Source organism: Camelus bactrianus, chromosome 21, assembly GCF_048773025.1.
Source record: "Camelus bactrianus isolate YW-2024 breed Bactrian camel chromosome 21, ASM4877302v1, whole genome shotgun sequence".
NCBI lineage: Eukaryota > Metazoa > Chordata > Mammalia > Artiodactyla > Camelidae > Camelus > Camelus bactrianus.
Genome location: NC_133559.1, coordinates 34,506,128 through 34,578,216, shown reverse-complemented (window position 1 = coordinate 34,578,216; position 72,089 = coordinate 34,506,128).

Genomic DNA, 72,089 nt, shown 5'->3' with positions numbered 1-72,089 from the left:
TCAACTAGCACAAATGGAACGGTTTTCAGGTGTAACTTTTACTCTGGTTTCTCAGTCTGTTTCCTAGTGCCGGTTTGAAGTTCCTGCAGTTTTCACTGTAAAACCGAGTTGGAGCTAGTACCTCCCCATATATATGTATGGACTGGAGTTTGCAACTGAAAAGAAACCTTGTGTTCCCAACAAGCTAGGTGAAGGACGGCTTTCACACACAATTATCTCTCAGAACTGAGCATGTGGAGAGACGTTCGTTCCTCTAGCACAAAGGGAACGTGTTGCAGGAGAAAATTTTACTCTGGTTTCTCAGTCTGTTTCCTAGTGCCGGTTTGAAGTTCCTGCAGTTTTCACTGTAAAACCGATTTGGAGCTAGTACCACCCCATATATTTGTATGGAGTTTAGTTTGCAACTGAAAAGAAACTTTGTGTTCCCAACAAGCTAGGTGAAGGACGGCTTTCACACACACTTATCACTCAGAACTGAGCATGTGGAGAGACGTTGGTTCATCTAGCACAAAGGGAACGGGTTGCAGGAGGAACTTTTACTCTGGTTTCTCAGTCTGTTTCCTAGTGCCGGTTTGAAGTTCCTGCAGTTTTCACTGTAAAAACGAGTTGGAGCTAGTCCCTACCCATATATATATATGGAGTGGAGTTTGCAACTGAAAAGAAACTTTGTGTTCCCAACAAGCTAGGTGAAGGACGGCTTTCACACACACTTATCTCTCAGAACTGAGCATGTGGAGAGACGTTCGTTCATCTAGCACAAATATAAAGGTTTGCAGGGGAAACATTTACTCTGGTTTCTCATTCTGTTTCCTAGTGCCGGTTTGAAGTTCCTGCAGTTTTCACTGTAAAACCGAGTTGGGGCTAGTACCTCCCCTTATATATGTATGGAGTGGAGTTTGCAACTGAAAAGAATCTTTGTGTTCCCAACAAGCTAGGTGAAGGACGGCTTTCACACACACTTATCTCTCAGAACTGAGCATGTGGAGAGACGTTCGTTCATCCAGCACAAAGGGAACGGTTTGCAGGAGAAACTTTTACTCTGGTTTCTCAGTCTGTTTCCTAGTGCCGGTTTGAAGTTCCTGCAGTTTTCACTGTAAAACCGAGTTGGACCTAGTCCCTAACCAAATATATATATTGTGGAGTAGGCAACTGAAAAGAAACATTGTGTTCCCAACAAGCTAGGTGAAGGACGGCTTTCACACACACTTATCTCTCAGAACTGAGCATGTGGAGAGACGTTCGTTCATCTAGCACAAAGGGAAATGGTTGCAGGAGAAACTTTTACTCTGGTTTCTCAGTCTGTTTAATAGTGCCGGTTTGAATTTCCTGCAGTTTTCACTGTAAAACCGAGTATTAGCTAGTACCTCCCCATATATATGTATGGAGTGGAGTTTGCAACTGAAAAGAAACTTTGTGTTCCCAACAAGCTAGGTGAAGGACGGCTTTCACACACACTTATCTCTCAGAACTGAGCATGTGGAGAGACGTTCGTTCATCTAGCACAAAGGGAACGGGTTGCAGGAGAAACTTTTACTCTGATTTCTCAGTCTGTTTCCTAGTTCCGGTTTGAAGTTCCTGCCGTTTTCACTGTATAACCGAGTTGGAGGTAGTCCCTACCCATATATATATATGGAGTGGAGTTTGCAACTGAAAAGAAACTTTGTGTTCCCAACAAGCTAGGTGAAGGACGGCTTTCACACACACTTATCTCTCAGAACTGAGCATGTGGAGAGACGTTCGTTCATCTAGCACAAAGGGAACGGGTTGCAGGAGAAACTATTTACTCTGGATTCTCAGTCTGTTTCCTAGTGCCGGTTTGGAGTTAATGCAGTTTTCACTGTAAAACCGAGTTGGAGCTAGTCCATACCCATATATATATATGGAGTGGAGTTTGCAACTGAAAAGAAACTTAGTGTTCCCAACAAGCTAGGTGAAGGACGGCTTTCACACACACTTATCTCTCAGAACTGAGCATGTGGAGAGACGTTCGTTCATCTAGCACAAAGGGAACGGGTTGCAGGAGAAACTTTTTCTCTGGTTTCTCAGTCTGTTTCCTAGTGCCGGTTTGAAGTTCCTGCAGTTTTCACTGTAAAACCGAGTTCGAGCTAGTCCCTACCCATATATGTATATGGAATGGAGTTTGCAACTGAAAAGAAACATTGTGTTCCCAACAAGCTAGGTGAAGGACGGCTTTCACACACACTTATCTCTCAGAACTGAGCATGTGGAGAGACGTTCGTTCATCTAGCACAAAGGGAACGGGTTGCAGGAGAAACTTTTACTCTGGTTTCTCAGTCTGTTTCCTAGTGCCGGTTTGAAGTTCCTGCAGTTTTCACTGTAATATGTAGTTGTAGCTAGTACCTCCCCATATATATGTATGGAGTGGGGTTTGCAACTGAAAAGTAACTTTGTGTTCCCAACAAGCTAGGTGAAGGACGGCTTTCACACACACTTATCTCTCAGAACTGAGCATGTGGAGAGACGTTCGTTCATCTAGCACAAAGGGAACGGGTTGCAGGAGAAACTTTTACTATGGTTTCTCAGTCTGTTTCCTAGTGCCGGTTTGAAGTTCCTGCAGTTTTCACTGTGAAACCGAGTTGGATCTAGTCCCTACCCATATATATATATGGAGTGGAGTTTGCAACTGAAAAGAAACTTTGTGTTCCCAACAAGGTATGTGAAGGACGGCTTTGACACACACTTATCTCTCAGAACTGAGCATGTGGAGAGTCGTTCGTTCATCTAGCACAAAGGGAACGTTTTGCAGTAGAAACTTTTACTCTGATTTCTCAGTCTGTTTCCTAGTTCCGGTTTGAAGTTCCTGCAGTTTTCACTGAATAACCGAGTTGGAGGTAGTCCCTACCCATATATATATATGGAGTGGAGTTTGCAACTGAAAAGAAACTTTGTGTTCCCAACAAGCTAGGTGAAGGACGGCTTTCACACACACTTATCTCTCAGAACTGAGCATGTGGAGAGACGTTCGTTCATCTAGCACAAAGGGAACGGGTTGCAGGAGAAACTATTTACTCTGGATTCTCAGTCTGTTTCCTAGTGCCGGTTTGGAGTTAATGCAGTTTTCACTGTAAAACCGAGTTGGAGCTAGTCCATACCCATATATATATATGGAGTGGAGTTTGCAACTGAAAAGAAACTTAGTGTTCCCAACAAGCTAGGTGAAGGACGGCTTTCACACACACTTATCTCTCAGAACTGAGCATGTGGAGAGACGTTCGTTCATCTAGCACAAATGGAACGGGTTGCAGGGGAAACATTTACTCTGGTTTCTCAGTCTGTTTCCTAGTGCCGGTTTGAAGTACCTGCAGTTTTCACTGTAAAACCGAGTTGGAGCTAGTACCTCCCCATATATATGTATGGAGTGGAGTTTGCAACTGAAAAGAAACTTTGTGTTCCCAACAAGCTAGGTGAAGGACGGCTTTCACACACACTTATCTCTCAGAACTGAGCATGTGGAGAGACGTTCGTTCATCTAGCACAAAGGGAACGGGTTGCAGGAGAAACTTTTTCTCTGGTTTCTCAGTCTGTTTCCTAGTGCCGGTTTGAAGTTCCTGCAGTTTTCACTGTAAAACCGAGTTCGAGCTAGTCCCTACCCATATATGTATATGGAATGGAGTTTGCAACTGAAAAGAAACATTGTGTTCCCAACAAGCTAGTTGAAGGACGGCTTTCACACACACTTATCTCTCAGAACTGAGCATGTGGAGAGACGTTCGTTCATCTAGCACAAAGGGAACGGGTTGCAGGAGAAACTTTTACTCTGGTTTCTCAGTCTGTTTCCTAGTGCCGGTTTGAAGTTCCTGCAGTTTTCACTGTAATATGTAGTTGTAGCTAGTACCTCCCCATATATATGTATGGAGTGGGGTTTGCAACTGAAAAGTAACTTTGTGTTCCCAACAAGCTAGGTGAAGGACGGCTTTCACACACACTTATCTCTCAGAACTGAGCATGTGGAGAGACTTTCGTTCATCTAGCACAAAGGAACGGGTTGCAGGAGAAACTTTTACTATGGTTTCTCAGTCTGTTTCCTAGTGCCGGTTTGAAATTCCTGCAGTTTTCACTGTGAAACCGAGTTGGAGCTAGTCCCTACCAATATATATATATGGAGTGGAGTTTGCAACTGAAAAGAAACTTTGTGTTCCCAACAAGGTATATGAAGTACGGCTTTGACACACACTTATCTCTCAGAACTGAGCATGTGGAGAGTCGTTCGTTCATCTAGCACAAAGGGAACGTTTTGCAGTAGAAACTTTTACTCTGGTTTCTCAGTCTGTTTCCTAGTGCCGGTTTGAAGTTCCTGCAGTTTTCACTGTATTACCGAGATGGAGCTAGTACCTCCCCATATATATGTATGGAGTGGAGTTTGCAACTGAAAAGAAACTTTGTGTTCCCAACAATCTATGTGAAGGACGGCTTTCACACACACTTATCTCTCAGAACTGAGCATGTGGTGAGACGTTCGTTCATCTAGCACAAAGGGAACGGGTTGCAGGAGAAATTTTACTCTGGTTTCTCAGTCTGTTTCCTAGTGCCTGTTTGAAGTTCCTGCAGTTTTCACTGTAAAACCGAGTTGGAGTTAGTACCTACACATATATATGTATGGAGTGGAGTTTGCAACTGAAAAGATACTTTGTGTTCCCAACAAGCTAGTTGAATGACGGCTTTCACACACACTTTTCACTCAGAAATGAGCATGTGGAGAGACGTTCGTTCATCTAGCACAAAGGGAACGGGTTGCAGGAGAAACTTTTACTCTGGTTTCTCAGTCTGTTTCCTAGTGCCGGTATGAAGTTCCTGCAGTTTTCACTGTAAAACCGAGTTGGAGCTAGACCCTACCCATATATATGTATGGAGTGGAGTTTGCAAATTAAAATAATCTTTTTTTTCCCAACGTGTAGGTGAAGGACGGCTTTCACACACACTTATCTCTCAGAACTGAGCATGTGGAGAGTCGTTCGTTCATCTAGCACAAAGGGAACGGGTTGCAGTAGAAACTTTTACTCTGGTTTCTCAGTCTGTTTCCTAGTGCCGGTTTGAAGTTCCTGCAGTTTTCACTGTAAAACCGAGTTGGAGCTAGTACCTCCCCATATATATGTATGGAGTGGAGTTTGCAACTGAAAAGAAACTTTGTGTTCCCAACAAGCTAGGTGAAGGACGGCTTTCACAGACACTTATCTCTCAGAACTGAGCATGTGGAGAGACGTTCGTTCATCTAGCACAAAGGGAACGGGTTGCAGGAGAAACTTTTACTATGGTTTCTCAGTCTGTTTCCTAGTGCCGGTTTGATGTTCCTGCAGTTTTCACTGTAAAACCGAGTTGGAGCTAGTACCTCCCCATATATATGTATTGAGTGGTGTTTACAACTGAAAAGAAACTTTGTGTTCCCAACAAGGTAGGTGAAGGACGGCTTTCACACACAATTATCTCTCAGAACTGAGCATGTGGAGAGACGTTCGTTCCTCTAGCACAAAGGGAACGGGTTGCAGGAGAAACTTTTACTCTGGTTTCTCAGTGTGTTTCCTAGTGCCTGTTTGAAGTTCCTGCAGTTTTCACTGTAAAACCGAGTTGGAGCTAGTCCCTACCCATATATATATATAGATTGGAGTTTGCAACTGAAAAGAAACTTTGTGTTCCCAACAAGCTAGGTGAAGGACGGCTTTCACACACACTTATCTCTCAGAACTGAGCATGTGGAGAGACGTTCGTTCATCTAGCACAAAGGGAACGGGTTGCAGGGGAAACATTTACTCTGGTTTCTCAGTCTGTTTCCTAGTGCCGGTTTGAAGTTCCTGCAGTTTTCCCTGTAAAACCGGGTTGGAGCTAGTACCTCCGCATATATATGTATGGAGTGGAGTTTGCAACTGAAAAGAAACTTTGTGTTCCCAACAAGCAACGTGAAGGACGGCTTTCACACACACATTATCTCTCAGAACTGAGCATGTGGAGAGACGTTCGTTCATCTAGAAGAAAGGGAACGGGTTGCAGGAGAAACTTTACTCTGGTTTCTCAGTCTGTTTCCTAGTTCCGGTTTGAAGTTCCTGCAGTTTTCACTGTATAACCGAGTTGGAGCTAGCCCCTACCCATATATATATATGGACTGGAGTTTGCAACTGAAAAGAAACTTTGTGTTCCCAACAAGCTATGTGAAGGACGGCTTTCACACACACTTATCTCTCAGAACTGAGCATGTGGAGAGACGTTCGTTCATCTAGCACAAAGGGAACGGGTTGCAGGAGAAACTTTTTACTCTGGTTTCTCAGTCTGTTTCCTAGTTCCGGTTTGAAGTTCCTGCAGTTTTCACTGTAAAACCGAGTTGGAGCTAGTCCCTACCCATATATATATATGGAGTGGAGTTTGCAACTGAAAAGAAACTTTGTGTTCCCAACAAGCTAGGTGAAGGACGGCTTTCACACACATTTATCTCTCAGAACTGAGCATGTGGAGAGACGTTCGTTCATCTAGCACAAAGGGAACGGGTTGCAGTGGAAACATTTACTCTGGTTTCTCAGTTTGTTTCCTAGTGCCGGTTTGAAGTTCCTGCAGTTTTCACTGTAAAACCGATTTGGAGCTAGTACCTCCCCATATATATGTATGGAGTGGAGTTTGCAACTGAAAAGAAGCTTTGTGTTCCCAACAAGCTAGGTGAAGGACGGCTTTCACACACACTTATCTCTCAGAACTGAGCATGTGGAGAGACGTTCGTTCATCGAGCACAAAGGGAACGGGTTGCAGGAGAAACTTTTACTCTGGTTTCTCAGTCTGTTTCCTAGTGCCGGTTTGAAGTTCCTGCAGTTTTCACTGTAAAACCGAGTTCGAGCTAGTCCCTACCGATATATATGTATGGAGTGGAGTTTGCAACTGAAAAGATACTTTGTGTTCCCTACAAGCTAGGTGAAGGACGGCTTTCACACACACTTATCACTCAGAACTGAGCATGTGGAGAGACGTTCGTTCATTTAGCACAAAGGGAACGGGTTGCAGGAGAAACTTTTACTCTGGTTTCTCAGTCTGTTTCCTAGTGCCGGTTTGAATTTCCTGCAGTTTTCACTGTAAAACCGAGTTGGAGCTAGTACCTCCCCATATATATGTATGGAGTGGAGATGCAACTGAAAAGAAACTTTGTGTTCCCTACAAGCTAAGTGAAGGACGGCTTTCACACACACTTATCACTCAGAACTGAGCATGTGGAGAGACGTTCGTTTATCTAGCACAAAGGGAACGGGTTGCAGGAGAAACTTTTACTCTGGTTTCTCAGTCTGTTTCCTAGTGCCGGTTTGAAGTTCCTGCAGTTTTCACTGTAAAACCGAGTTGGAGCTAGTACCTCCCCATATATATGTATGGAGTGGAGTTTGCAACTGAAAAGAAACTTTGTGTTCCCAACAAGCTAGGTGAAGGACGGCTTTCACACACACTTATCTCTCAGAACTGAGCATGTGGAGAGACGTTCGTTCCTCTAGCACAAAGGGAACGGGTTGCAGGAGAAACTTTTACTCTGGTTTCTCAGTCTGTTTCCTAGTGCCGGTTTGAAGTTCCTGCAGTTTTCACTGTAAAACCGAGTTGGAGCTAGTCCCTACCCATATATATATATAGATTGGAGTTTGCAACTGAAAAGAAACTTTGTGTTCCCAACAAGCTAGGTGAAGTACGGCTTTCACACACACTTATCTCTCAGAACTGAGCATGTGGAGAGACGTTCGTTCATCTAGCACAAAGGGAACGGGTTGCAGGGGAAACATTTACTCTGGTTTCTCAGTCTGTTTCCTAGTGCCGGTTTGAAGTTCCTGCAGTTTTCCCTGTAAAACCGGGTTGGAGCTAGTACCTCCGCATATATATGTATGGAGTGGAGTTTGCAACTGAAAAGAAACTTTGTGTTCCCAACAAGCAACGTGAAGGACGGCTTTCACACACACTTATCTCTCAGAACTGAGCATGTGGAGAGACGTTCGTTCATCTAGAAGAAAGGGAACGGGTTGCAGGAGAAACTTTTACTCTGGTTTCTCAGTCTGTTTCCTAGTTCCGGTTTGAAGTTCCTGCAGTTTTCACTGTATAACCGAGTTGGAGCTAGCCCCTACCCATATATATATATGGACTGGAGTTTGCAACTGAAAAGAAACTTTGTGTTCCCAACAAGCTATGTGAAGGACGCCTTTCACACACACTTATCTCTCAGAACTGAGCATGTGGAGAGACGTTCGTTCATCTAGCACAAAGGGAACGGGTTGCAGGAGAAACTTTTTACTCTGGTTTCTCAGTCTGTTTCCTAGTTCCGGTTTGAAGTTCCTGCAGTTTTCACTGTAAAACCGAGTTGAAGCTAGTCCCTACCCATATATATATATGGAGTGGAGTTTGCAACTGAAAAGAAACTTTGTGTTCCCAACAAGCTAGGTGAAGGACGGCTTTCACACACATTTATCTCTCAGAACTGAGCATGTGGAGAGACGTTCGTTCATCTAGCACAAAGGGAACGGGTTGCAGTGGAAACATTTACTCTGGTTTCTCAGTTTGTTTCCTAGTGCCGGTTTGAAGTTCCTGCAGTTTTCACTGTAAAACCGAGTTGGAGCTAGTACCTCCCCATATATATGTATGGAGTGGAGTTTGCAACTGAAAAGAAGCTTTGTGTTCCCAACAAGCTAGGTGAAGGACGGCTTTCACACACACTTATCTCTCAGAACTGAGCATGTGGAGAGACGTTCGTTCATCGAGCACAAAGGGAACGGGTTGCAGGAGAAACTTTTACTCTGGTTTCTCAGTCTGTTTCCTAGTGCCGGTTTGAAGTTCCTGCAGTTTTCACTGTAAAACCGAGTTCGAGCTAGTCCCTACCGATATATATGTATGGAGTGGAGTTTGCAACTGAAAAGATACTTTGTGTTCCCTACAAGCTAGGTGAAGGACGGCTTTCACACACACTTATCACTCAGAACTGAGCATGTGGAGAGACGTTCGTTCATTTAGCACAAAGGGAACGGGTTGCAGGAGAAACTTTTACTCTGGTTTCTCAGTCTGTTTCCTAGTGCCGGTTTGAAGTTCCTGCAGATTTCACTGTAAAACCGAGTTGGAGCTAGTACCTCCCCATATATATGTATGGAGTGGAGATGCAACTGAAAAGAAACTTTGTGTTCCCTACAAGCTAAGTGAAGGACGGCTTTCACACACACTTATCACTCAGAACTGAGCATGTGGAGAGACGTTCGTTCATCTAGCACAAAGGGAACGGGTTGCAGGAGAAACTTTTACTCTGGTTTCTCAGTCTGTTTCCTAGTGCCGGTTTGAAGTTCCTGCAGTTTTCACTGTAAAACCGAGTTGGAGCTAGTACCTCCCCATATATATGTATGGAGTGGAGTTTGCAACTGAAAAGAAACTTTGTGTTCCCAACAAGCTAGGTGAAGGACGGCTTTCACACACACTTATCTCTCAGAACTGAGCATGTGGAGAGACGTTCGTTCCTCTAGCACAAAGGGAACGGGTTGCAGGAGAAACTTTTACTCTGGTTTCTCAGTATGTTTCCTAGTGCCGGTTTGAAGTTCCTGCAGTTTTCACTGTAAAACCGAGTTGGAGCTAGTCCCTACCCATATATATATATAGATTGGAGTTTGCAACTGAAAAGAAACTTTGTGTTCCCAACAAGCTAGGTGAAGGACGGCTTTCACACACACTTATCTCTCAGAACTGAGCATGTGGAGAGACGTTCGTTCATCTAGCACAAAGGGAACGGGTTGCAGGGGAAACATTTACTCTGGTTTCTCAGTCTGTTTCCTAGTGCCGGTTTGAAGTTCCTGCCGTTTTCCCTGTAAAACCGGGTTGGAGCTAGTACCTCCGCATATATATGTATGGAGTGGAGTTTGCAACTGAAAAGAAACTTTGTGTTCCCAACAAGCAACGTGAAGGACGGCTTTCACACACACTTATCTCTCAGAACTGAGCATGTGGAGAGACGTTCGTTCATCTAGAACAAAGGGAACGGGTTGCAGGAGAAACTTTTACTCTGGTTTCTCAGTCTGTTTCCTAGTTCTGGTTTGAAGTTCCTGCAGTTTTCACTGTATAACCGAGTTGGAGCTAGCCCCTACCCATATATATATATGGACTGGAGTTTGCAACTGAAAAGAAACTTTGTGTTCCCAACAAGCTATGTGAAGGACGGCTTTCACACACACTTATCTCTCAGAACTGAGCATGTGGAGAGACGTTCGTTTATCTAGCACAAAGGGAACGGGTTGCAGGAGAAACTTTTACTCTGGTTTCTCAGTCTGTTTCCTAGTGTCGGTTTGAAGTTCCTGCAGTTTTCACTGTAAAACCGAGTTGGAGCTAGTACCTCCCCATATATATGTATGGAGTGGAGTTTGCAACTGAAAAGAAACTTTGTGTTCCCAACAAGCTAGGTGAAGGACGGCTTTCACACACACTTATCTCTCAGAACTGAGCATGTGGAGAGACGTTCGTTCCTCTAGCACAAAGGGAACGGGTTGCAGGAGAAACTTTTACTCTGGTTTCTCAGTCTGTTTCCTAGTGCCGGTTTGAAGTTCCTGCAGTTTTCACTGTAAAACCGAGTTGGAGCTAGTACCTCCCCATATATATGTATGGAGTGGAGTTTGCAACTGAAAAGAAACTTTGTGTTCCCAACAAGCTAGGTGAAGGACGGCTTTCACACACACTTATCTCTCAGAACTGAGCATGTGGAGAGACGTTCGTTCCTCTAGCACAAAGGGAACGGGTTGCAGGAGAAACTTTTACTCTGGTTTCTCAGTCTGTTTCCTAGTGCCGGTTTGAAGTTCCTGCAGTTTTCACTGTAAAACCGAGTTGGAGCTAGTCCCTACCCATATATATATATAGATTGGAGTTTGCAACTGAAAAGAAACTTTGTGTTCCCAACAAGCTAGGTGAAGTACGGCTTTCACACACACTTATCTCTCAGAACTGAGCATGTGGAGAGACGTTCGTTCATCTAGCACAAAGGGAACGGGTTGCAGGGGAAACATTTACTCTGGTTTCTCAGTCTGTTTCCTAGTGCCGGTTTGAAGTTCCTGCAGTTTTCCCTGTAAAACCGGGTTGGAGCTAGTACCTCCGCATATATATGTATGGAGTGGAGTTTGCAACTGAAAAGAAACTTTGTGTTCCCAACAAGCAACGTGAAGGACGGCTTTCACACACACTTATCTCTCAGAACTGAGCATGTGGAGAGACGTTCGTTCATCTAGAAGAAAGGGAACGGGTTGCAGGAGAAACTTTTACTCTGGTTTCTCAGTCTGTTTCCTAGTTCCGGTTTGAAGTTCCTGCAGTTTTCACTGTATAACCGAGTTGGAGCTAGCCCCTACCCATATATATATATGGACTGGAGTTTGCAACTGAAAAGAAACTTTGTGTTCCCAACAAGCTATGTGAAGGACGCCTTTCACACACACTTATCTCTCAGAACTGAGCATGTGGAGAGACGTTCGTTCATCTAGCACAAAGGGAACGGGTTGCAGGAGAAACTTTTTACTCTGGTTTCTCAGTCTGTTTCCTAGTTCCGGTTTGAAGTTCCTGCAGTTTTCACTGTAAAACCGAGTTGAAGCTAGTCCCTACCCATATATATATATGGAGTGGAGTTTGCAACTGAAAAGAAACTTTGTGTTCCCAACAAGCTAGGTGAAGGACGGCTTTCACACACATTTATCTCTCAGAACTGAGCATGTGGAGAGACGTTCGTTCATCTAGCACAAAGGGAACGGGTTGCAGTGGAAACATTTACTCTGGTTTCTCAGTTTGTTTCCTAGTGCCGGTTTGAAGTTCCTGCAGTTTTCACTGTAAAACCGAGTTGGAGCTAGTACCTCCCCATATATATGTATGGAGTGGAGTTTGCAACTGAAAAGAAGCTTTGTGTTCCCAACAAGCTAGGTGAAGGACGGCTTTCACACACACTTATCTCTCAGAACTGAGCATGTGGAGAGACGTTCGTTCATCGAGCACAAAGGGAACGGGTTGCAGGAGAAACTTTTACTCTGGTTTCTCAGTCTGTTTCCTAGTGCCGGTTTGAAGTTCCTGCAGTTTTCACTGTAAAACCGAGTTCGAGCTAGTCCCTACCGATATATATGTATGGAGTGGAGTTTGCAACTGAAAAGATACTTTGTGTTCCCTACAAGCTAGGTGAAGGACGGCTTTCACACACACTTATCACTCAGAACTGAGCATGTGGAGAGACGTTCGTTCATTTAGCACAAAGGGAACGGGTTGCAGGAGAAACTTTTACTCTGGTTTCTCAGTCTGTTTCCTAGTGCCGGTTTGAAGTTCCTGCAGATTTCACTGTAAAACCGAGTTGGAGCTAGTACCTCCCCATATATATGTATGGAGTGGAGATGCAACTGAAAAGAAACTTTGTGTTCCCTACAAGCTAAGTGAAGGACGGCTTTCACACACACTTATCACTCAGAACTGAGCATGTGGAGAGACGTTCGTTCATCTAGCACAAAGGGAACGGGTTGCAGGAGAAACTTTTACTCTGGTTTCTCAGTCTGTTTCCTAGTGCCGGTTTGAAGTTCCTGCAGTTTTCACTGTAAAACCGAGTTGGAGCTAGTACCTCCCCATATATATGTATGGAGTGGAGTTTGCAACTGAAAAGAAACTTTGTGTTCCCAACAAGCTAGGTGAAGGACGGCTTTCACACACACTTATCTCTCAGAACTGAGCATGTGGAGAGACGTTCGTTCCTCTAGCACAAAGGGAACGGGTTGCAGGAGAAACTTTTACTCTGGTTTCTCAGTATGTTTCCTAGTGCCGGTTTGAAGTTCCTGCAGTTTTCACTGTAAAACCGAGTTGGAGCTAGTCCCTACCCATATATATATATAGATTGGAGTTTGCAACTGAAAAGAAACTTTGTGTTCCCAACAAGCTAGGTGAAGGACGGCTTTCACACACACTTATCTCTCAGAACTGAGCATGTGGAGAGACGTTCGTTCATCTAGCACAAAGGGAACGGGTTGCAGGGGAAACATTTACTCTGGTTTCTCAGTCTGTTTCCTAGTGCCGGTTTGAAGTTCCTGCCGTTTTCCCTGTAAAACCGGGTTGGAGCTAGTACCTCCGCATATATATGTATGGAGTGGAGTTTGCAACTGAAAAGAAACTTTGTGTTCCCAACAAGCAACGTGAAGGACGGCTTTCACACACACTTATCTCTCAGAACTGAGCATGTGGAGAGACGTTCGTTCATCTAGAACAAAGGGAACGGGTTGCAGGAGAAACTTTTACTCTGGTTTCTCAGTCTGTTTCCTAGTTCTGGTTTGAAGTTCCTGCAGTTTTCACTGTATAACCGAGTTGGAGCTAGCCCCTACCCATATATATATATGGACTGGAGTTTGCAACTGAAAAGAAACTTTGTGTTCCCAACAAGCTATGTGAAGGACGGCTTTCACACACACTTATCTCTCAGAACTGAGCATGTGGAGAGACGTTCGTTTATCTAGCACAAAGGGAACGGGTTGCAGGAGAAACTTTTACTCTGGTTTCTCAGTCTGTTTCCTAGTGTCGGTTTGAAGTTCCTGCAGTTTTCACTGTAAAACCGAGTTGGAGCTAGTACCTCCCCATATATATGTATGGAGTGGAGTTTGCAACTGAAAAGAAACTTTGTGTTCCCAACAAGCTAGGTGAAGGACGGCTTTCACACACACTTATCTCTCAGAACTGAGCATGTGGAGAGACGTTCGTTCCTCTAGCACAAAGGGAACGGGTTGCAGGAGAAACTTTTACTCTGGTTTCTCAGTATGTTTCCTAGTGCCGGTTTGAAGTTCCTGCAGTTTTCACTGTAAAACCGAGTTGGAGCTAGTCCCTACCCATATATATATATAGATTGGAGTTTGCAACTGAAAAGAAACTTTGTGTTCCCAACAAGCTAGGTGAAGGACGGCTTTCACACACACTTATCTCTCAGAACTGAGCATGTGGAGAGACGTTCGTTCATCTAGCACAAAGGGAACGGGTTGCAGGGGAAACATTTACTCTGGTTTCTCAGTCTGTTTTCTAGTGCCGGTTTGAAGTTCCTGCAGTTTTCACTGTAAAACCGAGTTGGAGCTAGTCCCTACCTATATATATATATGCAGTGGAGTTTGCAACTGAAGAGAAACTTGGTGTTCCCAACAAGGTAGGTGAAGGACGGCTTTCACACACACTTATCTCTCAGAACTGAGCATGTGGAGAGACGTTCGTTCCTCTAGCACAAAGGGAACGGGTTGCAGGAGGAACTTTTACTCTGGTTTCTCAGTCTGATTCCTAGTGCCGGTTTGAAGTTCCTGCAGTTTTCACTGTAAAACCGAGTTGGAGCTAGACCCTACCCATATATATGTATGGAGTGGAGTTTGCAAATTAAAATAATCTTTTTTTTCCCAACGTGTAGGTGAAGGACGGCTTTCACACACACTTATCTCTCAGAACTGAGCATGTGGAGAGTCGTTCGTTCATCTAGCACAAAGGGAACGGGTTGCAGTAGAAACTTTTACTCTGGTTTCTCAGTCTGTTTCCTAGTGCCGGTTTGAAGTTCCTGCAGTTTTCACTGTAAAACCGAGTTGGAGCTAGTACCTCCCCATATATATGTATGGAGTGGAGTTTGCAACTGAAAAGAAACTTTGTGTTCCCAACAAGCTAGGTGAAGGACGGCTTTCACACACACTTATCTCTCAGAACTGAGCATGTGGAGAGACGTTCGTTCATCTAGCACAAAGGGAACGGGTTGCAGGAGAAACTTTTACTATGGTTTCTCAGTCTGTTTCCTAGTGCCGGTTTGAAGTTCCTGCAGTTTTCACTGTAAAACCGAGTTGGAGCTAGTACCTCCCCATATATATGTATTGAGTGGTGTTTACAACTGAAAAGAAACTTTGTGTTCCCAACAAGGTAGGTGAAGGACGGCTTTCACACACAATTATCTCTCAGAACTGAGCATGTGGAGAGACGTTCGTTCCTCTAGCACAAAGGGAACGGGTTGCAGGAGAAACTTTTACTCTGGTTTCTCAGTGTGTTTCCTAGTGCCTGTTTGAAGTTCCTGCAGTTTTCACTTTAAAACCGAGTTGGAGCTAGTCCCTACCCATATATATATATAGATTGGAGTTTGCAACTGAAAAGAAACTTTGTGTTCCCAACAAGCTAGGTGAAGGACGGCTTTCACACACACTTATCTCTCAGAACTGAGCATGTGGAGAGACGTTCGTTCATCTAGCACAAAGGGAACGGGTTGCAGGGGAAACATTTACTCTGGTTTCTCAGTCTGTTTCCTAGTGCCGGTTTGAAGTTCCTGCAGTTTTCCCTGTAAAACCGGGTTGGAGCTAGTACCTCCGCATATATATGTATGGAGTGGAGTTTGCAACTGAAAAGAAACTTTGTGTTCCCAACAAGCAACGTGAAGGACGGCTTTCACACACACTTATCTCTCAGAACTGAGCATGTGGAGAGACGTTCGTTCATCTAGAAGAAAGGGAACGGGTTGCAGGAGAAACTTTACTCTGGTTTCTCAGTCTGTTTCCTAGTTCCGGTTTGAAGTTCCTGCAGTTTTCACTGTATAACCGAGTTGGAGCTAGCCCCTACCCATATATATATATGGACTGGAGTTTGCAACTGAAAAGAAACTTTGTGTTCCCAACAAGCTATGTGAAGGACGGCTTTCACACACACTTATCTCTCAGAACTGAGCATGTGGAGAGACGTTCGTTCATCTAGCACAAAGGGAACGGGTTGCAGGAGAAACTTTTTACTCTGGTTTCTCAGTCTGTTTCCTAGTTCCGGTTTGAAGTTCCTGCAGTTTTCACTGTAAAACCGAGTTGGAGCTAGTCCCTACCCATATATATATATGGAGTGGAGTTTGCAACTGAAAAGAAACTTTGTGTTCCCAACAAGCTAGGTGAAGGACGGCTTTCACACACATTTATCTCTCAGAACTGAGCATGTGGAGAGACGTTCGTTCATCTAGCACAAAGGGAACGGGTTGCAGTGGAAACATTTACTCTGGTTTCTCAGTTTGTTTCCTAGTGCCGGTTTGAAGTTCCTGCAGTTTTCACTGTAAAACCGATTTGGAGCTAGTACCTCCCCATATATATGTATGGAGTGGAGTTTGCAACTGAAAAGAAGCTTTGTGTTCCCAACAAGCTAGGTGAAGGACGGCTTTCACACACACTTATCTCTCAGAACTGAGCATGTGGAGAGACGTTCGTTCATCGAGCACAAAGGGAACGGGTTGCAGGAGAAACTTTTACTCTGGTTTCTCAGTCTGTTTCCTAGTGCCGGTTTGAAGTTCCTGCAGTTTTCACTGTAAAACCGAGTTCGAGCTAGTCCCTACCGATATATATGTATGGAGTGGAGTTTGCAACTGAAAAGATACTTTGTGTTCCCTACAAGCTAGGTGAAGGACGGCTTTCACACACACTTATCACTCAGAACTGAGCATGTGGAGAGACGTTCGTTCATTTAGCACAAAGGGAACGGGTTGCAGGAGAAACTTTTACTCTGGTTTCTCAGTCTGTTTCCTAGTGCCGGTTTGAATTTCCTGCAGTTTTCACTGTAAAACCGAGTTGGAGCTAGTACCTCCCCATATATATGTATGGAGTGGAGATGCAACTGAAAAGAAACTTTGTGTTCCCTACAAGCTAAGTGAAGGACGGCTTTCACACACACTTATCACTCAGAACTGAGCATGTGGAGAGACGTTCGTTTATCTAGCACAAAGGGAACGGGTTGCAGGAGAAACTTTTACTCTGGTTTCTCAGTCTGTTTCCTAGTGCCGGTTTGATGTTCCTGCAGTTTTCACTGTAAAACCGAGTTGGAGCTAGTACCTCCCCATATATATGTATGGAGTGGAGTTTGCAACTGAAAAGAAACTTTGTGTTCCCAACAAGCTAGGTGAAGGACGGCTTTCACACACACTTATCTCTCAGAACTGAGCATGTGGAGAGACGTTCGTTCCTCTAGCACAAAGGGAACGGGTTGCAGGAGAAACTTTTACTCTGGTTTCTCAGTATGTTTCCTAGTGCCGGTTTGAAGTTCCTGCAGTTTTCACTGTAAAACCGAGTTGGAGCTAGTCCCTACCCATATATATATATAGATTGGAGTTTGCAACTGAAAAGAAACTTTGTGTTCCCAACAAGCTAGGTGAAGGACGGCTTTCACACACACTTATCTCTCAGAACTGAGCATGTGGAGAGACGTTCGTTCATCTAGCACAAAGGGAACGGGTTGCAGGGGAAACATTTACTCTGGTTTCTCAGTCTGTTTCCTAGTGCCGGTTTGAAGTTCCTGCAGTTTTCCCTGTAAAACCGGGTTGGAGCTAGTACCTCCGCATATACATGTATGGAGTGGAGTTTGCAACTGAAAAGAAACTTTGTGTTCCCAACAAGCAACGTGAAGGACGGCTTTCACACACACTTATCTCTCAGAACTGAGCATGTGGAGAGACGTTCGTTCATCTAGAAGAAAGGGAACGGGTTGCAGGAGAAACTATTACTCTGGTTTCTCAGTCTGTTTCCTAGTTCCGGTTTGAAGTTCCTGCAGTTTTCACTGTATAACCGAGTTGGAGCTAGCCCCTACCCATATATATATATGGACTGGAGTTTGCAACTGAAAAGAAACTTTGTGTTCCCAACAAGCTATGTGAAGGACGGCTTTCACACACACTTATATCTCAGAACTGAGCATGTGGAGAGACGTTCGTTCATCTAGCACAAAGGGAACGGGTTGCAGGAGAAACTTTTTACTCTGGTTTCTCAGTCTGTTTCCTAGTTCCGGTTTGAAGTTCCTGCAGTTTTCACTGTAAAACCGAGTTGAAGCTAGTCCCTACCCATATATATATATGGAGTGGAGTTTGCAACTGAAAAGAAACTTTGTGTTCCCAACAAGCTAGGTGAAGGACGGCTTTCACACACATTTATCTCTCAGAACTGAGCATGTGGAGAGACGTTCGTTCATCTAGCACAAAGGGAACGGGTTGCAGTGGAAACATTTACTCTGGTTTCTCAGTTTGTTTCCTAGTGCCGGTTTGAAGTTCCTGCAGTTTTCACTGTAAAACCGAGTTGGAGCTAGTACCTCCCCATATATATGTATGGAGTGGAGTTTGCAACTGAAAAGAAGCTTTGTGTTCCCAACAAGCTAGGTGAAGGACGGCTTTCACACACACTTATCTCTCAGAACTGAGCATGTGGAGAGACGTTCGTTCATCGAGCACAAAGGGAACGGGTTGCAGGAGAAACTTTTACTCTGGTTTCTCAGTCTGTTTCCTAGTGCCGGTTTGAAGTTCCTGCAGTTTTCACTGTAAAACCGAGTTCGAGCTAGTCCCTACCGATATATATGTATGGAGTGGAGTTTGCAACTGAAAAGATACTTTGTGTTCCCTACAAGCTAGGTGAAGGACGGCTTTCACACACACTTATCACTCAGAACTGAGCATGTGGAGAGACGTTCGTTCATTTAGCACAAAGGGAACGGGTTGCAGGAGAAACTTTTACTCTGGTTTCTCAGTCTGTTTCCTAGTGCCGGTTTGAAGTTCCTGCAGTTTTCACTGTAAAACCGAGTTGGAGCTAGTACCTCCCCATATATATGTATGGAGTGGAGATGCAACTGAAAAGAAACTTTGTGTTCCCTACAAGCTAAGTGAAGGACGGCTTTCACACACACTTATCACTCAGAACTGAGCATGTGGAGAGACGTTCGTTCATCTAGCACAAAGGGAACGGGTTGCAGGAGAAACTTTTACTCTGGTTTCTCAGTCTGTTTCCTAGTGCCGGTTTGAAGTTCCTGCAGTTTTCACTGTAAAACCGAGTTGGAGCTAGTACCTCCCCATATATATGTATGGAGTGGAGTTTGCAACTGAAAAGAAACTTTGTGTTCCCAACAAGCTAGGTGAAGGACGGCTTTCACACACACTTATCTCTCAGAACTGAGCATGTGGAGAGACGTTCGTTCCTCTAGCACAAAGGGAACGGGTTGCAGGAGAAACTTTTACTCTGGTTTCTCAGTATGTTTCCTAGTGCCGGTTTGAAGTTCCTGCAGTTTTCACTGTAAAACCGAGTTGGAGCTAGTCCCTACCCATATATATATATAGATTGGAGTTTGCAACTGAAAAGAAACTTTGTGTTCCCAACAAGCTAGGTGAAGGACGGCTTTCACACACACTTATCTCTCAGAACTGAGCATGTGGAGAGACGTTCGTTCATCTAGCACAAAGGGAACGGGTTGCAGGGGAAACATTTACTCTGGTTTCTCAGTCTGTTTCCTAGTGCCGGTTTGAAGTTCCTGCCGTTTTCCCTGTAAAACCGGGTTGGAGCTAGTACCTCCGCATATATATGTATGGAGTGGAGTTTGCAACTGAAAAGAAACTTTGTGTTCCCAACAAGCAACGTGAAGGACGGCTTTCACACACACTTATCTCTCAGAACTGAGCATGTGGAGAGACGTTCGTTCATCTAGAACAAAGGGAACGGGTTGCAGGAGAAACTTTTACTCTGGTTTCTCAGTCTGTTTCCTAGTTCTGGTTTGAAGTTCCTGCAGTTTTCACTGTATAACCGAGTTGGAGCTAGCCCCTACCCATATATATATATGGACTGGAGTTTGCAACTGAAAAGAAACTTTGTGTTCCCAACAAGCTATGTGAAGGACGGCTTTCACACACACTTATCTCTCAGAACTGAGCATGTGGAGAGACGTTCGTTTATCTAGCACAAAGGGAACGGGTTGCAGGAGAAACTTTTACTCTGGTTTCTCAGTCTGTTTCCTAGTGTCGGTTTGAAGTTCCTGCAGTTTTCACTGTAAAACCGAGTTGGAGCTAGTACCTCCCCATATATATGTATGGAGTGGAGTTTGCAACTGAAAAGAAACTTTGTGTTCCCAACAAGCTAGGTGAAGGACGGCTTTCACACACACTTATCTCTCAGAACTGAGCATGTGGAGAGACGTTCGTTCCTCTAGCACAAAGGGAACGGGTTGCAGGAGAAACTTTTACTCTGGTTTCTCAGTATGTTTCCTAGTGCCGGTTTGAAGTTCCTGCAGTTTTCACTGTAAAACCGAGTTGGAGCTAGTCCCTACCCATATATATATATAGATTGGAGTTTGCAACTGAAAAGAAACTTTGTGTTCCCAACAAGCTAGGTGAAGGACGGCTTTCACACACACTTATCTCTCAGAACTGAGCATGTGGAGAGACGTTCGTTCATCTAGCACAAAGGGAACGGGTTGCAGGGGAAACATTTACTCTGGTTTCTCAGTCTGTTTCCTAGTGCCGGTTTGAAGTTCCTGCAGTTTTCCCTGTAAAACCGGGTTGGAGCTAGTACCTCCGCATATATATGTATGGAGTGGAGTTTGCAACTGAAAAGAAACTTTGTGTTCCCAACAAGCAACGTGAAGGACGGCTTTCACACACATTTATCTCTCAGAACTGAGCATGTGGAGAGACGTTCGTTCATCTAGAACAAAGGGAACGGGTTGCAGGAGAAACTTTTACTCTGGTTTCTCAGTCTGTTTCCTAGTTCCGGTTTGAAGTTCCTGCAGTTTTCACTGTATAACCGAGTTGGAGCTAGTACCTACCCATATATATATATGGACTGGAGTTTGCAACTGAAAAGAAACTTTGTGTTCCCAACAAGCTAGGTGAAGGACGGCTTTCACACACACTTATCTCTCAGAACTGAGCATGTGGAGAGACGTTCGTTCATCTAGCACAAAGGGAACGGGTTGCAGGAGAAACTTTTTACTCTGGTTTCTCAGTCTGTTTCCTAGTTCCGGTTTGAAGTTCCTGCAGTTTTCACTGTAAAACCGAGTTGGAGCTAGTCCCTACCCATATATATATATGGAGTGGAGTTTGCAACTGAAAAGAAACTTTGTGTTCCCAACAAGCAACGTGAAGGACGGCTTTCACACACACTTATCTCTCAGAACTGAGCATGTGGAGAGACGTTCGTTCATCTAGAACAAAGGGAACGGGTTGCAGGAGAAACTTTTACTCTGGTTTCTCAGTCTGTTTCCTAGTTCCGGTTTGAAGTTCCTGCAGTTTTCACTGTATAACCGAGTTGGAGCTAGTCCCTACCCATATATATATATGGACTGGTGTTTGCAACTGAAAAGAAACTTTGTGTTCCCAACAAGCTATGTGAAGGACGGCTTTCACACACACTTATCTCTCAGAACTGAGCATGTGGAGAGACGTTCGTTCATCTAGCACAAAGGGAACGGGTTGCAGGGGAAACTTTTTACTCTGGTTTCTCAGTCTGTTTCCTAGTTCCGGTTTGAAGTTCCTGCAGTTTTCACTGTATAACCGAGTTGGAGCTAGTCCCTACCCATATATATATATGGAGTGGAGTTTGCAACTGAAAAGAAACTTTGTGTTCCCAACAAGCTAGGTGAAGGACGGCTTTCACACACATTTATCTCTCAGAACTGAGCATGTGGAGAGACGTTCGTTCCTCTAGCACAAAGGGAACGGGTTGCAGTGGAAACATTTACTCTGGTTTCTCAGTTTGTTTCCTAGTGCCGGTTTGAAGTTCCTGCAGTTTTCACTGTAAAACGGAGTTGGAGCTAGTACCTCCCCATATATATGTATGGAGTGGAGTTTGCAACTGAAAAGAAACTTTGTGTTCCCAACAAGCTAGGTGAAGGACGGCTTTCACACACATTTATCTCTCAGAACTGAGCATGTGGAGAGACGTTCGTTCATCTAGCCCAAATATAACTGGTTGCAGGGGAAACATTTACTCTGGTTTCTCAGTCTGTTTCCTAGTGCCGGTTTGAAGTACCTGCAGTTTTCACTGTAAAACCGAGTTGGAGCTAGTACCTCCCCATATATATGTATGGAGTGGAGTTTGCAACTGAAAAGAAACTTTGTGTTCCCAACAAGCTAGGTGAAGGACGGCTTTCACACACACTTATCTCTCAGAACTGAACATGTGGAGAGACGTTCGTTCATCTAGCACAAAGGGAACGGGTTGCAGGAGAAACTTTTACTCTGGTTTCTCAGTCTGTTTCCTAGTGCCTGTTTGAAGTTCCTGCAGTTTTCACTGTAAAACCGAGTTCGAGCTAGTCCCTACCCATATATATATATGGAGTGGAGTTGGCAACTGAAAAGAAACTTTGTGTTCCCAACAAGCTAGGTGAAGGACGGCTTTCACACACACTTATCTCTCAGAACTGAGCATGTGGAGAGACGTTCGTTCATCTAGCACAAAGGGAACGGGTTGCAGGAGAAACTTTTACTCTGGTTTCTCAGTCTGTTTCCTAGTGCCGGTTTGAAGTTCCTGCAGTTTTCACTGTAAAACCGAGTTCGAGCTAGTCCCTACCAATATATATGTATGGAGTGGAGTTTGCAACTGAAAAGATACTTTGTGTTCCCTACAAGCTAGGTGAAGGACGGCTTTCACACACACTTATCACTCAGAACTGAGCATGTGGAGAGACGTTCGTTCATTTAGCACAAAGGGAACGGGTTGCAGGAGAAACTTTTACTCTGGTTTCTCAGTCTGTTTCCTAGTGCCGGTTTGAAGTTCCTGCAGTTTTCACTGTAAAACCGAGTTGGAGCTAGTACCTCCCCATATATATGTATGGAGTGGAGTTTGCAACTGAAAAGAAACTTTGTGTTCCCAACAAGCTAGGAGAAGGACGGCTTTCACACACACTTATCTCTCAGAACTGAGCATGTGGAGAGACGTTCGTTCATCTAGCACAAAAAGAACGGGTTGCAGGAGAAAATTTTACTCTGGTTTCTCAGTCTGTTTCCTAGTGCCGGTTTGAAGTTCCTGCAGTTTTCACTGTATAACCGAGTTGGAGCTAGTACCTACCCATATATATATATGGACTGGAGTTTGCAACTGAAAAGAAACTTTGTGTTCCCAACAAGCTAGGTGAAGGACGGCTTTCACACACACTTATCTCTCAGAACTGAGCATGTGGAGAGACGTTCGTTCATCTAGCACAAAGGGAACGGGTTGCAGGAGAAACTTTTTACTCTGGTTTCTCAGTCTGTTTCCTAGTTCCGGTTTGAAGTTCCTGCAGTTTTCACTGTAAAACCGAGTTGGAGCTAGTCCCTACCCATATATATATATGGAGTGGAGTTTGCAACTGAAAAGAAACTTTGTGTTCCCAACAAGCAACGTGAAGGACGGCTTTCACACACACTTATCTCTCAGAACTGAGCATGTGGAGAGACGTTCGTTCATCTAGAACAAAGGGAACGGGTTGCAGGAGAAACTTTTACTCTGGTTTCTCAGTCTGTTTCCTAGTTCCGGTTTGAAGTTCCTGCAGTTTTCACTGTATAACCGAGTTGGAGCTAGTCCCTACCCATATATATATATGGACTGGTGTTTGCAACTGAAAAGAAACTTTGTGTTCCCAACAAGCTATGTGAAGGACGGCTTTCACACACACTTATCTCTCAGAACTGAGCATGTGGAGAGACGTTCGTTCATCTAGCACAAAGGGAACGGGTTGCAGGGGAAACTTTTTACTCTGGTTTCTCAGTCTGTTTCCTAGTTCCGGTTTGAAGTTCCTGCAGTTTTCACTGTATAACCGAGTTGGAGCTAGTCCCTACCCATATATATATATGGAGTGGATTTTGCAACTGAAAAGAAACTTTGTGTTCCCAACAAGCTAGGTGAAGGACGGCTTTCACACACATTTATCTCTCAGAACTGAGCATGTGGAGAGACGTTCGTTCCTCTAGCACAAAGGGAACGGGTTGCAGTGGAAACATTTACTCTGGTTTCTCAGTTTGTTTCCTAGTGCCGGTTTGAAGTTCCTGCAGTTTTCACTGTAAAACGGAGTTGGAGCTAGTACCTCCCCATATATATGTATGGAGTGGAGTTTGCAACTGAAAAGAAACTTTGTGTTCCCAACAAGCTAGGTGAAGGACGGCTTTCACACACATTTATCTCTCAGAACTGAGCATGTGGAGAGACGTTCGTTCATCTAGCCCAAATATAACTGGTTGCAGGGGAAACATTTACTCTGGTTTCTCAGTCTGTTTCCTAGTGCCGGTTTGAAGTACCTGCAGTTTTCACTGTAAAACCGAGTTGGAGCTAGTACCTCCCCATATATATGTATGGAGTGGAGTTTGCAACTGAAAAGAAACTTTGTGTTCCCAACAAGCTAGGTGAAGGACGGCTTTCACACACACTTATCTCTCAGAACTGAACATGTGGAGAGACGTTCGTTCATCTAGCACAAAGGGAACGGGTTGCAGGAGAAACTTTTACTCTGGTTTCTCAGTCTGTTTCCTAGTGCCTGTTTGAAGTTCCTGCAGTTTTCACTGTAAAACCGAGTTCGAGCTAGTCCCTACCCATATATATATATGGAGTGGAGTTGGCAACTGAAAAGAAACTTTGTGTTCCCAACAAGCTAGGTGAAGGACGGCTTTCACACACACTTATCTCTCAGAACTGAGCATGTGGAGAGACGTTCGTTCATCTAGCACAAAGGGAACGGGTTGCAGGAGAAACTTTTACTCTGGTTTCTCAGTCTGTTTCCTAGTGCCGGTTTGAAGTTCCTGCAGTTTTCACTGTAAAACCGAGTTCGAGCTAGTCCCTACCAATATATATGTATGGAGTGGAGTTTGCAACTGAAAAGATACTTTGTGTTCCCTACAAGCTAGGTGAAGGACGGCTTTCACACACACTTATCACTCAGAACTGAGCATGTGGAGAGACGTTCGTTCATTTAGCACAAAGGGAACGGGTTGCAGGAGAAACTTTTACTCTGGTTTCTCAGTCTGTTTCCTAGTGCCGGTTTGAAGTTCCTGCAGTTTTCACTGTAAAACCGAGTTGGAGCTAGTACCTCCCCATATATATGTATGGAGTGGAGTTTGCAACTGAAAAGAAACTTTGTGTTCCCAACAAGCTAGGAGAAGGACGGCTTTCACACACACTTATCTCTCAGAACTGAGCATGTGGAGAGACGTTCGTTCATCTAGCACAAAAAGAACGGGTTGCAGGAGAAAATTTTACTCTGGTTTCTCAGTCTGTTTCCTAGTGCCGGTTTGAAGTTCCTGCAGTTTTCACTGTAAAACCGAGTTGGAGCTAGTCCCTACCTATATATATATATGCAGTGGAGTTTGCAACTGAAAAGAAACTTTGTGTTCCCAACAAGCTAGGTGAAGGACGGCTTTCACACACACTTATCTCTCAGAACTGGGCATGTGGAGAGACGTTCGTTCATCTAGCACAAATATAACGGGTTGCAGGGGAAACATTTACTCTGGTTTCTCAGTATGTTTCCTAGTGCCGGTTTGAAGTTCCTGCAGTTTTCACTGTAAAACCGAGTTGGAGCTAGTCCCTACCCATATATATATATAGATTGGAGTTTGCAACTGAAAAGAAACTTTGTGTTCCCAACAAGCTAGGTGAAGGACGGCTTTCACACACACTTATCTCTCAGAACTGAGCATGTGGAGAGACGTTCGTTCATCTAGCACAAAGGGAACGGGTTGCAGGGGAAACATTTACTCTGGTTTCTCAGTCTGTTTCCTAGTGCCGGTTTGAAGTTCCTGCCGTTTTCCCTGTAAAACCGGGTTGGAGCTAGTACCTCCGCATATATATGTATGGAGTGGAGTTTGCAACTGAAAAGAAACTTTGTGTTCCCAACAAGCAACGTGAAGGACGGCTTTCACACACACTTATCTCTCAGAACTGAGCATGTGGAGAGACGTTCGTTCATCTAGAACAAAGGGAACGGGTTGCAGGAGAAACTTTTACTCTGGTTTCTCAGTCTGTTTCCTAGTTCTGGTTTGAAGTTCCTGCAGTTTTCACTGTATAACCGAGTTGGAGCTAGCCCCTACCCATATATATATATGGACTGGAGTTTGCAACTGAAAAGAAACTTTGTGTTCCCAACAAGCTATGTGAAGGACGGCTTTCACACACACTTATCTCTCAGAACTGAGCATGTGGAGAGACGTTCGTTTATCTAGCACAAAGGGAACGGGTTGCAGGAGAAACTTTTACTCTGGTTTCTCAGTCTGTTTCCTAGTGTCGGTTTGAAGTTCCTGCAGTTTTCACTGTAAAACCGAGTTGGAGCTAGTACCTCCCCATATATATGTATGGAGTGGAGTTTGCAACTGAAAAGAAACTTTGTGTTCCCAACAAGCTAGGTGAAGGACGGCTTTCACACACACTTATCTCTCAGAACTGAGCATGTGGAGAGACGTTCGTTCCTCTAGCACAAAGGGAACGGGTTGCAGGAGAAACTTTTACTCTGGTTTCTCAGTATGTTTCCTAGTGCCGGTTTGAAGTTCCTGCAGTTTTCACTGTAAAACCGAGTTGGAGCTAGTCCCTACCCATATATATATATAGATTGGAGTTTGCAACTGAAAAGAAACTTTGTGTTCCCAACAAGCTAGGTGAAGGACGGCTTTCACACACACTTATCTCTCAGAACTGAGCATGTGGAGAGACGTTCGTTCATCTAGCACAAAGGGAACGGGTTGCAGGGGAAACATTTACTCTGGTTTCTCAGTCTGTTTCCTAGTGCCGGTTTGAAGTTCCTGCAGTTTTCCCTGTAAAACCGGGTTGGAGCTAGTACCTCCGCATATATATGTATGGAGTGGAGTTTGCAACTGAAAAGAAACTTTGTGTTCCCAACAAGCAACGTGAAGGACGGCTTTCACACACATTTATCTCTCAGAACTGAGCATGTGGAGAGACGTTCGTTCATCTAGAACAAAGGGAACGGGTTGCAGGAGAAACTTTTACTCTGGTTTCTCAGTCTGTTTCCTAGTTCCGGTTTGAAGTTCCTGCAGTTTTCACTGTATAACCGAGTTGGAGCTAGTACCTACCCATATATATATATGGACTGGAGTTTGCAACTGAAAAGAAACTTTGTGTTCCCAACAAGCTATGTGAAGGACGGCTTTCACACACACTTATCTCTCAGAACTGAGCATGTGGAGAGACGTTCGTTCATCTAGCACAAAGGGAACGGGTTGCAGGAGAAACTTTTTACTCTGGTTTCTCAGTCTGTTTCCTAGTTCCGGTTTGAAGTTCCTGCAGTTTTCACTGTAAAACCGAGTTGGAGCTAGTCCCTACCCATATATATATATGGAGTGGAGTTTGCAACTGAAAAGAAACTTTGTGTTCCCAACAAGCAACGTGAAGGACGGCTTTCACACACACTTATCTCTCAGAACTGAGCATGTGGAGAGACGTTCGTTCATCTAGAACAAAGGGAACGGGTTGCAGGAGAAACTTTTACTCTGGTTTCTCAGTCTGTTTCCTAGTTCCGGTTTGAAGTTCCTGCAGTTTTCACTGTAAAACCGAGTTCGAGCTAGTCCCTACCAATATATATGTATGGAGTGGAGTTTGCAACTGAAAAGATACTTTGTGTTCCCTACAAGCTAGGTGAAGGACGGCTTTCACACACACTTATCACTCAGAACTGAGCATGTGGAGAGACGTTCGTTCATTTAGCACAAAGGGAACGGGTTGCAGGAGAAACTTTTACTCTGGTTTCTCAGTCTGTTTCCTAGTGCCGGTTTGAAGTTCCTGCAGTTTTCACTGTAAAACCGAGTTGGAGCTAGTACCTCCCCATATATATGTATGGAGTGGAGTTTGCAACTGAAAAGAAACTTTGTGTTCCCAACAAGCTAGGAGAAGGACGGCTTTCACACACACTTATCTCTCAGAACTGAGCATGTGGAGAGACGTTCGTTCATCTAGCACAAAAGGAACGGGTTGCAGGAGAAAATTTTACTCTGGTTTCTCAGTCTGTTTCCTAGTGCCGGTTTGAAGTTCCTGCAGTTTTCACTGTAAAACCGAGTTGGAGCTAGTCCCTACCTATATATATATATGCAGTGGAGTTTGCAACTGAAAAGAAACTTTGTGTTCCCAACAAGCTAGGTGAAGGACGGCTTTCACACACACTTATCTCTCAGAACTGGGCATGTGGAGAGACGTTCGTTCATCTAGCACAAATATAACGGGTTGCAGGGGAAACATTTACTCTGGTTTCTCAGTCTGTTTCCTAGTGCCGGTTTGAAGTACCTGCAGTTTTCACTGTAAAACCGAGTTGGAGCTAGTACCTCCCCATATATATGTATGGAGTGGAGTTTGCAACTGAAAAGAAACTTTGTGTTCCCAACAAGCTAGGTGAAGTACGGCTTTCACACACACTTATCTCTCAGAACTGGGCATGTGGAGAGACGTTCGTTCATCTAGCACAAAGGGAACGGGTTGCAGGGGAAACATTTACTCTGGATTCTCAGTCTGTTTCCTAGTGCCGGTTTGAAGTACCTGCAGTTTTCACTGTAAAACCGAGTTGGAGCTAGTACCTCCCCATATATATGTATGGAGTGGAGTTTGCAACTGAAAAGAAACTTTGTGTTCCCAACAAGCTAGGTGAAGGGCGGCTTTCACACACACTTATCTCTCAGAACTGAGCATGTGGAGAGACGTTCGTTCATCTAGCACAAAGGGAACGGGTTGCAGGAGAAACTTTTACTCTGGATTCTCAGTGTGTTTCCTAGTGCCGGTTTGAAGTTCCTGCCGTTTTCCCTGTAAAACCGGGTTGGAGCTAGTACCTCCGCATATATATGTATGGAGTGGAGTTTGCAACTGAAAAGAAACTTTGTGTTCCCAACAAGCAACGTGAAGGACGGCTTTCACACACACTTATCTCTCAGAACTGAGCATGTGGAGAGACGTTCGTTCATCTAGAACAAAGGGAACGGGTTGCAGGAGAAACTTTTACTCTGGTTTCTCAGTCTGTTTCCTAGTTCTGGTTTGAAGTTCCTGCAGTTTTCACTGTATAACCGAGTTGGAGCTAGCCCCTACCCATATATATATATGGACTGGAGTTTGCAACTGAAAAGAAACTTTGTGTTCCCAACAAGCTATGTGAAGGACGGCTTTCACACACACTTATCTCTCAGAACTGAGCATGTGGAGAGACGTTCGTTTATCTAGCACAAAGGGAACGGGTTGCAGGAGAAACTTTTACTCTGGTTTCTCAGTCTGTTTCCTAGTGTCGGTTTGAAGTTCCTGCAGTTTTCACTGTAAAACCGAGTTGGAGCTAGTACCTCCCCATATATATGTATGGAGTGGAGTTTGCAACTGAAAAGAAACTTTGTGTTCCCAACAAGCTAGGTGAAGGACGGCTTTCACACACACTTATCTCTCAGAACTGAGCATGTGGAGAGACGTTCGTTCCTCTAGCACAAAGGGAACGGGTTGCAGGAGAAACTTTTACTCTGGTTTCTCAGTATGTTTCCTAGTGCCGGTTTGAAGTTCCTGCAGTTTTCACTGTAAAACCGAGTTGGAGCTAGTCCCTACCCATATATATATATAGATTGGAGTTTGCAACTGAAAAGAAACTTTGTGTTCCCAACAAGCTAGGTGAAGGACGGCTTTCACACACACTTATCTCTCAGAACTGAGCATGTGGAGAGACGTTCGTTCATCTAGCACAAAGGGAACGGGTTGCAGGGGAAACATTTACTCTGGTTTCTCAGTCTGTTTCCTAGTGCCGGTTTGAAGTTCCTGCAGTTTTCCCTGTAAAACCGGGTTGGAGCTAGTACCTCCGCATATATATGTATGGAGTGGAGTTTGCAACTGAAAAGAAACTTTGTGTTCCCAACAAGCAACGTGAAGGACGGCTTTCACACACATTTATCTCTCAGAACTGAGCATGTGGAGAGACGTTCGTTCATCTAGAACAAAGGGAACGGGTTGCAGGAGAAACTTTTACTCTGGTTTCTCAGTCTGTTTCCTAGTTCCGGTTTGAAGTTCCTGCAGTTTTCACTGTATAACCGAGTTGGAGCTAGTACCTACCCATATATATATATGGACTGGAGTTTGCAACTGAAAAGAAACTTTGTGTTCCCAACAAGCTATGTGAAGGACGGCTTTCACACACACTTATCTCTCAGAACTGAGCATGTGGAGAGACGTTCGTTCATCTAGCACAAAGGGAACGGGTTGCAGGAGAAACTTTTTACTCTGGTTTCTCAGTCTGTTTCCTAGTTCCGGTTTGAAGTTCCTGCAGTTTTCACTGTAAAACCGAGTTGGAGCTAGTCCCTACCCATATATATATATGGAGTGGAGTTTGCAACTGAAAAGAAACTTTGTGTTCCCAACAAGCAACGTGAAGGACGGCTTTCACACACACTTATCTCTCAGAACTGAGCATGTGGAGAGACGTTCGTTCATCTAGAACAAAGGGAACGGGTTGCAGGAGAAACTTTTACTCTGGTTTCTCAGTCTGTTTCCTAGTTCCGGTTTGAAGTTCCTGCAGTTTTCACTGTAAAACCGAGTTCGAGCTAGTCCCTACCAATATATATGTATGGAGTGGAGTTTGCAACTGAAAAGATACTTTGTGTTCCCTACAAGCTAGGTGAAGGACGGCTTTCACACACACTTATCACTCAGAACTGAGCATGTGGAGAGACGTTCGTTCATTTAGCACAAAGGGAACGGGTTGCAGGAGAAACTTTTACTCTGGTTTCTCAGTCTGTTTCCTAGTGCCGGTTTGAAGTTCCTGCAGTTTTCACTGTAAAACCGAGTTGGAGCTAGTACCTCCCCATATATATGTATGGAGTGGAGTTTGCAACTGAAAAGAAACTTTGTGTTCCCAACAAGCTAGGAGAAGGACGGCTTTCACACACACTTATCTCTCAGAACTGAGCATGTGGAGAGACGTTCGTTCATCTAGCACAAAAGGAACGGGTTGCAGGAGAAAATTTTACTCTGGTTTCTCAGTCTGTTTCCTAGTGCCGGTTTGAAGTTCCTGCAGTTTTCACTGTAAAACCGAGTTGGAGCTAGTCCCTACCTATATATATATATGCAGTGGAGTTTGCAACTGAAAAGAAACTTTGTGTTCCCAACAAGCTAGGTGAAGGACGGCTTTCACACACACTTATCTCTCAGAACTGGGCATGTGGAGAGACGTTCGTTCATCTAGCACAAATATAACGGGTTGCAGGGGAAACATTTACTCTGGTTTCTCAGTCTGTTTCCTAGTGCCGGTTTGAAGTACCTGCAGTTTTCACTGTAAAACCGAGTTGGAGCTAGTACCTCCCCATATATATGTATGGAGTGGAGTTTGCAACTGAAAAGAAACTTTGTGTTCCCAACAAGCTAGGTGAAGTACGGCTTTCACACACACTTATCTCTCAGAACTGGGCATGTGGAGAGACGTTCGTTCATCTAGCACAAAGGGAACGGGTTGCAGGGGAAACATTTACTCTGGATTCTCAGTCTGTTTCCTAGTGCCGGTTTGAAGTACCTGCAGTTTTCACTGTAAAACCGAGTTGGAGCTAGTACCTCCCCATATATATGTATGGAGTGGAGTTTGCAACTGAAAAGAAACTTTGTGTTCCCAACAAGCTAGGTGAAGGGCGGCTTTCACACACACTTATCTCTCAGAACTGAGCATGTGGAGAGACGTTCGTTCATCTAGCACAAAGGGAACGGGTTGCAGGAGAAACTTTTACTCTGGATTCTCAGTGTGTTTCCTAGTGCCGGTTTGAAGTTCCTGCAGTTTTCACTGTAAAACCGAGTTCGAGCTAGTCCCTACCCATATATATATATGGAATGGAGTTTGCAACTGAAAAGAAACTTTGTGTTCCCAACAAGCTAGGTGAAGGACGGCTTTCACACACACTTATTCCTCAGAACTGAGCATGTGGAGAGACGTTCGTTCATCTAGCACAAAGGGAACGGGTTGCAGGAGAAACTTTTACTCTGGTTTCTCAGTCTGTTTCCTAGTGCCGGTTTGAAGTTCCTGCAGTTTTCACTGTAAAATGTAGTTGTAGCTAGTACCTCCCCATATATATGTATGGAGTGGGGTTTGCAACTGAAAAGTAACTTTGTGTTCCCAACAAGCTAGGTGAAGGACGGCTTTCACACACACTTATCTCTCAGAACTGAGCATGTGGAGAGACGTTCGTTCATCTAGCACAAAGGGAACGGGTTGCAGGAGAAACTTTTACTCTGGTTTCTCAGTCTGTTTCCTAGTGCCGGTTTGAAGTTCCTGCAGTTTTCACTGTAAAACCGAGTTCGAGCTAGTCCCTACAAATATATATGTATGGAGTGGAGTTTGCAACTGAAAAGATACTTTGTGTTCCCTACAAGCTAGGTGAAGGACGGCTTTCACACACACTTATCACTCAGAACTGAGCATGTGGAGAGACGTTCGTTCATTTAGCACAAAGGGAACGGGTTGCAGGAGAAACTTTTACTCTGGTTTCTCAGTCTGTTTCCTAGTGCCGGTTTGAAGTTCCTGCAGTTTTCACTGTAAAACCGAGTTGGAGCTAGTACCTCCCCATATATATGTATGGAGTGGAGTTTGCAACTGAAAAGAAACTTTGTGTTCCCAACAAGCTAGGTGAAGGACGGCTTTCACACACACTTATCTCTCAGAACTGAGCATGTGGAGAGACGTTCGTTCATCTAGCACAAAGGGAACGGGTTGCAGGAGAAACTTTTACTCTGGTTTCTCAGTCTGTTTCCTAGTGCCGGTTTGAAGTTCCTGCAGTTTTCACTGTAAAATGTAGTTGTAGCTAGTACCTCCCCATATATATGTATGGAGTGGGGTTTGCAACTGAAAAGTAACTTTGTGTTCCCAACAAGCTAGGTGAAGGACGGCTTTCACACACACTTATCTCTCAGAACTGAGCATGTGGAGAGACGTTCGTTCATCTAGCACAAAGGGAACGGGTTGCAGGAGAAACTTTTTCTCTGGTTTCTCAGTCTGTTTCCTAGTGCCGGTTTGAAGTTCCTGCAGTTTTCACTGTAAATCCGAGTTCGAGCTAGTCCCTACCCATATATATATATGGAGTGGAGTTGGCAACTGAAAAGAAACTTTGTGTTCCCAACAAGCTAAGTGAAGGACGGCTTTCACACACACTTATCTCTCAGAACTGGGCATGTGGAGAGACGTTCGTTCATCTAGCACAAAGGGAACGGGTTGCAGGGGAAACATTTACTCTGGATTCTCAGTCTGTTTCCTAGTGCCGGTTTGAAGTACCTGCAGTTTTCACTGTAAAACCGAGTTGGAGCTAGTACCTCCCCATATATATGTATGGAGTGGAGTTTGCAACTGAAAAGAAACTTTGTGTTCCCAACAAGCTAGGTGAAGGACGGCTTTCACACACACTTATCTCTCAGAACTGAGCATGTGGAGAGACGTTCGTTCATCTAGCACAAAGGGAACGGGTTGCCGGAGAAACTTTTACTCTGGATTCTCAGTCTGTTTCCTAGTGCCGGTTTGAAGTTCCTGCAGTTTTCACTGTAAAACCGAGTTCGAGCTAGTCCCTACCCATATATATATATGGAATGGAGTTTGCAACTGAAAAGAAACTTTGTGTTCCCAACAAGCTAGGTGAAGGACGGCTTTCACACACACTTATCTCTCAGAACTGAGCATGTGGAGAGACGTTCGTTCATCTAGCACAAAGGGAACGGGTTGCAGGAGAAACTTTTACTCTGGTTTCTCAGTCTGTTTCCTAGTGCCGGTTTGAAGTTCCTGCAGTTTTCACTGTAAAATGTAGTTGTAGCTAGAACCTCCCCATATATATGTATGGAGTGGGGTTTGCAACTGAAAAGAAACTTTGTGTTCCCAACAAGGTAGGTGAAGGACGGCTTTCACACACACATATCTCTCAGAACTGAGCATGTGGAGAGACGTTCGTTCATCTAGCACAAAGGGAACGGGTTGCAGGAGAAACTTTTACTCTGGTTTCTCAGTCTGTTTCCTAGTGCCGGTTTGAAGTTCCTGCAGTTTTCACTGTAAAATGTAGTTGTAGCTAGTACCTCCCCATATATATGTATGGAGTGGGGTTTGCAACTGAAAAGTAACTTTGTGTTCCCAACAAGCTAGGTGAAGGACGGCTTTCACACACACTTATCTCTCAGAACTGAGCATGTGGAGAGACGTTCGTTCATCTAGCACAAAGGGAACGGGTTGCAGGAGAAACTTTTACTATGGTTTCTCAGTCTGTTTCCTAGTTCCGGTTTGAAGTTCCTGCAGTTTTCACTGTGAAACCGAGTTGGAGCTAGTCCCTACCCATATATATATATGGAGTGGAGTTTGCAACTGAAAAGTAACTTTGTGTTCCCAACAAGGTAGTTGAAGGACGGCTTTCACACACACTTATCTCTCAGAACTGAGCATGTGGAGAGTCGTTCGTTCATCTAGCACAAATGGAACGTTTTGCAGTAGAAACTTTTACTCTGGTTTCTCAGTCTGTTTCCTAGTGCCGGTTTGAAGTTCCTGCAGTTTTCACTGTATTACCGAGATGGAGCTAGTACCTCCCCATATATATGTATGGAGTGGAGTTTGCAACTGAAAAGAAACTTTGTGTTCCCAACAAGCTAGGTGAAGGACGGCTTTCACACACACTTATCTCTCAGAACTGAGCATGTGGAGAGACTTTCGTTCATCTAGCACAAAGGGAACGGGTTGCAGGAGAAATTTTACTCTGGTTTCTCAGTCTGTTTCCTAGTGCCGGTTTGAAGTTCCTGCAGTTTTCACTGTAAAACCGAGTTGGAGTTAGTACCTACCCATATATATGTATGGAGTGGAGTTTGCAACTGAAAAGATACTTTGTGTTCCCAAAAAGCTAGTTGAATGACGGCTTTCACACACACTTATCACTCAGAAATGAGCATGTGGAGAGACGTTCGTTCATCTAGCACAAAGGGAACGGGTTGCAGGAGAAACTTTTACTCTGGTTTCTCAGTCTGTTTCCTAGTGCCGGTTTGAAGTTCCTGCAGTTTTTACTGTAAAACAGAGTTGGAGCTAGTACCTCCCCATATATATGTATGGAGTGGAGTTTGCAACTGAAAAGAAACCTTGTGTTCCCAACAAGCTAGGTGAAGGACGGCTTTCACACACAATTATCTCTCAGAACTGAGCATGTGGAGAGACGTTCGTTCCTCTAGCACAAAGGAACGGGTTGCAGGAGAAAATTTTACTCTGTTTTCTCAGTCTGTTTCCTAGTGCCGGTTTGAAGTTCCTGCAGTTTTCACTGTAAAACCGAGTTGGAGCTAGTCCCTACCTATATATATATATGCAGTGGAGTTTGCAACTGAAGAGAAACTTTGTGTTCCCAACAAGCTAGGTGAAGGACGGCTTTCACACACACTTATCTCTCAGAACTGAGCATGTGGAGAGATGTTCGTTCATCTAGAACAAATATAAAGGGTTGCAGGGAAACATTTACTCTGGTTTCTCAGTCTGTTTCCTAGTGCCGGTTTGAAGTTCCTGCAGTTTTCACTGTAAAACCGATTTAGAGCTAGTACCTCCCCATATATATGTATGGAGTGGAGTTTGCAACTGAAAAGAAACTTTGTGTTCCCAACAAGCTAGGTGAAGGACGGCTTTCACACACACGTATCTCTCAGAACTGAGCATGTGGAGAGACGTTCGTTCATCTAGCACAAAGGGAACGGGTTGCAGGAGGAACTTTTACTCTGGTTTCTCAGTCTGTTTCCTAGTGCCGGTTTGAAGTTCCTGCAGTTTTCACTGTAAAACCGAGTTGGAGCTTGTCCCTACCCATATATATATATGGAGTGGAGTTTGCAACTGAAAAGAAACTTTGTGTTCCCAACAAGCTAGTTGAAGGACGGCTTTCACACACACTTATCTCTCAGAACTGAACATGTGGAGAGACGTCCGTTCATTTTGCACAAAGGGAACGGTTTGCAGGAGAAACTATTACTCTGGTTTCTCAGTCTGTTTCCTAGTGCCGGTTTGAAGTTCCTGCAGTTTTCACTGTAAAACCGAGTTGGAGCTAGTCCCTACCCATATATATGTATGGAGTGGAGTTTGCAAATGAAAAGAATCTTTGTGTTCCCAACGTGTAGGTGAAGGACGGCTTTCACACACACTTATCTCTCAGAACTGAGCATGTGGAGAGACGTTCGTTCATCTAGCACAAAGGGAACGGGTTGCAGGAGAAACTTTTACTATGGTTTCTCAGTCTGTTTCCTAGTGCCGGTTTGAAGTACCTGCAGTTTTCACTGTAAAACCGAGTTGGAGCTAGTACCTCCCCATATATATGTATAGATGGTGTTTACCACTGAAAAGAAACTTTGTGTTCCCAAAAAGCTAGGTGAAGGACGGCTTTCACACACACTTATCTCTCAGAACTGAGCATGTGGAGAGTCGTTCGTTCATCTAGCACAAAGTGAACGGGTTGCAGGTGAAACTTTTACTCTGGTTTCTCAGTCTGTTTCCTAGTGCCGGTTTGAAGTTCCTGCAGTTTTCACAGTAAAACCGAGTTGGAGCTAGTACCACCCATATATATGTATGGATTGGAGTTTGCAACTGAAGAGAAACTTTGTGTTCCCAACAAGCTAGGTGAAGGACGGCTTTCACACACACTTATCTCTCAGAACTGAGCTTATGGAGAGACGTTCGTTCATCTAGCACAAAGGGAACGGGTTGCAGGGGAACCATTTACTCTGGTTTCTCAGTCTGTTTCCTAGTGCCGGTTTGAAGTTCCTGCTGTTTTCCCTGTATAACCGGGTTGGAGCTAGTAACTCCCCATATATATGTATGGAGTGGAGTTTGCAACTGAAAAGAAACTTTGTGTTCCCAACAAGCAACGTGAAGGACGGCTTTCACACACACTTATCTCTCAGAACTGAGCATGTGGAGAGACGTTCGTTCATCTAGAACAAAGGGAACGGGTTGCAGGAGAAACTTTTACTCTGGTTTCTCAGTCTGTTTCCTAGTCCCGGTTTGAAGTTCCTGCAGTTTTCACTGTATAACCGAGTTGGAGCTAGCCCCTACCCATATATATATATGGACTGGAGTTTGCAACTGAAAAGAAACTTTGTGTTCCCAACAAGCTATGTGAAGGACGGCTTTCACACACACTTATCTCTCAGAACTGAGCATGTGGAGAGACGTTCGTTCCTCTAGCACAAAGGGAACGGGTTGCAGGAGAAACTTTTTACTCTGGTTTCTCAGTCTGTTTCCTAGTTCCGGTTTGAAGTTCCTCCAGTTTTCACTGTAAAACCGAGTTGGAGCTAGTCCCTACCCATATATATATATGGAGTGGAGTTTGCAACTGAAAAGAAACTTTGTGTTCCCAACAAGCTAGGTGAAGGACGGCTTTCACACACATTTATCTCTCAGAACTGAGCATGTGGAGAGACGTTCGTTCATCTAGCACAAAGGGAACGGGTTGCAGTGGAAACATTTACTCTGGTTTCTCAGTTTGTTTCCTAGTGCCGGTTTGAAGTTCCTGCAGTTTTCACTGTAAAACCGAGTTGGAGCTAGTACCTCCCCATATATATGTATGGAGTGGAGTTTGCAACTGAAAAGAAACTTTGTGTTCCCAACAAGCTAGGTGAAATACGGCTTTCACACACACTTATCTCTCAGAACTGACCATGTGGAGAGACGTTCGTTCATCGAGCACAAAGGGAACGGGTTGCAGGAGAAACTTTTACTCTGGTTTCTCAGTCTGTTTCCTAGTGCCGGTTTGAAGTTCCTGCAGTTTTCACTGTAAAACCGAGTTCGAGCTAGTCCCTACCTATATATATGTATGGAGTGGAGTTTGCAAATGAAAAGATACTTTGTGTTCCCTACAAGCTAGGTGAAGGACGGCTTTCACACACACTTATCACTCAGAACTGAGCAAGTGGAGAGACGTTCGTTCATTTAGCACAAAGGGAACGGGTTGCAGGAGAAACTTTTACTCTGGTTTCTCAGTCTGTTTCCTAGTGCCGGTTTGAAGTTCCTGCAGTTTTCACTGTAAAACCGAGTTGGAGCTAGTACCTCCCCATATATATGTATGGAGTGGAGATGCAACTGAAAAGAAACTTTGTGTTCCCTACAAGCTAAGTGAAGGACGGCTTTCACACACACTTATCACTCAAAACTGAGCATGTGGAGAGACGTTCGTTCATCTAGCAAAAAGGGAACGGGTTGCAGGGGAAACATTTACTCTGGTTTCTCAGTCTGTTTCCTAGTGCCGGTTTGAAGTTCCTGCAGTTTTCACTGTAAAACCGAGTTGGAGCTAGTACCTCCCCATATATATGTATGGAGTGGAGTTTGCAACTGAAAAGAAACTTTGTGTTCCCAACAAGCTAGGTGAAGGACGGCTTTCACACACACTTATCTCTCAGAACTGAGCATGTGGAGAGACGTTCGTTCCTCTAGCACAAAGGGAACGGGTTGCAGGAGAAACTTTTACTCTGGTTTCTCAGTATGTTTCCTAGTGCCGGTTTGAAGTTCCTGCAGTTTTCACTGTAAAACCGAGTTGGAGCTAGTCCCTACCCATATATATATATAGATTGGAGTTTGCAACTGAAAAGAAACTTTGTGTTCCCAACAAGCTAGGTGAAGGACGGCTTTCACACACACTTATCTCTCAGAACTGAGCATGTGGAGAGACGTTCGTTCATCTAGCACAAAGGGAACGGGTTGCAGGGGAAACATTTACTCTGGTTTCTCAGTCTGTTTCCTAGTGCCGGTTTGAAGTTCCTGCAGTTTTCCCTGTAAAACCGGGTTGGAGCTAGTACCTCCGCATATATATGTATGGAGTGGAGTTTGCAACTGAAAAGAAACTTTGTGTTCCCAACAAGCAACGTGAAGGACGGCTTTCACACACACTTATCTCTCAGAACTGAGCATGTGGAGAGACGTTCGTTCATCTAGAACAAAGGGAACGGGTTGCAGGAGAAACTTTTACTCTGGTTTCTCAGTCTGATTCCTAGTTCCGGTTTGAAGTTCCTGCAGTTTTCACTGTATAACCGAGTTGGAGCTAGTCCCTACCCATATATATATATGGACTGGAGTTTGCAACTGAAAAGAAACTTTGTGTTCCCAACAAGCTATGTGAAGGACGGCTTTCACACACACTTATCTCTCAGAACTGAGCATGTGGAGAGACGTTCGTTCATCTATCACAAAGGGAACGGGTTGCAGGAGAAACTTTTTACTCTGGTTTCTCAGTCTGTTTCCTAGTTCCGGTTTGAAGTTCCTGCAGTTTTCACTGTAAAACCGAGTTGGAGCTAGTCCCTACCCATATATATGTATGGAGTGGAGTTTGCAACTGAAAAGAAACTTTGTGTTCCCAACAAGCTAGGTGAAGGGCGGCTTTCACACACACTTATCTCTCAGAACTGAGCATGTGGAGAGACGTTCGTTCATCTAGCACAAAGGGAACGGGTTGCAGGAGAAACTTTTACTCTGGATTCTCAGTGTGTTTCCTAGTGCCGGTTTGAAGTTCCTGCAGTTTTCACTGTAAAACCGAGTTCGAGCTAGTCCCTACCCATATATATATATGGAATGGAGTTTGCAACTGAAAAGAAACTTTGTGTTCCCAACAAGCTAGGTGAAGGACGGCTTTCACACACACTTATCTCTCAGAACTGAGCATGTGGAGAGACGTTCGTTCATCTAGCACAAAGGGAACGGGTTGCAGGAGAAACTTTTACTCTGGTTTCTCAGTCTGTTTCCTAGTGCCGGTTTGAAGTTCCTGCAGTTTTCACTGTAAAATGTAGTTGTAGCTAGTACCTCCCCATATATATGTATGGAGTGGGGTTTGCAACTGAAAAGTAACTTTGTGTTCCCAACAAGCTAGGTGAAGGACGGCTTTCACACACACTTATCTCTCAGAACTGAGCATGTGGAGAGACGTTCGTTCATCTAGCACAAAGGGAACGGGTTGCAGGAGAAACTTTTACTCTGGTTTCTCAGTCTGTTTCCTAGTGCCGGTTTGAAGTTCCTGCAGTTTTCACTGTAAAACCGAGTTCGAGCTAGTCCCTACAAATATATATGTATGGAGTGGAGTTTGCAACTGAAAAGATACTTTGTGTTCCCTACAAGCTAGGTGAAGGACGGCTTTCACACACACTTATCACTCAGAACTGAGCATGTGGAGAGACGTTCGTTCATTTAGCACAAAGGGAACGGGTTGCAGGAGAAACTTTTACTCTGGTTTCTCAGTCTGTTTCCTAGTGCCGGTTTGAAGTTCCTGCAGTTTTCACTGTAAAACCGAGTTGGAGCTAGTACCTCCCCATATATATGTATGGAGTGGAGTTTGCAACTGAAAAGAAACTTTGTGTTCCCAACAAGCTAGGTGAAGGACGGCTTTCACACACACTTATCTCTCAGAACTGAGCATGTGGAGAGACGTTCGTTCATCTAGCACAAAGGGAACGGGTTGCAGGAGAAACTTTTACTCTGGTTTCTCAGTCTGTTTCCTAGTGCCGGTTTGAAGTTCCTGCAGTTTTCACTGTAAAATGTAGTTGTAGCTAGTACCTCCCCATATATATGTATGGAGTGGGGTTTGCAACTGAAAAGTAACTTTGTGTTCCCAACAAGCTAGGTGAAGGACGGCTTTCACACACAATTATCTCTCAGAACTGAGCATGTGGAGAGACGTTCGTTCATCTAGCACAAAGGGAACGGGTTGCAGGAGAAACTTTTTCTCTGGTTTCTCAGTCTGTTTCCTAGTGTCGGTTTGAAGTTCCTGCAGTTTTCACTGTAAAACCGAGTTCGAGCTAGTCCTTACCCATATATATATATGGAGTGGAGTTGGCAACTGAAAAGAAACTTTGTGTTCCCAACAAGCTAAGTGAAGGACGGCTTTCACACACACTTATCTCTCAGAACTGGGCATGTGGAGAGACGTTCGTTCATCTAGCACAAAGGGAACGGGTTGCAGGGGAAACATTTACTCTGGATTCTCAGTCTGTTTCCTAGTGCCGGTTTGAAGTACCTGCAGTTTTCACTGTAAAACCGAGTTGGAGCTAGTACCTCCCCATATATATGTATGGAGTGGAGTTTGCAACTGAAAAGAAACTTTGTGTTCCCAACAAGCTAGGTGAAGGACGGCTTTCACACACACTTATCTCTCAGAACTGAGCATGTGGAGAGACGTTCGTTCATCTAGCACAAAGGGAACGGGTTGCAGGAGAAACTTTTACTCTGGATTCTCAGTCTGTTTCCTAGTGCCGGTTTGAAGTTCCTGCAGTTTTCACTGTAAAACCGAGTTCGAGCTAGTCCCTACCCATATATATATATGGAATGGAGTTTGCAACTGAAAAGATACTTTGTGTTCCCAACAAGCTAGGTGAAGGACGGCTTTCACACACACATATCTCTCAGAACTGAGCATGTGGAGAGACGTTCGTTCATCTAGCACAAAGGGAACGGGTTGCAGGAGAAACTTTTACTCTGGTTTCTCAGTCTGTTTCCTAGTGCCGGTTTGAAGTTCCTGCAGTTTTCACTGTAAAATGTAGTTGTAGCTAGTACCTCCCCATATATATGTATGGAGTGGGGTTTGCATCTGAAAAGTAACTTTGTGTTCCCAACAAGCTAGGTGAAGGACGGCTTTCACACACACTTATCTCTCAGAACTGAGCATGTGGAGAGACGTTCGTTCATCTAGCACAAAGGGAACGGGTTGCAGGAGAAACTTTTACTATGGTTTCTCAGTCTGTTTCCTAGTTCCGGTTTGAAGTTCCTGCAGTTTTCACTGTGAAACCGAGTTGGAGCTAGTCCCTACCCATATATATATATGGAGTGGAGTTTGCAACTGAAAAGTAACTTTGTGTTCCCAACAAGGTAGGTGAAGGACGGCTTTCACACACACTTATCTCTCAGAACTGAGCATGTGGAGAGACGTTCGTTCATCTAGCACAAAGGGAACGGGTTGCAGGAGAAACTTTTACTATGGTTTCTCAGTCTGTTTCCTAGTTCCGGTTTGAAGTTCCTGCAGTTTTCACTGTGAAACCGAGTTGGAGCTAGTCCCTACCCATATATATATATGGAGTGGAGTTTGCAACTGAAAAGTAACTTTGTGTTCCCAACAAGGTAGGTGAAGGACGGCTTTCACACACACTTATCTCTCAGAACTGAGCATGTGGAGAGTCGTTCGTTCATCTAGCACAAATGGAAAGTTTTGCAGTAGAAACTTTTACTCTGGTTTCTCAGTCTGTTTCCTAGTGCCGGTTTGAAGTTCCTGCAGTTTTCACTGTATTACCGAGATGGAGCTAGTACCTCCCCATATATATGTATGGAGTGGAGTTTGCAACTGAAAAGAAACTTTGTGTTCCCAACAAGCTAGGTGAAGGACGGCTTTCACACACACTTATCTCTCAGAACTGAGCATGTGGAGAGACGTTCGTTCATCTAGCACAAAGGGAACGGGTTGCAGGAGAAATTTTACTCTGGTTTCTCAGTCTGTTTCCTAGTGCCGGTTTGAAGTTCCTGCAGTTTTCACTGTAAAACCGAGTTGGAGTTAGTACCTACCCATATATATGTATGGAGTGGAGTTTGCAACTGAAAAGATACTTTGTGTTCCCAAAAAGCTAGTTGAATGACGGCTTTCACACACACTTATCACTCAGAAATTAGCATGTGGAGAGACGTTCGTTCATCTAGCACAAAGGGAACGGGTTGCAGGAGAAACTTTTACTCTGGTTTCTCAGTCTGTTTCCTAGTGCCGGTTTGAAGTTCCTGCAGTTTTTACTGTAAAACAGAGTTGGAGCTAGTACCTCCCCATATATATGTATGGAGTGGAGTTTGCAACTGAAAAGAAACCTTGTGTTCCCAACAAGCTAGGTGAAGGACGGCTTTCACACACAATTATCTCTCAGAACTGAGCATGTGGAGAGACGTTCGTTCCTCTAGCACAAAGGAACGGGTTGCAGGAGAAAATTTTACTCTGTTTTCTCAGTCTGTTTCCTAGTGCCGGTTTGAAGTTCCTGCAGTTTTCACTGTAAAACCGAGTTGGAGCTAGTCCCTACCTATATATATATATGCAGTGGAGTTTGCAACTGAAGAGAAACTTTGTGTTCCCAACAAGCTAGGTGAAGGACGGCTTTCACACACACTTATCTCTCAGAACTGAGCATGTGGAGAGACGTTCGTTCATCTAGCACAAATATAAAGGGTTGCAGGGGAAACATTTACTCTGGTTTCTCAGTCTGTTTCCTAGTGCCGGTTTGAAGTTCCTGCAGTTTTCACTGTAAAACCGATTTAGAGCTAGTACCTCCCCATATATATGTATGGAGTGGAGTTTGCAACTGAAAAGAAACTTTGTGTTCCCAACAAGCTAGGTGAAGGACGGCTTTCACACACACGTATCTCTCAGAACTGAGCATGTGGAGAGACGTTCGTTCATCTAGCACAAAGGGAACGGGTTGCAGGAGGAACTTTTACTCTGGTTTCTCAGTCTGTTTCCTAGTGCCGGTTTGAAGTTCCTGCAGTTTTCACTGTAAAACCGAGTTGGAGCTAGTCCCTACCCATATATATATATGGAGTGGAGTTTGCAACTGAAAAGAAACTTTGTGTTCCCAACAAGCTAGTTGAAGGACGGCTTTCACACACACTTATCTCTCAGAACTGAACATGTGGAGAGACGTCCGTTCATCTAGCACAAAGGGAACGGTTTGCAGGAGAAACTATTACTCTGGTTTCTCAGTCTGTTTCCTAGTGCCGGTTTGAAGTTCCTGCAGTTTTCACTGTAAAACCGAGTTGGAGCTAGTCCCTACCCATATATATGTATGGAGTGGAGTTTGCAAATGAAAAGAATCTTTGTGTTCCCAACGTGTAGGTGAAGGACGGCTTTCACACACACTTATCTCTCAGAACTGAGCATGTGGAGAGACGTTCGTTCATCTAGCACAAAGGGAACGGGTTGCAGGAGAAACTTTTACTATGGTTTCTCAGTCTGTTTCCTAGTGCCGGTTTGAAGTACCTGCAGTTTTCACTGTAAAACCGAGTTGGAGCTAGTACCTCCCCATATATATGTATAGAGTGGTGTTTACCACTGAAAAGAAACTTTGTGTTCCCAAAAAGCTAGGTGAAGGACGGCTTTCACACACACTTATCTCTCAGAACTGAGCATGTGGAGAGTCGTTCGTTCATCTAGCACAAAGTGAACGGGTTGCAGGTGAAACTTTTACTCTGGTTTCTCAGTCTGTTTCCTAGTGCCGGTTTGAAGTTCCTGCAGTTTTCACAGTAAAACCGAGTTGGAGCTAGTACCACCCATATATATGTATGGATTGGAGTTTGCAACTGAAGAGAAACTTTGTGTTCCCAACAAGCTAGGTGAAGGACGGCTTTCACACACACTTATCTCTCAGAACTGAGCTTATGGAGAGACGTTCGTTCATCTAGCACAAAGGGAACGGGTTGCAGGGGAACCATTTACTCTGGTTTCTCAGTCTGTTTCCTAGTGCCGGTTTGAAGTTCCTGCAGTTTTCCCTGTAAAACCGGGTTGGAGCTAGTACCTCCCCATATATATGTATGGAGTGGAGTTTGCAACTGAAAAGAAACTTTGTGTTCCCAACAAGCAACGTGAAGGACGGCTTTCACACACACTTATCTCTCAGAACTGAGCATGTGGAGAGACGTTCGTTCATCTAGAACAAAGGGAACGGGTTGCAGGAGAAACTTTTACTCTGGTTTCTCAGTCTGTTTCCTAGTTCCGGTTTGAAGTTCCTGCAGTTTTCACTGTATAACCGAGTTGGAGCTAGCCCCTACCCATATATATATATATGGACTGGAGTTTGCAACTGAAAAGAAACTTTGTGTTCCCAACAAGCTATGTGAAAGACGGCTTTCACACACACTTATCTCTCAGAACTGAGCATGTGGAGAGACGTTCGTTCATCTAGCACAAAGGGAACGGGTTGCAGGAGAAACTTTTTACACTGGTTTCTCAGTCTGTTTCCTAGTTCCGGTTTGAAGTTCCTGCAGTTTTCACTGTAAAACCGAGTTGGAGCTAGTCCCTACCCATATATATATATGGAGTGGAGTTTGCAACTGAAAAGAAACTTTGTGTTCCCAACAAGCTAGGTGAAGGACGGCTTTCACACACATTTATCTCTCAGAACTGAGCATGTGGAGAGACGTTCGTTCATCTAGCACAAAGGGAACGGGTTGCAGTGGAAACATTTACTCTGGTTTCTCAGTTTGTTTCCTAGTGCCGGTTTGAAGTTCCTGCAGTTTTCACTGTAAAACTGAGTTGGAGCTAGTACCTCCCCATATATATGTATGGAGTGGAGTTTGCAACTGAAAAGAAACTTTGTGTTCCCAACAAGCTAGGTGAAATACGGCTTTCACACACACTTATCTCTCAGAACTGACCATGTGGAGAGACGTTCGTTCATCGAGCACAAAGGGAACGGGTTGCAGGAGAAACTTTTACTCTGGTTTCTCAGTCTGTTTCCTAGTGCCGGTTTGAAGTTCCTGCAGTTTTCACTGTAAAACCGAGTTCGAGCTAGTCCCTACCGATATATATGTATGGAGTGGAGTTTGCAACTGAAAAGATACTTTGTGTTCCCTACAAGCTAGGTGAAGGACGGCTTTCACACACACTTATCACTCAGAACTGAGCAAGTGGAGAGACGTTCGTTCATTTAGCACAAAGGGAACGGGTTGCAGGAGAAACTTTTACTCTGGTTTCTCAGTCTGTTTCCTAGTGCCGGTTTGAAGTTCCTGCAGTTTTCACTGTAAAACCGAGTTGGAGCTAGTACCTCCCCATATATATGTATGGAGTGGAGATGCAACTGAAAAGAAACTTTGTGTTCCCTACAAGCTAAGTGAAGGACGGCTTTCACACACACTTATCACTCAAAACTGAGCATGTGGAGAGACGTTCGTTCATCTAGCAAAAAGGGAACGGGTTGCAAGGGAAACATTTACTCTGGTTTCTCAGTCTGTTTCCTAGTGCCGGTTTGAAGTTCCTGCAGTTTTCACTGTAAAACCGAGTTGGAGCTAGTACCTCCCCATATATATGTATGGAGTGGAGTTTGCAACTGAAAAGAAACTTTGTGTTCCCAACAAGCTAGGTGAAGGACGGCTTTCACACACACTTATCTCTCAGAACTGAGCATGTGGAGAGACGTTCGTTCCTCTAGCACAAAGGGAACGGGTTGCAGGAGAAACTTTTACTCTGGTTTCTCAGTATGTTTCCTAGTGCCGGTTTGAAGTTCCTGCAGTTTTCACTGTAAAACAGAGTTGGAGCTAGTCCCTACCCATATATATATATAGATTGGAGTTTGCAACTGAAAAGAAACTTTGTGTTCCCAACAAGCTAGGTGAAGGACGGCTTTCACACACACTTATCTCTCAGAACTGAGCATGTGGAGAGACGTTCGTTCATCTAGCACAAAGGGAACGGGTTGCAGGGGAAACATTTACTCTGGTTTCTCAGTCTGTTTCCTAGTGCCGGTTTGAAGTTCCTGCAGTTTTCCCTGTAAAACCGGGTTGGAGCTAGTACCTCCGCATATATATGTATGGAGTGGAGTTTGCAACTGAAAAGAAACTTTGTGTTCCCAACAAGCAACGTGAAGGACGGCTTTCACACACACTTATCTCTCAGAACTGAGCATGTGGAGAGACGTTCGTTCATCTAGAACAAAGGGAACGGGTTGCAGGAGAAACTTTTACTCTGGTTTCTCAGTGTGATTCCTAGTTCCAGTTTGAAGTTCCTGCAGTTTTCACTGTATAACCGAGTTGGAGCTAGTCCCTACCCATATATATATATGGACTGGAGTTTGCAACTGAAAAGAAACTTTGTGTTCCCAACAAGCTATGTGAAGGACGGCTTTCACACACACTTATCTCTCAGAACTGAGCATGTGGAGAGACGTTCGTTCATCTATCACAAAGGGAACGGGTTGCAGGAGAAACTTTTTACTCTGGTTTCTCAGTCTGTTTCCTAGTTCCGGTTTGAAGTTCCTGCAGTTTTCACTGTAAAACCGAGTTGGAGCTAGTCCCTACCCATATATATTTATGGAGTGGAGTTTGCAACTGAAAAGAAACTTTGTGTTCCCAACAAGCTAGGTGAAGGACGGCTTTCACACACATTTATCTCTCAGAACTGAGCATGTGGAGAGACGTTCGTTCATCTAGCACAAAGGGAACGGGTTGCAGTGGAAACATTTACTCTGGTTTCTCAGTTTGTTTCCTAGTGCCGGTTTGAAGTTCCTGCAGTTTTCACTGTAAAACGGAGTTGGAGCTAGTACCTCCCCATATATATGTATGGAGTGGAGTTTGCAACTGAAAAGAAACTTTGTGTTCCCAACAAGCTAGGTGAAGGACGGCTTTCACACACACTTATCTCTCAGAACTGAGCATGTGGAGAGACGTTCGTTCATCGAGCACAAAGGGAACGGGTTGCAGGAGAAACTTTTACTCTGGTTTCTCAGTCTGTTTCCTAGTGCCGGTTTGAAGTTCCTGCAGTTTTCACTGTAAAACCGAGTTCGAGCTAGTCCCTACCGATATATATGTATGGAGTGGAGTTTGCAACTGAAAAGATACTTTGTGTTCCCTACAAGCTAGGTGAAGGACGGCTTTCACACACACTTATCACTCAGAACTGAGCATGTGGAGAGACGTTCGTTCATTTAGCACAAAGGGAACGGGTTGCAGGAGAAACTTTTACTCTGGTTTCTCAGTCTGTTTCCTAGTGCCGGTTTGAAGTTCCTGCAGTTTTCACTGTAAAACCGAGTTGGAGCTAGTACCTCCCCATATATATGTATGGAGTGGAGTTTGCAACTGAAAAGAAACTTTGTGTTCCCAACAAGCTAGGTGAAGGACGGCTTTCACACACACTTATCTCTCAGAACTGAGCATGTGGAGAGACGTTCGTTCCTCTAGCACAAAAGGAACGGGTTGCAGGAGAAACTTTTACTCTGGTTTCTCAGTCTGTTTCCTAGTGCCGGTTTGAAGTTCCTGCAGTTTTCACTGTAAAACCGAGTTGGAGCTAGTCCCTACCTATATATATATATGCAGTGGAGTTTGCAACTGAAAAGAAACTTTGTGTTCCCAACAAGCTAGGTGAAGGACGGCTTTCACACACACTTATCTCTCAGACCTGGGCATGTGGAGAGACGTTCGTTCATCTAGCACAAATATAACGGGTTGCAGGGGAAACATTTACTCTGGTTTCTCAGTCTGTTTCCTAGTGCCGGTTTGAAGTACCTGCAGTTTTCACTGTAAAACCGAGTTGGAGCTAGTACCTCCCCATATATATGTATGGAGTGGAGTTTGCAACTGAAAAGAAACTTTGTGTTCCCAACAAGCTAGGTGAAGGACGGCTTTCACACACACTTATCTCTCAGAACTGAGCATGTGGAGAGACGTTCGTTCATCTAGCACAAAGGGAACGGGTTGCAGGAGAAACTTTTACTCTGGTTTCTCAGTCTGTTTCCTAGTGCCGGTTTGAAGTTCCTGCAGTTTTCACTGTAAAACCGAGTTCGAGCTAGTCCCTACCCATATATATATATGGAGTGGAGTTGGCAACTGAAAAGAAACTTTGTGTTCCCAACAAGCTAGGTGAAGGACGGCTGTCACACACACTTATCTCTCAGAACTGAGCATGTGGAGAGACGTTCTTTCATCGAGCACAAAGGGAACGGGTTGCAGGAGAAACTTTTACTCTGGTTTCTCAGTCTGTTTCCTAGTGCCGGTTTGAAGTTCCTGCAGTTTTCACTGTAAAACCGAGTTCGAGCTAGTCCCTACCAATATATATGTATGGAGTGGAGTTTGCAACTGAAAAGATACTTTGTGTTCCCTACAAGCTAGGTGAAGGACGGCTTTCACACACACTTATCACTCAGAACTGAGCATGTGGAGAGACGTTCTTTCATTTAGCACAAAGGGAACGGGTTGCAGGAGAAACTTTTACTCTGGTTTCTCAGTGTGTTTCCTAGTGCCGGTTTGAAGTTCCTGCAGTTTTCACTGTAAAACCGAGTTGGAGCTAGTACCTCCCCATATATATGTATGGAGTGGAGTTTGCAACTGAAAAGAAACTTTGTGTTCACAACAAGCTAGGTGAAGGACGGCTTTCACACACACTTATCTCTCAGAACTGAGCATGTGGAGAGACGTTCGTTCCTCTAGCACAAAGGGAACGGGTTGCAGGAGAAATTTTACTCTGGTTTCTCAGTCTGTTTCCTAGTGCCGGTTTGAAGTTCCTGCAGTTTTCACTGTAAAACCGAGTTGGAGTTAGTACCTACCCATATATATGTATGGAGTGGAGTTTGCAACTGAACAGATACTTTGTGTTCCCAAAAAGCTAGTTGAATGACGGCTTTCACACACACTTATCACTCAGAAATGAGCATGTGGAGAGACGTTCGTTCCTCTAGCACAAAGGGAACGGGTTGAAGGAGAAAATTTTACTCTGTATTCTCAGTCTGTTTCCTAGTGCCGGTTTGAAGTTCCTGCAGTTTTCACTGTAAAACCGAGTTGGAGCTAGTCCCTACCTATATATATATATGCAGTGGAGTTTGCAACTGAAGAGAAACTTTGTGTTCCCAACAAGCTAGGTGAAGGACGGCTTTCACACACACTTATCTCTCAGAACTGAGCATGTGGAGAGACGTTCGTTCATCTAGCACAAATATAAAGGGTTGCAGGGGAAACATTTACTCTGGTTTCTCAGTCTGTTTCCTAGTGCCGGTTTGAAGTTCCTGCAGTTTTCACTGTAAAACCGATTTAGAGCTAGTACCTCCCCATATATATGTATGGAGTGGAGTTTGCAACTGAAAAGAAACCTTGTGTTCCCAACAAGCTAGGTGAAGGACGGCTTTCACACACACGTATCTCTCAGAACTGAGCATGTGGAGAGACGTTCGTTCATCTAGCACAAAGGGAACGGGTTGCAGGAGGAACTTTTACTCTGGTTTCTCAGTCTGTTTCCTAGTGCCGGTTTGAAGTTCCTGCAGTTTTCACTGTAAAACCGAGTTGGAGCTAGTCCCTACCCATATATATATATAGAGTGGAGTTTGCAACTGAAAAGAAACTTTGTGTTCCCAACAAGCTAGTTGAAGGACGGCTTTCACACACACTTATCTCTCAGAACTGAACATGTGGAGAGACGTCCGTTCATCTAGCACAAAGGGAACGGTTTGCAGGAGAAACTTTTACTCTGGTTTCTCAGTCTGTTTCCTAGTGCCGGTTTGAAGTTCCTGCAGTTTTCACTGTAAAACCGAGTTGGAGCTAGTCCCTACCCATATATATGTATGGAGTGGAGTTTGCAAATGAAAAGAATCTTTGTGTTCCCAACGTGTAGGTGAAGGACGGCTTTCACACACACTTTTCTCTCAGAACTGAGCATGTGGAGAGACGTTCGTTCATCTAGCACAAAGGGAACGGGTTGCAGGAGAAACTTTTAGAATGGTTTCTCAGTCTGTTTCCTAGTGCCGGTTTGAAGTACCTGCAGTTTTCACTGTAAAACCGAGTTGGTGCTAGTACCTCCCCATATATATGTATTGAGTGGTGTTTACCACTGAAAAGAAACTTTGTGTTCCGAACAAGGTAGGTGAAGGGCGGCTTTCACACACAATTAACTCTCAGAACTGAGCATGTGGAGAGTCGTTCGTTCATCTAGCACAAAGTGAACGGGTTGCAGGTGAAACTTTTACTCTGGTTTCTCAGTCTGTTTCCTAGTGCCGGTTTGAAGTTCCTGCAGTTTTCACAGTAAAACCGATTTGGAGCTAGTACCACCCATATATATGTATGGATTGGAGTTTGCAACTGAAGAGAAACTTTGTGTTCCCAACAAGCTAGGTGAAGGACGGCTTTCACACACACATATCTCTCAGAACTGAGCTTATGGAGAGACGTTCGTTCATCTAGCACAAAGGGAACGGGTTTCAGGTGTAACTTTTACTCTGGTTTCTCAGTCTGTTTCCTAGTGCCGGTTTGAAGTTCCTGCAGTTTTCACTGTAAAACCGAGTTGGAGCTAGAACCTCCCCATATATATGTATGGAGTGGAGATGCAACTGAAAAGAAACTTTGTGTTCCCTACAAGCTAAGTGAAGGACGGCTTTCACACACACTTATCACTCAGAACTGAGCATGTGGAGAGACGTTCGTTCATCTAGCACAAAGGGAACGGGTTGCAGGAGAAACTTTTACTCTGGTTTCTCAGTCTGTTTCCTAGTGCCGGTTTGAAGTTCCTGCAATTTTCACTGTAAAACCGAGTATTAGCTAGTACCTCCCCATATATATGTATGGAGTGGAGATGCTACTGAAAAGAAACTTTGTGTTCCCTACAAGCTAATTGAAAGACGGCTTTCACACACACTTATCACTCAGAACTGAGCATGTGGAGAGACGTTCGTTCATCTAGCACAAAGGGAACTGGTTGCAGGAGAAACTTTTACTCTGGTTTCTCAGTCTGTTTCCTAGTGCCGGTTTGAAGTTCCTGCAGTTTTCACTGTAAAACCGAGTTGGAGCTAGTACCTACCCATATATATGTATGGAGTGGAGTTTGCAACTGAAAAGAAACTTTGTGTTCCCAACAAGCTAGGTGAAGGACGGCTTTCACACACACTTATCTCTCAGAACTGAGCATGTGGAGAGACGTTCGTTCCTCTAGCACAAAGGGAACGGGTTGCAGGAGAAACTTTTACTCTGGTTTCTCAGTATGTTTCCTAGTGCCGGTTTGAAGTTCCTGCAGTTTTCACTGTAAAACCGAGTTGGAGCTAGTCCCTACCCATATATATATATAGATTGGAGTTTGCAACTGAAAAGAAACTTTGTGTTCCCAACAAGCTAGGTGAAGGACGGCTTTCACACACACTTATCTCTCAGAACTGAGCATGTGGAGAGACGTTCGTTCATCTAGCACAAAGGGAACGTGTTGCAGGGGAAACATTTACTCTGGTTTCTCAGTCTGTTTCCTAGTGCCGGTTTGAAGTTCCTGCAGTTTTCCCTGTAAAACCGGGTTGGAGCTAGTACCTCCGCATATATATGTATGGAGTGGAGTTTGCAACTGAAAAGAAACTTTGTGTTCCCAACAAGCAACGTGAAGGACGGCTTTCACACACACATATCTCTCAGAACTGAGCATGTGGAGAGACGTTCTTTCATCTAGAACAAAGGGAACGGGTTGCAGGAGAAACTTTTACTCTGGTTTCTCAGTCTGTTTCCTAGTTCCGGTTTGAAGTTCCTGCAGTTTTCACTGTAAAACCGAGTTGGAGCTAGTCCCTACCTATATATATATATGCAGTGGAGTTTGCAACTGAAAAGAAACTTTGTGTTCCCAACAAGCTAGGTGAAGGACGGCTTTCACACACACTTATCTCTCAGAACTGAGCATGTGGAGAGACGTTCGTTCATCTAGCACAAAGGGAACGGGTTGCAGGAGAAACTTTTACTCTGGTTTCTCAGTCTGTTTCCTAGTGCCGGTTTGAAGTTCCTGCAGTTTTCACTGTAAAACAGAGTTGGAGCTAGTACCTCCCCATATATATGTATGGAGTGGAGTTTGCAACTGAAAAGAAACTTTGTGTTCCCAACAAGCTAGGTGAAGGACGGCTTTCACACACACTTATCTCTCAGAACTGAGCATGTGGAGAGACGTTCGTTCCTCTAGCACAAAGGGAACGGGTTGCAGGAGAAACTTTTACTCTGGTTTCTCAGTATGTTTCCTAGTGCCGGTTTGAAGTTCCTGCAGTTTTCACTGTAAAACCGAGTTGGAGCTAGAACCTCCCCATATATATGTATGGAGTGGAGATGCAACTGAAAAGAAACTTTGTGTTCCCTACAAGCTAAGTGAAGGACGGCTTTCACACACACTTATCACTCAGAACTGAGCATGTGGAGAGACGTTCGTTCATCTAGCACAAAGGGAACGGGTTGCAGGAGAAACTTTTACTCTGGTTTCTCAGTCTGTTTCCTAGTGCCGGTTTGAAGTTCCTGCAGTTTTCACTGTAAAACCGAGTATTAGCTAGTACCTCCCCATATATATGTATGGAGTGGAGATGCAACTGAAAAGAAACTTTGTGTTCCCTACAAGCTAATTGAAAGACGGCTTTCACACACACTTATCACTCAGAACTGAGCATGTGGAGAGACGTTCGTTCATCTAGCACAAAGGGAACGGGTTGCAGGAGAAACTTTTACTCTGGTTTCTCAGTCTGTTTCCTAGTGCCGGTTTGAAGTTCCTGCAGTTTTCACTGTAAAACCGAGTTGGAGCTAGTACCTACCCATATATATGTATGGAGTGGAGTTTGCAACTGAAAAGAAACTTTGTGTTCCCAACAAGCTAGGTGAAGGACGGCTTTCACACACACTTATCTCTCAGAACTGAGCATGTGGAGAGACGTTCGTTCCTCTAGCACAAAGGGAACGGGTTGCAGGAGAAACTTTTACTCTGGTTTCTCAGTATGTTTCCTAGTGCCGGTTTGAAGTTCCTGCAGTTTTCACTGTAAAACCGAGTTGGAGCTAGTCCCTACCCATATATATATATAGATTGGAGTTTGCAACTGAAAAGAAACTTTGTGTTCCCAACAAGCTAGGTGAAGGACGGCTTTCACACACACTTATCTCTCAGAACTGAGCATGTGGAGAGACGTTCGTTCATCTAGCACAAAGGGAACGTGTTGCAGGGGAAACATTTACTCTGGTTTCTCAGTCTGTTTCCTAGTGCCGGTTTGAAGTTCCTGCAGTTTTCCCTGTAAAACCGGGTTGGAGCTAGTACCTCCGCATATATATGTATGGAGTGGAGTTTGCAACTGAAAAGAAACTTTGTGTTCCCAACAAGCAACGTGAAGGACGGCTTTCACACACACTTATCTCTCAGAACTGAGCATGTGGAGAGACGTTCTTTCATCTAGAACAAAGGGAACGGGTTGCAGGAGAAACTTTTACTCTGGTTTCTCAGTCTGTTTCCTAGTTCCGGTTTGAAGTTCCTGCAGTTTTCACTGTAAAACCGAGTTGGAGCTAGTCCCTACCTATATATATATATGCAGTGGAGTTTGCAACTGAAAAGAAACTTTGTGTTCCCAACAAGCTAGGTGAAGGACGGCTTTCACACACACTTATCTCTCAGAACTGAGCATGTGGAGAGACGTTCGTTCATCTAGCACAAAGGGAACGGGTTGCAGGAGAAACTTTTACTCTGGTTTCTCAGTCTGTTTCCTAGTGCCGGTTTGAAGTTCCTGCAGTTTTCACTGTAAAACCGAGTTGGAGCTAGTACCTCCCCATATATATGTATGGAGTGGAGTTTGCAACTGAAAAGAAACTTTGTGTTCCCAACAAGCTAGGTGAAGGACGGCTTTCACACACACTTATCTCTCAGAACTGAGCATGTGGAGAGACGTTCGTTCCTCTAGCACAAAGGGAACGGGTTGCAGGAGAAACTTTTACTCTGGTTTCTCAGTATGTTTCCTAGTGCCGGTTTGAAGTTCCTGCAGTTTTCACTGTAAAACCGAGTTGGAGCTAGTCCCTACCCATATATATATATAGATTGGAGTTTGCAACTGAAAAGAAACTTTGTGTTCCCAACAAGCTAGGTGAAGGACGGCTTTCACACACAATTATCTCTCAGAACTGAGCATGTGGAGAGACGTTCGTTCATCTAGCACAAAGGGAACGGGTTGCAGCGGAAACATTTACTCTGGTTTCTCAGTCTGTTTCCTAGTGCCGGTTTGAAGTTCCTGTAGTTTTCCCTGTAAAACCGGGTTGGAGCTAGTACCTCCGCATATATATGTATGGAGTGGAGTTTGCAACTGAAAAGAAACTTTGTGTTCCCAACAAGCAACGTGAAGGACGGCTTTCACACACACTTATCTCTCAGAACTGAGCATGTAGAGAGACGTTCGTTCATCTAGAACAAAGGGAACGGGTTGCAGGAGAAACTTTTACTCTGGTTTCTCAGTCTGTTTCCTAGTTCCGGTTTGAAGTTCCTGCAGTTTTCACTGTATAACCGAGTTGGAGCTAGTCCCTACCCATATATATATATGGACTGGAGTTTGCAACTGAAAAGAAACTTTGTGTTCCCAACAAGCTATGTGAAGGACGGCTTTCACACACACTTATCTCTCAGAACTGAGCATGTGGAGAGACGTTCGTTCATCTAGCACAAAGGGAACGGGTTGCAGGAGAAACTTTTTACTCTGGTTTCTCAGTCTGTTTCCTAGTTCCGGTTTGAAGTTCCTGCAGTTTTCACTGTAAAACCGAGTTGTAGCTAGTCCCTACCCATATATATATATGGAGTGGAGTTTGCAACTGAAAAGAAACTTTGTGTTCCCAACAAGATAGGTGAAGGACGGCTTTCACACACATTTATCTCTCAGAACTGAGCATGTGGAGAGACGTTCGTTCATCTAGCACAAAGGGAACGGGTTGCAGTGGAAACATTTACTCTGGTTTCTCAGTTTGTTTCCTAGTGCCGGTTTGAAGTTCCTGCAGTTTTCACTGTAAAACGGAGTTGGAGCTAGTACCTCCCCATATATATGTATGGAGTGGAGTTTGCAACTGAAAAGAAACTTTGTGTTCCCAACAAGCTAGGTGAAGGACGGCTTTCACACACATTTATCTCTCAGAACTGAGCATGTGGAGAGACGTTCGTTCATCTAGCACAAATATAACGGGTTGCAGGGGAAACATTTACTCTGGTTTCTCAGTCTGTTTCCTAGTGCCGGTTTGAAGTACCTGCAGTTTTCACTGTAAAACCGAGTTGGAGCTAGTACCTCCCCATATATATGTATGGAGTGGAGTTTGCAACTGAAAAGAAACTTTGTGTTCCCAACAAGCTAGGTGAAGGACGGCTTTCACACACACTTATCTCTCAGAACTGAGCATGTGGAGAGACGTTCGTTCATCTAGCACAAAGGGAACGGGTTGCAGGAGAAACTTTTACTCTGGTTTCTCAGTCTGTTTCCTAGTTCCGGTTTGAAGTTCCTGCAGTTTTCACTGTAAAACCGAGTTCGAGCTAGTCCCTACCCATATATATATATGGAGTGGAGTTGGCAACTGAAAAGAAACTTTGTGTTCCCAACAAGCTAGGTGAAGGACGGCTTTCACACACACTTATCTCTCAGAACTGAGCATGTGGAGAGACGTTCGTTCATCGAGCACAAAGGGAACGGGTTGCAGGAGAAACTTTTACTCTGGTTTCTCAGTCTGTTTCCTAGTGCCGGTTTGAAGTTCCTGCAGTTTTCACTGTAAAACCGAGTTCGAGCTAGTCCCTACCAATATATATGTATGGAGTGGAGTTTGCAACTGAAAAGATACTTTGTGTTCCCTACAAGCTAGGTGAAGGACGGCTTTCACTCACACTTATCACTCAGAACTGAGCATGTGGAGAGACGTTCGTTCATTTAGCACAAAGGGAACGGGTTGCAGGAGAAACTTTTACTCTGGTTTCTCAGTCTGTTTCCTAGTGCCGGTTTGAAGTTCCTGCAGTTTTCACTGTAAAACCGAGTTGGAGCTTGTACCTCCCCATATATATGTATGGAGTGGAGTTTGCAACTGAAAAGAAACTTTGTGTTCCCAAGAAGCTAGGTGAAGGACGGCTTTCACACACACTTATCTCTCAGAACTGAGCATGTGGAGAGACGTTCGTTCCTCTAGCACAAAAGGAACGGGTTGCAGGAGAAAATTTTACTCTGGATTCTCAGTCTGTTTCCTAGTGCCGGTTTGAAGTTCCTGCAGTTTTCACTGTAAAACCGAGTTGGAGCTAGTCCCTACCTATATATATATATGCAGTGGAGTTTGCAACTGAAAAGAAACTTTGTGTTCCCAACAAGCTAGGTGAAGGACGGCTTTCACACACACTTATCTCTCAGAACTGGGCATGTGGAGAGACGTTCGTTCATCTAGCACAAATATAACGGGTTGCAGGGGAAACATTTACTCTGGTTTCTCAGTCTGTTTCCTAGTGCCGGTTTGAAGTACCTGCAGTTTTCACTGTAAAACCGAGTTGGAGCTAGTACCTCCCCATATATATGTATGGAGTGGAGTTTGCAAATGAAAAGAAACTTTGTGTTCCCAACAAGCTAGGTGAAGGACGGCTTTCACACACACTTATCTCTCAGAACTGAGCATGTGGAGAGACGTTCGTTCATCTAGCACAAATGGAACGGGTTGCAGGAGAAACTTTTACTCTGGTTTCTCAGTCTGTTTCCTAGTGCCGGTTTGAAGTTCCTGCAGTTTTCACTGTAAAACCGAGTTCGAGCTAGTCCCTACCCATATATATATATGGAGTGGAGTTTGCAACTGAAAAGAAACTTTGTGTTCCCAACAAGCTAAGTGAAGGACGGCTTTCACACACACTTATCTCTCAGAACTGGGCATGTGGAGAGACGTTCGTTCATCTAGCACAAAGGGAACGGGTTGCAGGGGAAACATTTACTCTGGATTCTCAGTCTGTTTCCTAGTGCCGGTTTGAAGTACCTGCAGTTTTCACTGTAAAACCGAGTTGGAGCTAGTACCTACCCATATATATGTATGGAGTGGAGTTTGCAACTGAAAAGAAACTTTGTGTTCCCAACAAGCTAGGTGAAGGACGGCTTTCACACACAATTATCTCTCAGAACTGAGCATGTGGAGAGACGTTCGTTCATCTAGCACAAAGGGAACGGGTTGCAGGAGAAACTTTTACTCTGGTTTCTCAGTCTGTTTCCTAGTGCCGGTTTGAAGTTCCTGCAGTTTTCACTGTAAAACCGAGTTCGAGCTAGTCCCTACCCATATATATTTATGGAATGGAGTTTGCAACTGAAAAGAAACTTTGTGTTCCCAACAAGCTAGGTGAAGGACGGCTTTCACACACACTTATCTCTCAGAACTGAGCATGTGGAGAGACGTTCGTTCCTCTAGCACAAAGGGAACGGGTTGCAGGAGAAAATTTTACTCTGGTTTCTCAGTCTGTTTCCTAGTGCCGGTTTGAAGTTCCTGCAGTTTTCACTGTAAAATGTAGTTGTAGCTAGTACCTCCCCATATATATGTATGGAGTGGGGTTTGCAACTGAAAAGTAACTTTGTGTTTCCAACAAGCTAGGTGAAGGACGGCTTTCACACACACTTATCTCTCAGAACTGAGCATGTGGAGAGACGTTCGTTCATCTAGCACAAAGGGAACGGGTTGCAGGAGAAACTTTTACTCTGGTTTCTCAGTCTGTTTCCTAGTGCCGGTTTGAAGTTCCTGCAGTTTTCACTGTAAAATGTAGTTGTAGCTAGTACCTCCCCATATATATGTATGGAGTGGGGTTTGCAACTGAAAAGTAACTTTGTGTTCCCAACAAGCTAGGTGAATGACGGCTTTCACACACACTTATCTCTCAGAACTGAGCATGTGGAGAGACGTTCGTTCATCTAGCACAAAGGGAACGGGTTGCATGAGAAACATTTACTATGGTTTCTCAGTCTGTTTCCTAGTTCCGGTTTGAAGTTCCTGCAGTTTTCACTGTGAAACCGAGTTGGAGCTAGTCCCTACCCATATATATATATGGAGTGGAGTTTGCAACTGAAAAGTAACTTTGTGTTCCCAACAGGGTAGGTGAAGGACGGCTTTCACACACACTTATCTCTCAGAACTGAGCATGTGGAGAGTCGTTCGTTCATCTAGCACAAATGGAACGTTTTGCAGTAGAAACTTTTACTCTGGTTTCTCAGTCTGTTTCCTAGTGCCGGTTTGAAGTTCCTGCAGTTTTCACTGTATTACCGAGATGGAGCTAGTACCTCCCCATATATATGTATGGAGTGGAGTTTGCAACTGAAAAGAAACTTTGTGTTCCCAACAAGCTAGGTGAAGGACGGCTTTCACACACACTTATCTCTCAGAACTGAGCATGTGGAGAGACGTTCGTTCATCTAGCACAAAGGGAACGGGTTGCAGGAGAAGTTTTACTCTGGTTTCTCAGTCTGTTTCCTAGTGCCGGTTTGATGTTCCTGCAGTTTTCACTGTAAAACCGAGTTGGAGTTAGTACCTACCCATATATATGTATGGAGTGGAGTTTGCAACTGAAAAGATACTTTGTGGTCCCAAAAAGCTAGTTGAATGACGGCTTTCACACACACTTATCACTCAGAAATGAGCATGTGGAGAGACGTTCGTTCATCTAGCACAAAGGGAACGGGTTGCAGGAGAAACATTTACTCTGGTTTCTCAGTCTGTTTCCTAGTGCCGGTTTGAAGTTCCTGCAGTTTTTACTGTAAAACAGAGTTGGAGCTAGTACCTCCCCATATATATGTATGGATTGGAGTTTGCAACTGAAAAGAAACCTTGTGTTCCCAACAAGCTAGGTGAAGGACGGCTTTCACACACAATTATCTCTCAGAACTGAGCATGTGGAGAGACGTTCGTTCCTCTAGCACAAAGGAACGGGTTGCAGGAGAAAATTTTACTCTGTTTTCTCAGTCTGTTTCCTAGTGCCGGTTTGAAGTTCCTGCATTTTTCACTGTAAAACCGAGTTGGAGCTAGTCCCTACCTATATATATATATGCAGTGGAGTTTGCAACTGAAGAGAAACTTTGTGTTCCCAACAAGCTAGGTGAAGGACGGCTTTCACACACACTTATCTCTCAGAACTGAGCATGTGGAGAGACGTTCGTTCATCTAGCACAAATATAAAGGGTTGCAGGGGAAACATTTACTCTGGTTTCTCAGTCTGTTTCCTAGTGCCGGTTTGAAGTTCCTGCAGTTTTCACTGTAAAACCGATTTAGAGCTAGTACCTCCCCATATATATGTATGGAGTGGAGTTTGCAACTGAAAAGAAACTTTGTGTTCCCAACAAGCTAGGTGAAGGACGGCTTTCACACACACGTATCTCTCAGAACTGAGCATGTGGAGAGACGTTCGTTAATCTAGCACAAAGGGAACGGGTTGCAGTAGGAACTTTTACTCTGGTTTCTCAGTCTGTTTCCTAGTGCCGGTTTGAAGTTCCTGCAGTTTTCACTGTAAAACCGAGTTGGAGCTAGTCCCTACCCATATATATATATGGAGTGGAGTTTGCAACTGAAAAGAAACTTTGTGTTCCCAACAAGCTAGTTGAAGGACGGCTTTCACACACACTTATCTCTCAGAACTGAACATGTGGAGAGACGTCCGTTCATCTAGCACAAAGGGAACGGTTTGCAGGAGAAACTTTTACTCTGGATTCTCAGTCTGTTTCCTAGTGCCGGTTTGAAGTTCCTGCAGTTTTCACTGTAAAACCGAGTTGGAGCTAGTCCCTACCCATATATATGTATGGAGTGGAGTTTGCAAATGAAAAGAATCTTTGTGTTCCCAACGTGTAGGTGAAGGACGGCTTTCACACACACTTATCTCTCAGAACTGAGCATGTGGAGAGACGTTCGTTCATCTAGCACAAAGGGAACGGGTTGCAGGAGAAACTTTTACTATGGTTTCTCAGTCTGTTTCCTAGTGCCGGTTTGAAGTACCTGCAGTTTTCACTGTAAAACCGAGTTGGAGCTAGTACCTCCCCATATATATGTATTGAGTGGTGTTTACCACTGAAAAGAAACTTTGTGTTCCCAACAAGGTAGGTGAAGGACGGCTTTCACACACACTTATCTCTCAGAACTGAGCATGTGGAGAGTCGTTCGTTCATCTAGCACAAAGTGAACGGGTTGCAGGTGAAACTTTTACTCTGGTTTCTCAGTCTGTTTCCTAGAGCCGGTTTGAAGTTCCTGCAGTTTTCACAGTAAAACCGAGTTGGAGCTAGTACCACCCATATATATGTATGGATTGGAGTTTGCAACTGAAGAGAAACTTTGTGTTCCCAACAAGCTAGGTGAAGGACGGCTTTCACACACACTTATCTCTCAGAACTGAGCTTATGGAGAGACGTTCGTTCATCTAGCACAAAGGGAACGGGTTGCAGGGGAAACATTTACTCTGGTTTCTCAGTCTGTTTCCTAGTGCCGGTTTGAAGTTCCTGCAGTTTTCCCTGTAAAACCGGGTTGGAGCTAGTACCTCCCCATATATATGTATGGAGTGGAGTTTGCAACTGAAAAGAAACTTTGTGTTCCCAACAAGCAACGTGAAGGACGGCTTTCACACACACTTATCTCTCAGAACTGAGCATGTGGAGAGACGTTCGTTCATCTAACACAAAGGGAACGGGTTGCAGGAGAAACTTTTACTCTGGTTTCTCAGTCTGTTTCCTAGTTCCGGTTTGAAGTTCCTGCAGTTTTCACTGTATAACCGAGTTGGAGCTAGCCCCTACCCATATATATATATGGACTGGAGTTTGCAACTGAAAAGAAACTTTGTGTTCCCAACAAGCTATGTGAAGGACGGCTTTCACACACACTTATCTCTCAGAACTGAGCATGTGGAGAGATGTTCGTTCATCTAGCACAAAGGGAACGGGTTGCAGGGAAACATTTACTCTGGATTCTCAGTCTGTTTCCTAGTGCCGGTTTGATGTTCCTGCAGTTTTCACTGTAAAACCGAGTTGGAGCTAGTACCTCCCCATATATATGTATGGAGTGGGGTTTGCAACTGAAAAGAAACTTTGTGTTCCCAACAAGCTAGGTGAAGGACGGCTTTCACACACACTTATCTCTCAGAACTGAGCATGTGGAGAGACGTTCGTTCATCTAGCACAAAGGGAACGGGTTGCAGGAGAAACTTTTACTCTGGTTTCTCAGTCTGTTTCCTAGTGCCGGTTTGAAGTTCCTGCAGTTTTCACTGTAAAACCGAGTTCGAGCTAGTCCCTACCCATATATATATATGGAATGGAGTTTGCAACTGAAAAGAAACTTTGTGTTCCCAACAAGCTAGGTGAAGGACGGCTTTCACACACACTTATCTCTCAGAACTGAGCATGTGGAGAGACGTTCGTTCATCTAGCACAAAGGGAACGGGTTGCAGGAGAAACTTTTACTCTGGTTTCTCAGTCTGTTTCCTAGTGCCGGTTTGAAGTTCCTGCAGTTTTCACTGTAAAATGTAGTTGTAGCTAGTACCTCCCCATATATATGTATGGAGTGGGGTTTGCAACTGAAAAGTAACTTAGTGTTCCCAACAAGCTAGGTGAAGGACGGCTTTCACACACACTTATCTCTCAGAACTGAGCATGTGGAGAGACGTTCGTTCATCTAGCACAAAGGGAACGGGTTGCAGGAGAAACTTTTACTCTGGTTTCTCAGTCTGTTTCCTAGTGCCGGTTTGAAATTCCTGCAGTTTTCACTGTAAAATGTAGTTGTAGCTAGTACCTCCCCATATATATGTATGGAGTGGGGTTTGCAACTGAAAAGTAACTTTGTGTTCCCAACAAGCTAGGTGAAGGACGGCTTTCACACACACTTATCTCTCAGAACTGAGCATGTGGAGAGACGTTCGTTCATCTAGCACAAATGGAACGGGTTGCAGGAGAAACTTTTACTATGGTTTCTCAGTCTGTTTCCTAGTTCCGGTTTGAAGTTCCTGCAGTTTTCACTGTAAAACCGAGTTGGAGCTAGTCCCTACCCATATATATATATGGAGTGGAGTTTGCAACTGAAAAGTAACTTTGTGTTCCCAACAAGGTAGGTGAAGGACGGCTTTCACACACACTTATCTCTCAGAACTGAGCATGTGGAGAGTCGTTCGTTCATCTAGCACAAATGGAACGTTTTGCAGTAGAAACTTTTACTCTGGTTTCTCAGTCTGTTTCCTAGTGCCGGTTTGAAGTTCCTGCAGTTTTCACTGTATTACCGAGATGGAGCTAGTACCTCCCCATATATATGTATGGAGTGGAGTTTGCAACTGAAAAGAAACTTTGTGTTCCCAACAAGCTAGGTGAAGGACGGCTTTCACACACACTTATCTCTCAGAACTGAGCATGTGGAGAGACGTTCGTTCCTCTAGCACAAAGGAACGGGTTGCAGGAGAAAATTTTACTCTGTTTTCTCAGTCTGTTTCCTAGTGCCGGTTTGAAGTTCCTGCATTTTTCACTGTAAAACCGAGTTGGAGCTAGTCCCTACCTATATATATATATGCAGTGGAGTTTGCAACTGAAGAGAAACTTTGTGTTCCCAACAAGCTAGGTGAAGGACGGCTTTCACACACACTTATCTCTCAGAACTGAGCATGTGGAGAGACGTTCGTTCATCTAGCACAAATATAAAGGGTTGCAGGGGAAACATTTACTCTGGTTTCTCAGTCTGTTTCCTAGTGCCGGTTTGAAGTTCCTGCAGTTTTCACTGTAAAACCGATTTAGAGCTAGTACCTCCCCATATATATGTATGGAGTGGAGTTTGCAACTGAAAAGAAACTTTGTGTTCCCAACAAGCTAGGTGAAGGACGGCTTTCACACACACGTATCTCTCAGAACTGAGCATGTGGAGAGACGTTCGTTCATCTAGCACAAAGGGAACGGGTTGCAGTAGGAACTTTTACTCTGGTTTCTCAGTCTGTTTCCTAGTGCCGGTTTGAAGTTCCTGCAGTTTTCACTGTAAAACCGAGTTGGAGCTAGTCCCTACCCATATATATATATGGAGTGGAGTTTGCAACTGAAAAGAAACTTTGTGTTCCCAACAAGCTAGTTGAAGGACGGCTTTCACACACACTTACCTCTCAGAACTGAACATGTGGAGAGACGTCCGTTCATCTAGCACAAAGGGAACGGTTTGCAGGAGAAACTTTTACTCTGGATTCTCAGTCTGTTTCCTAGTGCCGGTTTGAAGTTCCTGCAGTTTTCACTGTAAAACCGAGTTGGAGCTAGTCCCTACCCATATATATGTATGGAGTGGAGTTTGCAAATGAAAAGAATCTTTGTGTTCCCAACGTGTAGGTGAAGGACGGCTTTCACACACACTTATCTCTCAGAACTGAGCATGTGGAGAGACGTTCGTTCATCTAGCACAAAGGGAACGGGTTGCAGGAGAAACTTTTACTATGGTTTCTCAGTCTGTTTCCTAGTGCCGGTTTGAAGTACCTGCAGTTTTCACTGTAAAACCGAGTTGGAGCTAGTACCTCCCCATATATATGTATTGAGTGGTGTTTACCACTGAAAAGAAACTTTGTGTTCCCAACAAGGTAGGTGAAGGACGGCTTTCACACACACTTATCTCTCAGAACTGAGCATGTGGAGAGTCGTTCGTTCATCTAGCACAAAGTGAACGGGTTGCAGGTGAAACTTTTACTCTGGTTTCTCAGTCTGTTTCCTAGAGCCGGTTTGAAGTTCCTGCAGTTTTCACAGTAAAACCGAGTTGGAGCTAGTACCACTCATATATATGTATGGATTGGAGTTTGCAACTGAAGAGAAACTTTGTGTTCCCAACAAGCTAGGTGAAGGACGGCTTTCACACACACTTATCTCTCAGAACTGAGCTTATGGAGAGACGTTCGTTCATCTAGCACAAAGGGAACGGGTTGCAGGGGAAACATTTACTCTGGTTTCTCAGTCTGTTTCCTAGTGCCGGTTTGAAGTTCCTGCAGTTTTCCCTGTAAAACCGGGTTGGAGCTAGTACCTCCCCATATATATGTATGGAGTGGAGTTTGCAACTGAAAAGAAACTTTGTGTTCCCAACAAGCAACGTGAAGGACGGCTTTCACACACACTTATCTCTCAGAACTGAGCATGTGGAGAGACGTTCGTTCATCTAACACAAAGGGAACGGGTTGCAGGAGAAACTTTTACTCTGGTTTCTCAGTCTGTTTCCTAGTTCCGGTTTGAAGTTCCTGCAGTTTTCACTGTATAACCGAGTTGGAGCTAGCCCCTACCCATATATATATATGGACTGGAGTTTGCAACTGAAAAGAAACTTTGTGTTCCCAACAAGCTATGTGAAGGACGGCTTTCACACACACTTATCTCTCAGAACTGAGCATGTGGAGAGATGTTCGTTCATCTAGCACAAAGGGAACGGGTTGCAGGGAAACATTTACTCTGGATTCTCAGTCTGTTTCCTAGTGCCGGTTTGATGTTCCTGCAGTTTTCACTGTAAAACCGAGTTGGAGCTAGTACCTCCCCATATATATGTATGGAGTGGGGTTTGCAACTGAAAAGAAACTTTGTGTTCCCAACAAGCTAGGTGAAGGACGGCTTTCACACACACTTATCTCTCAGAACTGAGCATGTGGAGAGACGTTCGTTCATCTAGCACAAAGGGAACGGGTTGCAGGAGAAACTTTTACTCTGGTTTCTCAGTCTGTTTCCTAGTGCCGGTTTGAAGTTCCTGCAGTTTTCACTGTAAAACCGAGTTCGAGCTAGTCCCTACCCATATATATATATGGAATGGAGTTTGCAACTGAAAAGAAACTTTGTGTTCCCAACAAGCTAGGTGAAGGACGGCTTTCACACACACTTATCTCTCAGAACTGAGCATGTGGAGAGACGTTCGTTCATCTAGCACAAAGGGAACGGGTTGCAGGAGAAACTTTTACTCTGGTTTCTCAGTCTGTTTCCTAGTGCCGGTTTGAAGTTCCTGCAGTTTTCACTGTAAAATGTAGTTGTAGCTAGTACCTCCCCATATATATGTATGGAGTGGGGTTTGCAACTGAAAAGTAACTTAGTGTTCCCAACAAGCTAGGTGAAGGACGGCTTTCACACACACTTATCTCTCAGAACTGAGCATGTGGAGAGACGTTCGTTCATCTAGCACAAAGGGAACGGGTTGCAGGAGAAACTTTTACTCTGGTTTCTCAGTCTGTTTCCTAGTGCCGGTTTGAAATTCCTGCAGTTTTCACTGTAAAATGTAGTTGTAGCTAGTACCTCCCCATATATATGTATGGAGTGGGGTTTGCAACTGAAAAGTAACTTTGTGTTCCCAACAAGCTAGGTGAAGGACGGCTTTCACACACACTTATCTCTCAGAACTGAGCATGTGGAGAGACGTTCGTTCATCTAGCACAAATGGAACGGGTTGCAGGAGAAACTTTTACTATGGTTTCTCAGTCTGTTTCCTAGTTCCGGTTTGAAGTTCCTGCAGTTTTCACTGTAAAACCGAGTTGGAGCTAGTCCCTACCCATATATATATATGGAGTGGAGTTTGCAACTGAAAAGTAACTTTGTGTTCCCAACAAGGTAGGTGAAGGACGGCTTTCACACACACTTATCTCTCAGAACTGAGCATGTGGAGAGTCGTTCGTTCATCTAGCACAAATGGAACGTTTTGCAGTAGAAACTTTTACTCTGGTTTCTCAGTCTGTTTCCTAGTGCCGGTTTGAAGTTCCTGCAGTTTTCACTGTATTACCGAGATGGAGCTAGTACCTCCCCATATATATGTATGGAGTGGAGTTTGCAACTGAAAAGAAACTTTGTGTTCCCAACAAGCTAGGTGAAGGACGGCTTTCACACACACTTATCTCTCAGAACTGAGCATGTGGAGAGACGTTCGTTCATCTAGCACAAAGGGAACGGGTTGCAGGAGAAATTTTACTCTGGTTTCTCAGTCTGTTTCCTAGTGCCGGTTTGAAGTTCCTGCAGTTTTCACTGTAAAACCGAGTTGGAGTTAGTACCTACCCATATATATGTATGGAGTGGAGTTTGCAACTGAAAAGATACTTTGTGTTCCCAAAAAGCTAGTTGAATGACGGCTTTCACACACACTTATCACTCAGAAATGAGCATGTAGAGAGACGTTCGTTCATCTAGCACAAAGGGAACGGGTTGCAGGAGAAACTTTTACTCTGGTTTCTCAGTCTGTTTCCTAGTGCCGGTTTGAAGTTCCTGCAGTTTTTACTGTAAAACAGAGTTGGAGCTAGTACCTCCCCATATATATGTATGGAGTGGAGTTTGCAACTGAAAAGAAACCTTGTGTTCCCAACAAGCTAGGTGAAGGACGGCTTTCACACACAATTATCTCTCAGAACTGAGCATGTGGAGAGACGTTCGTTCCTCTAGCACAAAGAACGGGTTGCAGGAGAAAATTTTACTCTGTTTTCTCAGTCTGTTTCCTAGTGCCGGTTTGAAGTTCCTGCAGTTTTCACTGTAAAACCGAGTTGGAGCTAGTCCCTACCTATATATATATATGCAGTGGAGTTTGCAACTGAAGAGAAACTTTGTGTTCCCAACAAGCTAGGTGAAGGACGGCTTTCACACACACTTATCTCTCAGAACTGAGCATGTGGAGAGACGTTCGTTCATCTAGCACAAATATAAATGGTTGCAGGGGAAACATTTACTCTGGTTTCTCAGTCTGTTTCCTAGTGCCGGTTTGAAGTTCCTGCAGTTTTCACTGTAAAACAGATTTAGAGCTAGTACCTCCCCATATATATGTATGGAGTGGAGTTTGCAACTGAAAAGAAACTTTGTGTTCCCAACAAGCTAGGTGAAGGACGGCTTTCACACACACGTATCTCTCAGAACTGAGCATGTGGAGAGACGTTCGTTCATCTAGCACAAAGGGAACGGGTTGCAGGAGGAACTTTTACTCTGGTTTCTCAGTCTTTTTCCTAGTGCCGGTTTGAAGTTCCTGCAGTTTTCACTGTAAAACCGAGTTGGAGCTAGTCCCTACCCATATATATATATGGAGTGGAGTTTGCAACTGAAAAGAAACTTTGTGTTCCCAACAAGCTAGTTGAAGGACGGCTTTCACACACACTTATCTCTCAGAACTGAACATGTGGAGAGACGTCCGTTCATCTAGCACAAAGGGAACGGTTTGCAGGAGAAACTTTTACTCTGGTTTCTCAGTCTGTTTCCTAGTGCCGGTTTGAAGTTCCTGCAGTTTTCACTGTAAAACCGAGTTGGAGCTAGTCCCTACCCATATATATGTATGGAGTGGAGTTTGCAAATGAAAAGAATCTTTGTGTTCCCAACGTGTAGGTGAAGGACGGCTTTCACACACACTTATCTCTCAGAACTGAGCATGTGGAGAGACGTTCGTTCATCTAGCACAAAGGGAACGGTTTGCAGGAGAAACTTTTACTATGGTTTCTCAGTCTGTTTCCTAGTGCCGGTTTGAAGTACCTGCAGTTTTCACTGTAAAACCGAGTTGGAGCTAGTACCTCCCCATATATATGTATTGAGTGGTGTTTACCACTGAAAAGAAACTTTGTGTTCCCAACAAGGTAGGTGAAGGACGGCTTTCACACACAATTATCTCCCAGAACTGAGCATGTGGAGAGTCGTTCGTTCATCTAGCACAAAGTGAACGGGTTGCAGGTGAAACTTTACTCTGGTTTCTCAGTCTGTTTCCTAGAGCCGGTTTGAAGTTCCTGCAGTTTTCACAGTAAAACCGAGTTGGAGCTAGTACCACCCATATATATGTATGGATTGGAGTTTGCAACTGAAGAGAAACTTTGTGTTCCCAACAAGCTAGGTGAAGGACGGCTTTCACACACACTTATCTCTCAGAACTTAGCTTATGGAGAGACGTTCGTTCATCTAGCACAAAGGGAACGGGTTGCAGGGGAAACATTTACTCTGGTTTCTCAGTCTGTTTCCTAGTGCCGGTTTGAAGTTCCTGCAGTTTTCCCTGTAAAACCGGGTTGGAGCTAGTACCTCCCCATATATATGTATGGAGTGGAGTTTGCAACTGAAAAGAAACTTTGTGTTCCCAACAAGCAACGTGAAGGACGGCTTTCACACACACTTATCTCTCAGAACTGAGCATGTGGAGAGACGTTCGTTCATCTAGAACAAAGGGAACGGGTTGCAGGAGAAACTTTTACTCTGGTTTCTCAGTCTGTTTCCTAGTTCCGGTTTGAAGTTCCTGCAGTTTTCACTGTATAACCGAGTTGGAGCTAGCCCCTACCCATATATATATATGGACTGGAGTTTGCAACTGAAAAGAAACTTTGTGTTCCCAACAAGCTATGTGAAGGACGGCTTTCACACACACTTATCTCTCAGAACTGAGCATGTGGAGAGACGTTCGTTCATCGAGCACAAAGGGAACGGGTTGCAGTGGAAACATTTACTCTGGTTTCTCAGTTTGTTTCCTAGTGCCGGTTTGAAGTTCCTGCAGTTTTCACTGTAAAACCGAGTTGGAGCTAGTACCTCCCCATATATATGTATGGAGTGGAGTTTGCAACTGAAAAGAAACTTTGTGTTCCCAACAAGCTAGGTGAAGAACGGCTTTCACACACACTTATCTCTCAGAACTGAGCATGTGGAGAGACGTTCGTTCATCGAGCACAAAGGGAACGGGTTGCAGTAGAAACTTTTACTCTGGTTTCTCAGTCTGTTTCCTAGTGCCGGTTTGAAGTTCCTGCAGTTTTCACTTTAAAACCGAGTTCGAGCTAGTCCCTACCGATATATATGTATGGAGTGGAGTTTGCAACTGAAAAGATACTTTGTGTTCCCTACAAGCTAGGTGAAGGACGGCTTTCACACACACTTATCACTCAGAACTGAGCATGTGGAGAGACGTTCGTTCATTTAGCACAAAGGGAACGGGTTGCAGGAGAAACTTTTACTCTGGTTTCTCAGTCTGTTTCCTAGTGCCGGTTTGAAGTTCCTGCAGTTTTCACTGTAAAACCGAGTTGGAGCTAGTACCTCCCCATATATATGTATGGAGTGGAGATGCAACTGAAAAGAAACTTTGTGTTCCCTACAAGCTAAGTGAAGGACGGCTTTCACACACACTTATCACTCAAAACTGAGCATGTGGAGAGACGTTCGTTCATCTAGCACAAAGGGAACGGGTTGCAGGAGAAACTTTTACTCTGGTTTCTCAGTCTGTTTCCTAGTGCCGGTTTGAAGTTCCTGCAGTTTTCACTGTAAAACCGAGTTGGAGCTAGTACCTCCCCATATATATGTATGGAGTGGAGTTTGCAACTGAAAAGAAACTTTGTGTTCCCAACAAGCTAGGTGAAGGACGGCTTTCACACACACCTATCTCTCAGAACTGAGCATGTGGAGAGACGTTCTTTCCTCTAGCACAAAGGGAACGGGTTGCAGGAGAAACTTTTACTCTGGTTTCTCAGTCTGTTTCCTAGTGCCGGTTTGAAGTTCCTGCAGTTTTCACTGTAAAACCGAGTTGGAGCTAGTACCTCCCCATATATATGTATGGAGTGGAGTTTGCAACTGAAAAGAAACTTTGTGTTCCCAACAAGCTAGGTGAAGTACGGCTTTCACACACACTTATCTCTCAGAACTGAGCATGTGGAGAGACGTTCGTTCCTCTAGCACAAAAGGAACGGGTTGCAGGAGAAAATTTTACTCTGGTTTCTCAGTCTGTTTCCTAGTGCCGGTTTGAAGTTCCTGCAGTTTTCACTGTAAAACCGAGTTGGAGCTAGTCGCTACCTATATATATATATGCAGTGGAGTTTGCAACTGAAAAGAAACTTTGTGTTCCCAACAAGCTATGTGAAGGACGGCTTTCACACACACTTATCTCTCAGAACTGGGAATGTGGAGAGACGTTCGTTCATCTAGCACAAATATAACGGTTTGCAGGGGAAACATTTACTCTGGTTTCTCAGTCTGTTTCCTAGTGCCGGTTTGAAGTACCTGCAGTTTTCACTGTAAAACCGAGTTGGAGCTAGTACCTCCCCATATATATGTATGGAGTGGAGTTTGCAACTGAAAAGAAACTTTGTGTTCCCAACAAGCTAGGTGAAGGACGGCTTTCACACACACTTATCTCTCAGAACTGAGCATGTGGAGAGACGTTCGTTCATCTAGCACAACGGGAACGGGTTGCAGGAGAAACTTTTACTCTGGTTTCTCAGTCTCTTTCCTAGTGCCGGTTTGAAGTTCCTGCAGTTTTCACTGTAAAACCGAGTTCGAGCTAGTCCCTACCCATATATATATATGGAGTGGAGTTTGCAACTGAAAAGAAACTTTGTGTTCCCAACAAGCTAAGTGAAGGACGGCTTTCACACACACTTATCTCTCAGAACTGGGCATGTGGAGAGACGTTCGTTCATCTAGCACAAAGGGAACGGGTTGCAGGGGAAACATTTACTCTGGATTCTCAGTCTGTTTCCTAGTGCCGGTTTGAAGTACCTGCAGTTTTCACTGTAAAACCGAGTTGGAGCTAGTACCTACCCATATATATGTATGGAGTGGAGTTTGCAACTTAAAAGAAACTTTGTGTTCCCAACAAGCTAGGTGAAGGACGGCTTTCACACACACTTATCTCTCAGAACTGAGCATGTGGAGAGACGTTCGTTCATCTAGCACAAAGGGAACGGGTTGCAGGAGAAACTTTTACTCTGGTTTCTCAGTCTGTTTCCTAGTGCCGGTTTGAAGTTCCTGCAGTTTTCACTGTAAAATGTAGTTGTAGCTAGTACCTCCCCATATATATGTATGGAGTGGGATTTGCAACTGAAAAGAAACTTTGTGTTCCCAACAAGCTAGGTGAAGGACGGCTTTCACACACACTTATCTCTCAGAACTGAGCATGTGGAGAGACGTTCGTTCATCTAGCACAAAGGGAACGGGTTGCAGGAGAAACTTTTACTCTGGTTTCTCAGTCTGTTTCCTAGTGCCGGTTTGAAGTTCCTGCAGTTTTCACTGTAAATTGTAGTTGTAGCTAGTACCTCCCCATATATATGTATGGAGTGGGGTTTGCCACTGAAAAGTAACTTTGTGTTCCCAACAAGCTAGGTGAAGGACGGCTTTCACACACACTTATCTCTCAGAACTGAGCATGTGGAGAGACGTTCGTTCATCTAGCACAAAGGGAACGGGTTGCAGGAGAAACTTTTACTATGGTTTCTCAGTTTGTTTCCTAGTTCCGGTTTGAAGTTCCTGCAGTTTTCACTGTGAAACCGAGTTGGAGCTAGTCCCTACAAATATATATATATGGAGTGGAGTTTGCAACTGAAAAGTAACTTTGTGTTCCCAACAAGGTAGGTGAAGGACGGCTTTCACACACACTTATCTCTCAGAACTGAGCATGTGGAGAGTCGTTCGTTCATCTAGCACAAATGGAACGTTTTGCAGTAGAAACTTTTACTCTGGTTTCTCAGTCTGTTTCCTAGTGCCGGTTTGAAGTTCCTGCAGTTTTCACTGTATTACCGAGATGGAGCTAGTACCTCCCCATATATATGTATGGAGTGGAGTTTGCAACTGAAAAGAAACTTTGTGTTCCCAACAAGCTAGGTGAAGGACGGCTTTCACACACACTTATCTCTCAGAACTGAGCATGTGGAGAGACGTTCGTTCATCTAGCACAAAGGGAACGGTTTGCAGGAGAAATTTTACTCTGGTTTCTCAGTCTGTTTCCTAGTGCCGGTTTGAAGTTCCTGCAGTTTTCACTGTAAAACCGAGTTGGAGTTAGTACCTACCCATATATATGTATGGAGTGGAGTTTGCAACTGAAAAGATACTTTGTGTTCCCAAAAAGCTAGTTGAATGACGGCTTTCACACACACTTATCACTCAGAAATGAGCATGTGGAGAGACGTTCGTTCATCTAGCACAAAGGGAACGGGTTGCAGGAGAAACTTTTACTCTGGTTTCTCAGTCTGTTTCCTAGTGCCGGTTTGAAGTTCCTGCAGTTTTTACTGTAAAACAGAGTTGGAGCTAGTACCTCCCCATATATATGTATGGAGTGGAGTTTGCAAC